Consider the following 72,089-nt stretch of genomic DNA (forward strand, 5'->3'; position numbering starts at 1 on the left):
CCGGAGGACATGGAGCAGCGCGACAACGCAAACACAGCGCTCAGAAGGTGATTGGCTGCCAAGACGCCGCGCTGCGTTCGCGGGCGGCGATTGGCTAGGAGCCCTTTCCCCTTAGTACGAGAAGGTGATTGGCTGAGAGGATCTGGCGCCCTTTTTGCTCTGGTGGCGGCGAGGTGTTGGTGACGCATTTGTGTGAGTCTATAAGAGGGCACGTAGAGTGCTGCGTCCACCGTCCGTCCCTTCAGAGCCTCCCCGACGCGGGGGACGGGCCAGGTGACGGTCACTGTAGGCATCTGCGGGGAAAGGTCGCTTAAGGAGTGGGCCACGGGGCTAGGAATCGGATTTCTCGCCTCAGTGAATGGGGTGGGGGGCAAAGCCCCTCTCCTCGCTGACTGGGTCTGGAAGTGGTCCTAGGGAATAGACGTAGCCCCGCAGTGACTAGAGGCAGGGGGCCCTTTCAGTAGGTAGGCATGGAGAGCAATGCGGGGGGCGATGCCTTTTACAGCCCATAGGCCTCAGCAGGGATCAAATATCTGTCATGAATCCCTGAGGGCTTGAACTCTCCCCCCCTTCCTCTAGCACATCTCGATCCTCAGGCTCACTATGGTGGTAACACAGAAGGTGCTTCCTGTGCAAAATAAATGTGTTGTGGCTCTCCAATTGCCACCATTTTTGACAATCTCAGCAGGGCGTTGAAGGATTGACTGAGCAGGATCATTTCAATGCAATGGTGTGCCATTGCTTCAAAACCATACAGCAGTGGTTGCAGAACCCATCTGCAGAAGGCGTTTGACACCTTGGAGAGGGCATGTTTGAGGCATATTAGCAGGGCAGTACAGAGAGCATTGTGTTCGTGCTGTCTGCTGTTTTGGTGAACAAAAAGAGAGGAAGGGCTTAAATTGCCAAAATATTCCTTGGAGTCTAGCACATTGTTGTGGCATTCTCTGCTTGGTGTCTCCTCTGGATCACTTGTTTTGATCCTCTCACCTACAAACCTGCCCCTTTTTTTAATGTTTTGTCTCTTCATTGCTGCTGATATCTGGACTAGTGACCCCTCTGCCACCTAAGGGGGTGGATCTTTGGTTTTTTGTTGGGCTTCACCGACCCATCCCCATTGTCAAATAGATTGGCTCTTTTTCACAAGCACAGAATTATCGCATGCTAATAAAGACCTCTTATTGAGTGTAAGCTTTCTAAAAGTAAAGTGGAACTGTTGAAACTAATTGAAAATTCATTAAGATAAAGCAAAGAATTGCTTGAATACTAAAAATAATCTAGGGTGCATGGTTGGTCTCTGAACAAAACATAATACTTCTTGTAGTGCCCCACTCAAATTTTTAGAAATTCTAATGTACTTTCTTACTGACTAAAAATTAAACCATGCTTGTCAAATCAATTGTAAACTCTACTGGAAAATCCATTTTAGTCATTTGTATTTTTTCTGACATTTTGTTCCTTTGTTGTACAGCTGATTATGTGAAGTTGCCAAAATGCCAGCTAAACGTGAGGTGCAGGTATGTATTTGTAAGATAGGAAAACTGTGTTTACTGTGTATTAGTTAGTTGTTGGTTTAAATTAATTAATTTACTACCTTTTCTAGTCCCTAGTTATAAGTAAAGATTTAAGTATATTATTTAACAATTGAGCACCATTGTGTGCTTATTGGTGTAGAAAAATATAGGAATACTAGGTCAAGAACTCTAGTTCCTTTCCCTAAGGATTTTACAATGTGACAAATTAGAAAAAACAGTTTGGAAAATTGAAGAATGTAAGAAAATCAGGTATTCATAGACATCTGAGATGTTGAAGAAAGCGTGCATCACTATATATCGTTCTTGTTCCTTTTCAAATGATAGTTTTTCATCTTCCTAATAAAAAAGCTATGAAATGCTAGACAGACAACGCAATCTCTGAGTGACCTAGGAACGGGACAAAGAATACCAACCTGTATTATTAGTATAGCCCTGCATGGATACAAAATTTGTATGCACATCTGGTCCACGAAAAATGATCGACCAATATAAAGCAGATATCTGCAGATTTGCAGGGCTTTAGATATAAAATTTGGATCTGCATCCATCCACAATCTGCAAAAATGGTCTGCGGATGCGGATATCTGCGGCTGTAAAGCAAATATCCAGGGATTTGCAGGGCTCTAATTATTAGGTAAATTAGAAAATTAAGAAAATACCACAGAAATAAGATATATTTATTCCAAACCTTTTTTTTTAAGGGACAGGTATACACTTTGAAATGAATAAAGGTGAGTAAATGTCAGTGTTAAAAAAAAAAAAAGATGAGGTGGGTGAGAGACAAGGTTTCCTGAGGAAGAGCTTTGTGTAGCTCAAAAGCACCCACCTTGTCTCTCTCACTAATAGAAGTTGGTTCAATAAAAGATATTACCTCACCCTCCTTGTCTCTCTAATGTCCTGGGATCAACACAGTTACAATAACATTGTATACAATGTTTTTAAAAGTTGTATTAATTTTGCAAACTTTTGGGGAATTTTATTTTCAGCTTGAAACAATTCTTCTGTGAAATCACTATTTTAAATTCAGAACCATCATGTGTTTTGGCGTGTCATATATAGCTGTAGAGTAAATAGAATTTTGATGGTACGAAGTAAATAATATTAATGATAGAATGTCTTATTTATACAGTCAACTGATTCTACAGGCCTGATCCTGCAGACACTTAAGTACATGAATAACTTTTCATGAGTAGTGAAGTGAATTCTATGTAGTTTTGGAATACTAGGAAAAATGCTTTTTTCTTTACATGTTCAGCTTTTCTTTTAAACAATGGTATGGTAGAACTCAATGAGATTACTCACAAGTGTAAAATTGCTCATGTGTTCTGGTGTTAGCAGGATTGGGCCCTATATTTGATATTAAAGATACTGCATCATTAGTTCTATGGCATAATGCTGAGAGGTAGCTTTTTAGCACTGTCCAAGAAGCTGAAGTGCTAACTTTGTACTGCATGACTGTTACTAACAGTTAAGGCTAATTGTGTTTAACACTTATAATTTTAGATTATATTTTCAAAGAATAACTGTAAGGAAGTAGGACAGTGTGGGTCCCAGTCTGCTGCAATTGAAATCAGTGGAAGTTTGCTATTGACTTCAATTGGACAAGGAGCAGGCCATTGCTTATTTAAAAAATAATAATAATAATAGTTTTTGCTTGATTTTAGTTGATGTCAGGCTAATAAGAAGTAACAATGACCAGTGTCTATCAACTGTTGTCTTTTTCTCGTCAGACATCTGATCTTGCAAAGTGATAGTGTTCTATAATGCACTTTTCCACATACTTTCAATATTATCATATTAATATGGAAAGGCACCACACTATTAGCTAAGATCCTGAAGAGGAGTGTGTTAAAAATTTTTTTGTATCAAACCTTGTTAAAGTAATATAAAATCTCAACATATAGTAATGTAGTTATTTTTTTGTTTTCTTTAGCAGTTGGAAAAATGCATAGATGATGCCACAAGAAAAAATAACTTCCAGTTATTAGAACAATTTCTGCAAACAGAAGGATGTGATAACATTTCTCATAAGTGCAGCAAACAGTTTTTCAACAAATTTGACAAACTTATATGCCGGGTAATTTGCTTTTTATTTCAAAAAGTTTCAGGCTATTATTGCTTGTGGAATATTGCAAAAAACATTATGTGAGATGGTCTGGATTACATCAGCAATTCACTGGAGAGCTGAAAAATAATAAAGACATCAAAACTCAGGGTTTGATAGTGTTCTTAAATTAGTATTTCCTTCAGAGAATGAAATATTCGTTATTAAATATCTACTGTTCAAATTTCTGTTATTTCAATACACTGACCTTAGGTGCTTTGTCATTTTTCACATTTGGCTGGTAAGTGTCACTTTTCTATCTGTACTAATTTTCTTAATACTCTTCCACCATCTCAACTTATCTAAGGGCACCTTCCTGTGCTCCTTGCGCACCCAAAGTTCCCACAGAGATCATTCTGTTCCCTTTTCACTTCCTTTCAACAAAGAACCATGGGTCAGATTTTCAAAAGTCCTCTGCTTTCATAGATAGGACCATCTTTCAGAAGAGCTCAACACCCAGAAGCTCCCACTGAGAATATACTTATTCAATTTATTCAATGGGAGCTGCTTGGTGCGAAGTATTTTTGAATAATCTGTCCAGTTATTTAGGTGCCTAAATGGGAGTTGTTGTTTGGTGAGTTCTTTTCTTTTAAACATTTGACCGCTTATACTTAAGTGATCTCTGCCCACTTAAGGCTGAGTCCTGCATTTCTTTTGCATCCAAAACTCAGTGTGCGTGTGCAAAGAGAGGTTGTTGAGAGTTTCTCCTCCATCATAATCCCTATATAGAGGCCAGGCACAATGAGAACTCTTGCACTCTTACTGGGCTAGTGCTTCTGTTGGCTCCAGCCTCTAGTCTACAGAGATATATGAGAGGAGGTTGGGGCAGAGTGTGGTGCAGAAAGGAACACGTGGTTCACCTTCTTTAAGGATGATGCAGTGTCTGCCCTCCTCTGAGCTCCAGGAGTTATTGCATTTCCCTGACCTCCCTCAAGGGCAGTATGATTCCACATTGTCCCCAACATGTGCTTGCTTAATGCCACAATTTAACTCTGATTAATTACAACAGTAGAGGTCTGCTGGTTCTAAGGCTACTAATTAACCTTTCAGGTAACTTATACAAACGTTTTATGTTTGTCTGAGCCATTGAGAAGAAATTTCACAATTATATTGTCTATACGATCTGTATTGCTACAAGAATATAGCAGAGTTTTTAGCTGCAATGCTATGCTTGTATATAGCCAGCAAGCTAGCAAAAAATGTCTGGTGCATGCTACTAGCGTTTTTTCTCTAAAAAGATCTTCCTTTATGACCACAGTATACTTTTGGATATTTGAATCGATCACACTACATTATATTACTTTTCTTCTGTAATGGTGACCTACTTCTTACTTGACCATTCTAAAGCACCAAATAAATTCCATAGCAGTCATATCTTTTAGTGTTACATTCAAGACTAGAAATCAGGTTACATTCAGAGGAGTTTACAATGGCATTGCAGTGCTTACTTGTAAGTATCACTTTAATATCAATACTCCCCATGTACAGTTATTCAGTAGTCCTGTGTTAGAAATACTAATTTTGAAAAAACACATTTCATTTTAATATATGTTAATTATACAAATGTAAACATAATGAAATGTGATTATAATCTTACTTTTTCTAATTGAGTTACAGGGTATTTAGAAGACTGTCTTGAGGTGTTTTAACAATTATTGTGACCGTTTTTTTTTCTTTTTTAAACAAATGCATTTTTATTTTTGAAAGGTTTACTTGCTTACTTGTTCATCTTGAGATTGTTCATTTGTTCCTGAGGTAAGGTGATTCTCTCCCCAGGAAGAAAAACTTTTTCATATATGCATAAATTAAGATTAGTTACCTCTAATTTTCAAGAATAAACCTCAACATACTGCTTGAAAATATGTAGTTTTGAATGAAAGCCTTAGATTTTATTTGGTTTTACTTTCTCTGACACTAAAATTAGATATCTCTAGTGACCTCCAGTGGTAAAGAGTAGTAATGAAAGGGTATAGATTACAACTGAATCATTGGGGCACTGGTCCAACATTTAGCAGCAATTTTTTTTTCTTTCTCTCCAGCTGCTTGAAAGAGAAATATTATCCAAGCATATGTAATAATTTATGAGAACACAAAAACATTTATTTTGCTAAATGAAGTACAGATTGCTTTATACTATACACTGAAGCTTCTACTGGTATTTCAATTTTAGGAACTTGACAAACAAGAAGTCAAGAATGTTTCAACTTTGCTAAATTCTCTTCAGAAATATGGTAAAAATATCATCATACCGGGTGGAGATGGTTTTCAAGCAATGATCAAATATGGTCTTGTTGAAAAGATAAGTATAACTAAAATCATATGTATTGCACTATAAAGCATATATAATGCTATGGGTAGTTTAATAAGCAAACATTTTTTTTCAAGATTGTTAGAAATTTTGTTAATTCAGAAATAATTGAAGACAAAATAACTGATTAATCAGTTCTAAATATTATACAATAAATTATATCTTGTAAAGAGATGTTGATACAGCACAGTGAAGTCTTCATAAATAATGTAAGGTGTAATGAATTTAGATATTCTAGTAACTATTGTAATAACAATGATGATAGATATTTCATGTAAGCTTTGTTCCTGGCTAAATTAGGAGCCCTTTGTAGTTTTGAAAAAGGAGAGAGAAGAGAAAAGAAGTTCTGTTTTAGGTTTTCATAAAATACTGCGTTAGTGCCAAAAGCTGGAATTTCCTGGTGCAATGTGTTAATAAATTTTGCATTAGAGCTAGCAATAGGAGCCTTAGATCTAGCACCTTCAAGGGGTTAACATACAATTTCAATTAATTACTACCAAATCAACCTGTACAATGTGTGCACCAATCCATGACTCAAACCTGTATATTCATACTGATCTTAGTTAGACCACTTCCAACTTACATTCAGTATCTGTTTCACTGAATAGAATTAATGGTGGTAGACTTAGAAAATGTTTGCTGCTGGCTTGTTTCTCAGTTGCTTTCAGAAAAAAGAGAAAAATGACAAGATGGGTGATAATGGCATGACTCTATTCACATTTATAGGCAGATTTTCAGCCAGCCTTGTACCCTCTCCCACTTTTTTGTGTAAACAATAACAGTAACAAAACTGGGCACATAGTTATTGTGAGTACAAATCATGCAGTAGGATATGTAGTTACAGAAGTGATCACTTTGATCGGTAGAAATCAGCTGCATTTTCTTAAGTATATGTGCAAAATTGGAGGCTGCAGTTGTAATCTACTCAAAGAAATCTGGACACTTTTAAAAATAATAGAAAAGAATAATCTGGAAATGTATAATACAAAATGTTGCTTTTTTGCTTCATGTTTAATAATAAAAGTAATGTTTTTACCCTTTACATGGTTAGTTGGTTTGAAAAGGCAAAAGAAATTCTGATATTTAGAAGAAATGAAAAAAATGAAGCACTTACAAGTCTAGTTGAAGATTTCTTCGATGTTTTGATGGTAAAAATATTTCATAAACCATTTTATAAAATATTAAGCATGTATTTGTAAAAACAGTGATTTAACAGCAAAAGATATTTTCAAACATTCTTTTCCTACTTAATTTTCTTTTTCAGCTAATGTTGCACTGATGTGGTTTTTGACAAAAATAGATTACCAGCTCATTTTGTTAAAAAATACTATACTTGCATTCAGACTTAAATACTCCATATGTATAGGAAATACTGCCTACTAATAAAAGACCTGACCATGCAAGTGCTTAGTGCACAACATTTCTCAATTTATCCTATTATTTTATCCAAAAGGTAGTAGCAGTGCATGTCTATTAAGCCTCCGAAGCCCTGATCATGCAAATCAGTTTACATACATGCTTAAATTTATGCAGAGAGACAAGGTAGGTGAGGTAATATCTTTTATTGGACCAACTTCTGTTGGTGAGAGAGACAAGCTTTTGAGCTATACAGAGCTCTTCCTTGGGTCAGGGAAAGGTACTCGGAATGTCACAGCTAAATACAAGATCAAACCGATCATTTAGCATAAGTAATTAGTGCACATTCAACCTGTGACACTGAGTACCTTTTCCCAGACCTAAAGAAAAGCTCTTTGTAGTTTAAAAGCTTGTCTCTTGGCAACAGAAGTTGGTTCAGTAAAAGATATTACCTTACGCATCTTGTCTCTAAGGACTGACACAGCTACAACATCACTCCATATAACTTTATGCCGTCATTGGCACTACTCCTGTTCATAAAATTAAGTGTGTGCATAAATGTTTGCACCATTAGGGGTTTAATTATTGACACGTATATTCTATATTGGAATTGGAAAAGGTTCAGAAATCATGCGGTAGGGTACGCAGTTACAGAAGTGATCACTTTGATGAGGAGGTAGAAATCAGCAGTAGGAAAGGTTCAGAAAAGGGCAACAAAAATGATTAGGGGTATGGGACAGTTTCCATATGAGAGATTAATAAGACTGGGACTTTTCAGCTTGGAAAAGAGACAACTAAGGGGGGATATGATAGAGGTCTATAAAATCATGACTGGTGTGGAGAAAATAAATAAGGAAGTGTTATTTACTCCTCATAACACAAGAACTAGGGGTCACCAAATGAAATTAATGGGCAGCAGATATAAAACAAACAAAAGAAAGTATTTCTTCACACAATACACAGTCAACCTGTGGAACTCTGCCAGAGGATATTGTGGAGGCCAAGACTATAACAGGGTTCAAAAAAGAACTACCGGTAGATAAATTTATGGAGGATAGGTCCACCTCTGGCTATTAGCCAGGATTGGCAGGAATGTGTGCCAGAAGCTGGGAATGGGCGACAGAGGATGGATCACTTCATGATTACCTGTTCTGTTCATTCCCTATGAAGCACCTGGCATTGGCCACTGTCAGAAGACAGGATACTGGCTAGACGGATCTTTGACCCAGTATGGTCATTCTTATGACAGATATATTGAAATAGTATACATGTTTTAGTTGTGGGAGAGAACTGTAAAATCTGAACATTGACCAAATATTTTTAGGTACATGGACACAAAGTAAATTATTCTGCATGTTAATATGTAAAGTGTTTAAAATGTATTCATATTCTCATTTTATTATAGCTTGTACATGATACCAACAGTGAAGGTATGTACAAAAATCAGTATTTAAGTTACTGTTATTTTGCTAATCATATCCACTTTTTGATTGATCACTACTGAAATAGCTTCTTTATATTACTGGCAAAGGATCTGATCTAGTCAAAATCTATGACCTTTGGAACCATGTGTATTCTGGAAGGTCTTGGATATTTGATCTAGTATGGAAACCCCCAAACAAACAAGCATTTGTGGAGCCACCTAGAAACACAAGAGCTCAAACAAATGAGCTTTTAAGCCCTTGAGAAATTAAAGCTCCTCACTTGCAGATACCAATGTGAAGGTAGCAGAAAGTGTTCCCACAGTATGTTGAAGCAGTTCTCCTATGTGGTCATGACTGAACCATGTGCATACAGAATTGTGTTTTGCCAAACAAGTGTGACATTTGTTAAATTGCTGTAGCAACTAATAAGCACATTCTTTTTCAAGTATGTGTCCATGAGGATCTCACACAATGTGGGCGAAGTCAGCATCTTTCAAATAAGTGTCCATTGGGCCACACCAGTGCCATGCATGTCCTCGTGCCTCCCCACCCAAAATCATGAAGAGCAGAGTGACTGCAACTGTTTTTGTTTCCTCTTACCGTCCATGGCAGCGAGAGGGAACTAGTGGCGTGTGCCTGCTACCCTTTAGAAGATTTCTCTTCTACCAGTAGTTATCTACTTACAGTTAAATTTCCCTAAATACTTCTCCTTTATTGCTTTGTTTTTCTGATTCAGATAAAAAATCAGAACAACCCCAACCCTCCACCCCCAGATTTTCTAAGTTTCTCCTGTCTGATCAAAGGCAGATCCCATTAGGAGGTGCTGCAGCCTTGAACGATGTCCTTCAGTCATTCACTCAGCTGGGCCTCATAGCTAACTATAAGAAATCATCTCTCATTCCCTCACAGACAATAGAATTCATAGGAGCTGTATGCAACTCCAAAAATGGCAAAGTCATATGTTTCTGAAGACAGATTTGTCTCTTTAGTCGATAATCACCTCAGTATCAAATTGAATCCAGCAATGATAGTACGGAACTATCTCAGACTTTAGGTCACCTGTCAGCCTGTACTTGATGCTGCTTGCCAGGCTTTACCATCATCTATTACAAGCCTGGCTAAGGTTGGAGTATTGCCCTATGAGACATCAAATGTGCATGCAGATTGTTGTTTCATCACGCAGTCTGTCATCTCTAAACTGAAGACCCCTCTCTGACCCCCAGAAATTTTAGAGAGGGGTCTTTCTCCTACAAAGATACTGATCATGGATGCATTGGAGACAGGTTGGGACATGCATCTTGCCACCTCTAAATACAAGGAACTTGTTCTCAAAAGGATATGACTCTTCACATACATGTTCTGAAGCGAAGAGTGATCAGAGTAGCTTGCATGGCATTCTATCCTGTCCTGTGGAATTCCACAATGCAGATTCTCACAGACAACACATCTGTAGAGTACTCTGTAAGCAAGCAAGGAGGTGCTGCTCATCACCTCTGTATCAACAGGTTATCAGATTATGGCTATGATGTCAACAACATGGGATTAACCCAGGAACTCTTCATCTCCCAGGAGTCAACAACAATCTAGGAGATTTTCTAAATAGACAATCCATGACCAACTGCAAAGGATATCTGAAGAGCTCCATCATCAAGCTAATATTTCACCAGTGAGGCAATTCAATAATCCGGTTTGATAGCAATGACAATGTGGAATGTCCAGCCTTTTGTTCTAGGGCAAGCATGAGCCCTTGAACAAAAGAACCTTCCTCATACCATGAGATCAAGGTCTTATGTATACCTTTCCAATCCCCTTGATTCCCCGAGTGACGTATACAATCAGGCAGGATGTAATGATACTAATCCTGATGTCTCCATGTTGGCTGAGACAATGCTAGTTATATTCTCCACGTCTATTTCGTCTCCTATGCCACTTCCAGTACAAAAGATCCTACTGCAAAGTAGGATGCTTTCCACAAGGAAAACGTATTCCTGTAAATGGAAAAGATATTTAATCTGGACATCTAAACACAATCTTGACATGGTGAAGGCCCTTATTCCAAAGACCCTGGACTGTATTCAGCATTTAAAATATTCTGGCTTGTGGTCACACTGCCATTTATGCCCACGGGTTGAGGAAATGCACAGTGCAGGCCTGGCCCACTACTATTTAAAAGGTTCTGAGCTCATGTTTGTGGGGCACATGCATATCTAGAGCTGAATCCACACAGATGACATCAAAGAACCTCATGTATAAGGTAAGCAGCCGTTCGTTTTGCATTTTAACTGCAATATATGGAATTTATAATGTCCGTACACTAAATATCAGCAATCTTGTGTGACTTTGGAAAGGAATTATTAATATGGATTGTTTCATTTGTAAATAAAAAATTTTTTATTGGATATATAATAATGCTAGACTTGTGAATACTGTTGAAAAATTGTGTGCAAAACCTCTCAGTTCATGGATAAACTGCTTTTTAACTCTTTTTTTTTCTTAATTGATTAGGTAAAATACAAACATTAGAAAGCTTTATACTGAGAATATGTACCCTTGTTGCTGATGTAAGAATCAATATTTATATTCAGCAAGAGGTAAAAAAAATTTAACCAACATTTTTATTAGTAGGCATTTAACAGAAGGTTGTGAATTTCCTTAGCAATTTAGCTAGACAGATATGAAAAGGGGAAGAACAAAATAGTTGTAGAAACTTTAATGATCCTGCCATCTCTCTAAGAATGTACAAAAGTTTACTTGCCTAGACTAGAAATTCCATTTTAGGCAATAAAGTACAAAGTATATGCTATTTGTCATACAAATACTATAGTGATAAGCATCATATACAAGCATATAACATAGGCTATATTGCAATTGCCAGAAATATCTCTTTTTAAAGTCTGTTAATGTAAAATGGTTAATAAATTGTATCTGTAGTATACAGTATTTTACATAGTATGCTTTCATGTCAATAAAATATCTTGGGTGAAATCGTGCCCCCGTTGAAATCAATGGGAGTTTTCCCATTGACTTCAGTAGGGCCAGGATTTCATTCCTTGGGTATGAAACTATTATAAAATCATTATCTTTTATAGAAAGACACTCTCCATTAAGGGCTAAATTTTCAAAAGCCCAGCCTTTTTTATGGATACAAATTGCCCACATTTGTTGCATCCATAAAAATTGCAGGTAATTTTTGCTCCAGCAATGAATTGCAGGCACCCTGATTTACATCAACAAGTAAGGATGTTGGCCTTTTAAGTGCTTATATTAGTGTCCATGTTAATGTAATTAATTGAAGTCCAGTTGTGTTACTTTGGATTTACACTAGTGTAACTAAGATTGGCACCTGTCACTCTTTTATTTTGCTTTGTGTCACAATCTTCGTTATTTAAACATGTTCTTTTCTACTTAATATGTTGTGAACCTACATCACTGTAGGCCCACAATGTAATGAGAGAATAATTTTAAAACTTTTTAAAAAAGTTTAATAGTGTGTTTCTTTGTAAACATATTCGTTTTCCCCCTCTTTAGGCTGTAAGAAAACTTAATTCAATGCTTGATACCATGCCTCGAGAAGCCAGAAAAAAAATTATTTCCACGAAGGAAATGTTCCTTGTCATGTAATTAATTAATCTTTAATATACTTTTTACATGAATATATTGTTTACATAGCTGTGAAGAAAACTTTTTACACCTGACTATTTTATTGGATCCATTTATAACTGTACAAATGTAGGCTCTATTCAGTCCATGATTGCGTTCGTCACTACATAGCACATGGAGACTGCACTTTAGTCCATTCAGGTAATTCTTCCTTGGATGCTCAGATCTGCCTTTCTCTCAGTCATAGCTGAGTCCACCTCACCTGATTGTCCTAAAATAATTGGTTCTTGGGAATCACTTCTGAGGAGTCTTTACGAATGCACTGGTTGGAGGTAGATTGTTCATCCAGGGAAATGTCTTGAAAGGTCTGCATAGCCAGAAGAGAAATCTCCAGGCTTACAGGTCAGAAACATGGAACTGTCATCCATGAAGAAAGATCCATGGAGTCTGTGAAAAAAATATTGTGATTTCAGAGGAGTGGAATGTGGAAGATAGAAGGAAGCTACCAGCACCTTTTTCATATGTGTAGACCCTCTCCATGGGGAGGGATGATACTGCTATATAGGATCAGCTGGCACCCCCCAACACACTTGCCCTAGGTGGATTTGAAATGAGTGGCCCTTCATTTCTTCCCTCAACAACAGGTTTTCTTCTGGTTTCTGTTTTTTAAAAACATCTCAAGCATGTGGGACTTTTCCCGGTTTCCTCTGGTGGACATGGTGTTGAGGATTTACTGTGGCTCTAAAGTTTTTTTGCAGAGCCACAGTGGAGTGGCAGAGGAAGAAGTTTGGATTGCAAATCTAAATCTTCTACGCAATCCAGGTTCTTAAACAGAACAGGGAGTAACACCATATGTGGAGCGGGAAGCAGGAGGCATGGAGAATTCATTTCTACGATTCTTCACTACCACCCCCAAAGACTCCGAACAAAACAAATGCATCTAAAGGTCTTTCACATGCAATTAAGGATGCTTACTAAACATTTGGCCTGTAAATTCCTACATTTTAAAATTACTAATTTGTCTGGAGCCAAAAACACTGCTGTTTTATGGATGATATATTGGCCCCATTGAAGTCAATAGCAAAACTATCAATGAGTTCAGTGGGACCAGGATTTCACTCCATATTTTGAAAATTATTCTCTCTGATGCCAATATAAGCTTTTCTTATGTACTTTTACATTGCCATTTTATTTGGGTCAAATTGAATCATCTACATTATTTATTTCACAGGAATGATATGGGAAAGAGAATTTTAGATGCTGGAGGTAAGCACAGAACTTCACTTAAGAGGTTCATTATTAAACTGTTTAATTATTTTGATGTTATATACCCATTAAAAAGACTGGCAATAAAAAAAGACAAGACTAGTAGTATTCAGTCATCTGAAAAATGTATTTTTCAGAACGGCAGTTAAAAATGGCACATGCAGTATTAATATACATTTAGAAATTTTAAAGCATTTGGAGTATTTTAGGCATTATTTATAATATAAATAATGCATAGCCAGGTCTATCAGTCCCTCCTGGCCTTCTCCACCATAGAAGTTCCAAAATGAATTGAAATAGTGCGGACCTTTGAGGACCATTATCTGCCAACACAGGTTAGAGCAGACTTCTGGCAGACAGTAAGCTGGTATACAGCCACCTATCCCCCTTTCACCTTCCATGTGTGTTGAGTGCTGTTCTGGTGCACCTGGGGATCTAGCCTGTAATACTTATTTTTAAATAGTAGTTTCTTTAGCAGCTTTATAGCTGTTTTTGTAGGACATCGCTGCATTATATGGTGGCATTTTATTTAATATCAATGTAAGAACATCTAAAATGTACTTTTAGTTTTTAAGTTGAAATAGCTTTGTTTTTTTTATATAAGACCTTATATTCAACAATATTAGTATCTGTTTCCTACATATAAACTTTTAAGCTTGGCATTCTATTTAATTGTACTGTTGCTGTAAAATGTATGTTATAGACTATGACTTGCAAGTAGCCATTACTGAAGCTTTATGCAGAATGACATCAGAAAAACAAAGAGGAGAACTGGCACGTCAATGGTTTTCTATGGAGTTTGTGACCAATGCATTTAAAGGAATTAAGGACTCTGAGTTTGAAACAGTAAGTCATATAAAAACACTAATTATTTTCAGAGAGAGAAAATGTTACATTACTTAAAGGTGCTCTGCTTCTTAATAGGACTGCAGAAAATTTCTTAACCAGGTGAACGGAATGCTTGGAGACAAAAGAAGGTAAATGAGTATTGCTAAAGGAAAGATGTTTTCGGGTTGGAATTGAATGGCTATTCAGAAAGAAAATGTCACAAAAAAATCCCCTTTTTTTAATGACTTCTGAGCTACAATAATATTAGCAGAAGAACATGATGCTGCTCTGTTGCAAAAACAGCCAAGGTGCCATGCACAACTATAACATTTTAGAATCAATAAATAGCAAATATAATGAGAAATGCTGAAGGGTTTGGTGTATGTTCATTGCTGTTATCTTTTATAACTAGATGCTGGGTTTATAAAATTCCCAAATGTGTGTTTATAAAAAGATAACTTCAAGTTAAGGTTGTGGGAATAACTATTTCGAGAAATACATACAAAGAGTATTACAGTTTTTAAAAATAACTAAGAAATAAGAAACAGAAGTGTTCAGTTCTCTATCTTTGGTGCAAGATGAATGGAAACAAGGTCATATATGCATTGTCTGCAATCACATTCTTCATGTCTCTACTGCAAGATCCTTAGACTCTAGTCCTGGAAGAAGGTGGCTCTCTTAGGTACTATGGGTCAGATTATCACTGATTCCAATAGACCTACACCAATTTACATCAGCTGAGAATCTGGCTATGGGTATTTATCCTGTGATTCCTTTTTTAGGGTATCTTTAGACTGAGATAATGCACTAGTCCAGCATGATACCTACTGGAGAGGTCAGACCTAGCAGAAGTGAAGAAATATATAATATAATGTTGAGGGTACTCCACATGTCATTTTAGTCTTATGAGTTGGCAGGGTAGTTAAGTGATTGTGTGATAAGCACTCATGTCAAGGGTTTATTCAGTTCTTATTTTAAAATTATTGCAGCCAAATTCTGTTTTTGCTTAAATTGTGAGGATGCATTGCGGAAAACTGGAAAATAGTTATATTTTTATAACTACCATATGCCGCTCAGTGTATCTTTGTCATATTATCCTGCATGAATGCATAGTTAGATGAAAGGAGTTGTTAAGGAAACCAGGCATGAAAGATAAAACAATGGCCTCAGTGAGGAGCTGCTCCTCAAATGCAATAGCCAGATTTATAGCTGTGAATCTTCAGATCCGACTCTGGCAACTGGGCTGTTTTGTCAAGGCCAAGATCCTGGAAGATCAAGAGACCTGACCAGTTGAAAAGGTGCCACTGCAAGGGTCGGGGGCGTGGTCAGCATGCCATGAAGTTGAAACAGAAAGTTTGTGCTGCAGGCTGGAGGAGGCTGATTGTGAGCCAGGGTCATAGAATCTTAAAAATGTAGAGCTGGAAGGGACCTCAAGAGGTCATCTAGTCCACCTCCCTCCCTCCCCAAATAGAAAGCAGGCTACAATTTGATCTTCATGAGAATAGGAGACACCAAAGCTAAGCCCATTGGGCCAGCTAAGTAACATGGTTAGCAAACAGAGACAGGATGTAACCCAAAGACTGTCAGAGAGTGGTTGGGCCATGGTGCCCCATCCCAAAGAGAAGTGGAGGCACTAGCCTATCACTTAAAAGAGATGCACTTGGGGGACAGGGAAAGAGAGGTTCTCAGCAGCAGCAGCCTATCCAGGGACTGTGACATGTATAAATGTAATTTTTAATTTTTTTAGAGTGCAAGTTTTGAATAGTCAACCTTCCTGGACTGTCCCACTGATTGTTTTCAACTCTTTTTTTCTGAAGTAGAATTTTTTGGCAGAGGGGAGGGGAACTAATCCATTATTTTTATGTTGTTCTAGTCTAGGTATAAAGTAATTTAAATAATTTTGCAAAAAGATTTACTAGATATTTTTCTTATAGAGTTTTTACATATCCTTGTTTGTCAGCAATCCTTGATAAATATGAGGTAAGTTACAACTTCATTGTGAATTGTATAGATTTTCCCTTAATACAACTGATGTATAGTTCTGTAAGTAGAGAACAATTGGGAATACATAGAGAGTAAAACAAAGATTATTTTAAAGTGCTATACAGACATCTTGTATGTATTTAAGGTTTGTTTAAATTACCTACTTTTGTGTTATAATACATTATTCTGAGAACCTCCTGTTCCTCCTAAGTTAATTTTTAAAATATATTTTAGCTACAGATACCTTTGGATGAAAATCTTGAAGAATTTTGGATTGATTTTAATGTTGGTAGCCGAAGTATATCCTTCTATGTTGCAGCAGATGATGAAGTAAGCGAACTTTCCCTGACCATATGGAAAATATATTTTTTTTCCAAACAAAACAATCAGCCTGAAAAGAGATGTTCTCAGCACTATTGTGAAATTGGAGAGTGAATTGCAAACCAGTACAGTTCATTTTAAAATAAGTGCTAAGTGGAAATACATAGATGGTATCTCGCTTATTCTTAAAACATAAATATTAACAGAAAATGAATGGCAAGTACCAATTTACGGCATTATTCAACAAGGTTTTTACATACTTGGAAATTGTGGCCCACATTTTGTAATATGTTTATACACACAATGTCCTGTGCAGTTCTATGCCTAAGTTGTTTGAAAATCTGTTCTTGTGGGTCCTCATTCAGATAGGCAGTGGCATTACTGATCGTTCAGCCATAACACATCAGTTCAACTTCAGTTGGGATTCTTTCACTTGCAAAATCCCTTAGATTTTTGTACACATCAGATGTGTACAACTTCAGAATAGTAAAAATTAAAGGCTGTTAAAACTAAGAATTTCCCTTCTGAATCTAATTTGCAGCTGTTCATTGCTGAATGAGTCTGCATCAAATGTTCTGGTTTCATCTTTGGAAATGTCACTCACACTGTTGCCAGATATAAGTTCTTGTACTGGTGAGTCTGAGCATTCAGATGTGAGAAATATCTTTCTTTTTATAGAATTTTAGTTTCTGCATTTCAGCTCCTTCGTTCAGAATACATTCTTTCCATCCATTCCAGTTTGTTCTGAATTGATGGATTTGAAATCTCAATAAAAAAACTGTCACAAATGTCTTGATGTTCCAGGATGTTAGTTAAAGAATAATTGTAATAATGCACATTTACATTTAATTTATCATTTAATATGAGTTTTATTTTCAAAACATCTTGTTTTTTGTTTGAGGATCATCAATGGGAAACAGTCAGCATACCTGAAGAAGAGGTAGAAATGTATAGTCTTGAAGGTATTGACACACATGAATGTATTCTTTTACTCCTGAATTATTCTGTCTGCCTAACTGTAAATTAATTTTGTATTCTGAATTACTCTGGATCAAATCCTAAAGTCCTTACTCAGTTCTTAAATGAGCAAAATTCTCATTGCTTTCAAGAACTTCAAACCCATGCATCTATATGGGTACTGATTTGTCGTTAGTTGCGCAGTTGCTCTGCAAAATTCATGCTTAATTTGCTTGTGCAGTTACCACAGCTGCATACATATTTTGGGTGACTGTCCACAAGTGGCTAATTATGATTTCTTTGCATAATTAATTATAATTATAAATGTTATAAAATTACTTATAAACATATATTAAGGAAAAGCCCACAGCATGAAAGAGTGATGCATTATAAATTATAAAACTCTTTGAATCCTGATTTATGAAATTATTGCAAAATTTTGGAAAATATAATGGTATTGCAAGGATTTTATTGGGAGAATAAAATTAACTTGTTCTGCTATTATAATTATTGTGAAAGTGAATACAAATATTAATTGGGCTTGATTTCTTGAGTGCCTTGTAGTCACTTAAACCTTTACAAAACGGGTGCAAAATGTTATCTGTTAGTCTTTAAGGTGCCACCAGACTCCTTGTTGTTTTTGTAGATACAGACTAACATGGCTACCCCCTGATACTTGTTATCAGATTGGAATTCTCTACTCATGTATAACATTGTCAGTATTTTACACCCATTTGTCATTTTACACAGGTGTTACCAACTACACGAACTTCAAGGCAGTGAATAATCTGGCCCTTTTTCCAGAACATTATAAAAAATGTAAAGAATTAAACTGTATTTTCTACAGTACTTATTAATTAGTCTGAAAACAGAGTAAATACATTTTTGAAGGTTAAAGTACTTTATTTGTTAGAAAAATAACTATTTTTCATACAGTTGAACGTTGAATTGTTTCATTTAAATATCATCCGGTTTAGCTTTGATTAGAGAGCAGCAGGTAGGCAAATTGAGAACTCTACATTACAACTGAGTTTCATGTTCTTTCAATGCTAAACAAGAAGTGTTTGAAGCTTAATGAATGCTTCATCTTCATCTTTATGCAGAAAAAGAGTCAAAGAAGTTACTAACAATAATTCTAAAAAATCCAGTAACTGTGGGTAATCAAGAAGGGGAGGAAATGTTCCTATATTTTGATCCTGTCTTGGAAATCATGGAAGTGGCCAGAAAGGTTTATGGTGCAAATAAATGTAAGGTAAGACTGAAATTTTCTTCCTCTTTCAGCATTTTCTGTCCAGCTGGAAAAAAAAGATTCCACTGTGGATCTGTTATTTTAAAATGGCTTCTTTATTGATACTTATTATGTATTGAGATGCTTGCTAACATTTTCACAATAGATGCTCCAGCATTTCCATTGTAAGCTTTTCTGTTAAGGGTTAACATCTTTTAAAATATACTGCAATTGAATTTAATGGGCTATCATGGGAGTTTAATTGGAGATGCTAGAGGTTGAGACGAAGATTTATAGTATTGTGTGTCTGAAAAAATGTATGTGCAATTATTGGATGCATGCAAAGGCAGCGAATGCATTCACATGGACACTTAACTGTGTATTTACCACTGTTATGAGCACAACCCTAGTAATTGTGCATGCAAACTAGCAACTAGGTAGTGTCTTTTTGAACAGGGACCTTTTTCCATTCTATTAATCTGGGCCTGAATTAATGTTAAACCAAATAATTAGTTTAATTCAGAATGTAACAGGGCCTCCTTCTGACTCTTGTCTATAAATCACATAGAGACCCTTGTGCTGGTTCAACACCCTGTGCAGTTTATTTATAATTGAATCCCACCATACCTAGTGCCTTTACAAGCAGGGGGAGAGCAATCTCTCTCTTCCCTTCACTACTTGCTTTCTCCCCTTTTCACTTCCTTTCTGTGTCTATTTGTGGGCTCTGGCTAATGGCTTAATTAGGCTTTCTGCCCTGCCCCATCCACAAATTAGGCACAGGTCTGCCTTGTCAGCTCCAATCTGCTTTGCCTGATTGGAGCTGCTGTGAACGGAGTGCTGACTCTGGGTTTCATACCTAGCACTCTGTCACACAGAAGCAATACAAACCTCTGTATACAGTATGCCTCAGCTCAGTCTGATCTGGAGGTGCAAGTCTAGCTCACTCTCCATGCCATTCAGTCTATGCCATCTTTACTAAATCATGATGATTATCTTTTTATTATGTGGACACCTGTCTACTAGGAATTACACTACGATCTTCAATTTATTTCACGTAGGCTATAAAACAACAAAGAGATGCTAGCTACTTTTAATCACTACTGCCCTAGATCTGATATCCTATGTTATGATATTTTCTCTTAGCCAGCCAGTCCTTTCCCCACTTCTAGGCATTTACAGCTTGGCCATAAGAGTTTGCTGTAGACTAAAACCAAATTCACAAGCACTCCATCTGGAAGCAAATTTTTAAAGTAGGTCTCTTCTAAAAGTCTCCCCAACTGCCAAAACTTCTGGCTAAAAAAAATGAATGAGGAACTGAGCTTCTTATTAATGAACAAAATGCTCATTATCTCCATTGATCAGGATTAAAAAAACACAATCGACCACTTTTTGCACCAGTGAGAGCTGGAGCTTTATTTTTCAGTATTGATTTTTTAAACTCATGCACACAGGGCAACAGTGGAAAGGAATATTTCCAGAAATACCTCATTTATGAGGCAGTAGCAAAGCTGTTAATGTTTACAGCATCCCAATCACAGGCGCCGACTTTTCAAACTGCCAGGGGGTGCTCGACCCCTGGCTCTGCCCCAGGCCCCGTCCCCACTCCACCCCTTCCTCCAAGGCCCTGCCCCACCTCTTCCTGCCCTCGCTCCACCCCCACCACGCCTCTTCCCACCCAGTTACGCCCCCTCCCCTGAGCACGCCCCATCCCCGCTCCTCCCCCCTCCCTCCCAGCCTCCCTGCACACCGCGAAACAGCTGATTGCAACAGGCGGGAGGCACTGGAAGGAAGGGGAGGTGCTGATCCACGAGGCCCGCCGGCGGCTGGGAGGCGCTGGGGGGAGTTGATCGGGGGGCTGCCACCTACCATTTTTTCCCTGTTGGCACCTATGATCCCAGTTACATGTTAACCTTGCCTAATCGGCTTCATAGGCTATACAGATTATTTAAATACAAACAACAATTTGGAATCCCTGTGGTGAATTTTTTTTGTCCATTTTTGTTTTATTCTTTCTTAGATAAGAAAAGGCCTTTCTAAAGATTCCAGAGATTCCTTCTGAACTTCATTCTCATTCTTTTCATTGTCATGTATTTCAGTGTACCACATTTCTTACAAGTGAATGTGGACCAACATGCTTGCGATACAAATCCTGGACCATATTGTCCCATCCTTCTCTGCAGATGGAGGGAATGAAAGCAGTCAAATTCTGGTGGGGGGAGACTCAGTAGGAAACAGTGCTGCTTTGGTGGCTTTCTCTCAACCTTGCAAAAGTCCCTCTGTAGGATTTGGGATCCTTGAGTTGGGGAAGAGAAAGAATGGTACAACAGATGTTGTCTACATCACCTCTCCCATAAAGTAGCGGGCTTTCTGTGAACATAATAGTGCATTCTTTAGCAGGACATTAATTAACCTCACCCGCCTCCATGATGCGGAACCTCCCATAAGGGGAATTCTAGTACCAGTGGCTTCCAGAGGAATCACTGACAGCACAACCACACCAGGAGAATTTGCTGCCAAGAAGCCAGAAGTTTCTGTGACTCAAAGCCATTGTGGGACTCCACATAGATGGTCATGTGCCTCTGGATATCCTAAGATTTGCTGGCTTGAAGAACTTAACTCCCTATTACTTGTGTGGATTAGCAAACTGCTCTTCCCTAAGCTCCATCTGATGGAAGAATTCATAATAAACTCATCTGGTGCAAAGTTGAAGTCTTTTCCCGTATGTGGGAGTAACCTCAGTTGAGGATTATATAACCCTATGAACTTAATGTTTTATTTGTGATTCATGTAAAAAGATGAGAAAGATTAGAAGGTAGAGCAAGTGTATATTTTACATTAATTATTTGTGTTTTGTAGGGATTTACCAAGAAGCAAGCCACATCAGTTGCCAAAACATCAGTTCATATAATTTTTGATGAAAGTGGATCACAGGTATGTTACACAGGTCTGGTTGGGAAATTATTTTAATCATGAGGATTTTCAGACCCAAATCATGTGTCTTTTCAGGGGCCTTACACAGTTGAGAGAAGCTGCCATAAATGGTGCATTTTGTTAGATGGATTTCTCTGTTGGTTATAGCGATCACGATTCAACCTAAAGACATTTAACATGGTATTTCTCTTATGTTGATGTTCTCCAATAGCCAGCAATTCTCTTGATTATTAGCCAGTTTGGTTGTTATAAATCACCGTAAGAACAGAGGGGCTTTTAAGGCAGATAGTAAATGGTTGGAAAATAGATAAACAACTAACATAACAAACTTTTTTTATTTTGTTTTCTTAAAAAGTAATCTTGTATTTATTTTTTCAAAATGCTGCAGCAACATGCAAATCATAAAGCTGTTTAGACAAAATCTATGCAAAGAAAACACACTGAGTGGCTATGATAACAATGAGTACGATTCAGTAAGCTATCCATATTCAGGATAGCACTTAGATGTTTTCCTGAATAGGAATGGACATAAGCACACGTTTAAGTGTTTTCCAGAATTGGAGCCACTAGTCTTCCACACTCCTTAAATTTCCCACCAGTGGCAGCAATGGTGTGAGTTATGCTATAGACAGGGCTCCAAGAAGCTGCTGGCATTTTAACAACTAGGTTGTCTAACACTTTTATAGCTGGCCTATGCAAATATGGTGAGTACCACTGACATACACTAGTGCATTGTTTGCAACGTTAGCAACACTGGAAAATTGTAGGAGGAAAATGTAGTATAGACAAGACCAAAATATACAGATGTAGTAAGGATGGGGGGAACTGTAGAGGAAGTCATTAAAACATTCTGAGTCAGGAACTTTGAAAGCAAACCAATCGGAGTAGAGTTTTTAGTGTCTCAATTCATTCTGTATTTTTCCCTTTACTTTTTTGTGCCACATTCCACATAAACCCCTACTCACCTTGCATGTAGGAATACAGTCATGAGAGAAGCTGCAGTGGTGGACCAGAGTCACATACAAAAGATTGTAAAGAGTGATTAACCCCACGGTATTAATTAGGGCCTGTTCTTGCAAACTCTTCCACTTGTCTAGTCATACTGCATGTGAAAAGTTTAACTGATGTTAACAGGGCTACTCTTTAAGTAAGGTTTTGTGGAATTGTGTGCTTTTTTATTTATTTTAAAATAATATTAAACATTACATGTGATGTCATTTTTCCCAAAATACTGAGTAGGTTCTTGTACCAGAAAGTCAATTGTCACCTTGCTTGAAAGAAAAATCAGGAATGGAAGGGAAATCCAGTAAGTCTGTAAAACAACAACTTCCTGTACAACAAAGGAATCAGAATAAAAAAACTAACCAAGAGAACTGCAAAAATATTCAATCTAAGGTAAGTATGTTTATCAAAACAGAAAGAGTTTAGCATAAATAAAAATTAAATTAAATTCTTAGTTATAGAGCCATGACTAATATATTGTAGTTACACTGCAGTTCATAGACTTCAAGGTTAGAAGCAACTGTAATGATAATCTAGTCTGATCTCCTGCACCTTGAAAGTCACAGAATCTCACCCATCCACTCCTGTAATAGACTCATAACCCCTGGGTGAGTTACTGAAAACCTCAAATCATGATTTAAAGGATTCAAGTTAAAGAGAATCCACCATTTACTCTATTTTAAACCAGCAAGTGACTCATGCCCATGCTATAGAGGAAGGCAAAATAAAACCCCAAGGTTTTTGTCAATCTGACCTGGAGGAAAATTCCTTCCCAACCCTAAATATGGTGATCAGTTAGACCCTGAGCATATTGGCAAGACCCACCAGCTGGACACCTGGGAAGGAATTCAGTGTAGTAACTCAGAGCCCTCCCCATCTAGTGTCCAATCTCCAGCCATTAGGGATATTTGCTACTAGCAGTTGCAAAATGGCTATGTGCCACTGTAGGCAACCTTATCATTCCATCCCCTCCATAAATTTATCAAGCTGAGTCTCGAAACCAGTTAGGTTTTTTGCCCTCACTGCTCCCCTTGGAAGGCTGTTCCAGAACTTCACTCCTCTGATAGTTAGAAACCTTCATCTAATTTCAAGCCTCAACTTGTTGATGCCAGTTTATGTTCATATGTTCTCATGCCAACATTGGTACTTAACTTAATACTAATTATCACTAAGCTATATAATTGAAGGTGAACCATCTTTCTGAATTTTTAGCTTTTTGATTTAAAAATTAATACAATAGAAAATGTTATTTTTAAATAGGTCCCTTGCAACTCTGAGAAGAATCTTTAGAATTTTTTCTTAATTTTTTTAACATATTTGCGTATCCCGTGGTAGATGGAAGTTTAAGTATATTTTAACCCCTTGCTGGCCTGTTAATAACCTTCAATATTAACATTTCTCACTAGAGTCAGGTTTCTCTCTCTCACACATACACTTGTGCATGCATACACCCACACACAGAGTGCAGCTCTAGGTGAGCATGTGAGAAGCCTGTAAAGAGGATCTGCATCCCTTGTGTATGCAAAGCACAACTCTGTGTGGATCTTCCTGTGCATAGGGGATACTGTAAGCTAGGCCATGGGAGGAACAGAATCAGTGAATCTGTGAGTACATCGGTCCACTAGTCATTATTCCACACAGTGGTTCTGCAGCCTTAAAGTTACAGATATAGCAACTGAGTGGCTCTACTGCTGCATCATAGCCTACTTGATGGATTCTGACACCAGTGGAACTCCTTGTAATCATCCAGTTACTTGTGCTATGTGTTGAGAAAAGGATTTGTCCCTTGCTGAATTACTTCATAAAATCCCAACTCCTGATCTCAGTTACAAATTACATGCTAATTAAAACTCATTATTTTATGTCACATTATTCTCTAGTATTTGAGAAGTAAAACTTTAAACATTGCCATCAGCACAGGGTGCAAAAATTGAGGTACCGATAGTTAAAATATTGACTGACTTCAAGAAATATAAAAAACCCCACGGTGTTCTAAGCTGTGGTATTAAAATGAATTGGGGTTTTTTTTATGCATTTCAAGATGACTACACCTACTAAAAGGAAAGTGTCTGAAGCATCAGTGATTGTCCCAGGTACTGGTAGACTGCCTCTGAGGAGCCCATTGGTATTTGTCAATTCGTGTAAGTTGATATTTATTTTTAATGTTAAAAATATGTTTAAAATAATTTTTGTACTTTACTTGTAATTTAAAGTAATTTATTTACCCGAGGCATTATGTAGTGGTAGTTAACACTTCTTATAGAAAAACTTGCATTATGTTACCACAATCAGGCATGAACTATGATATGTTCGTGGAGATGGAAACAAGGCTAAAATGTTATTCATGGGATCTCCCCAGCAAATGCTTAATCCTTAAGTTTCTATGCCATACTACTCAAAGACCTGAAGAGATTCTGAAGTGAAAATTGTAAGGAACTCTTCCACCTTCATTGGCATATTAAGTATCATTTTCAGGAAACTCAAATATAAATAAGTGGTATTTCATAAAGATATTGGGCAGCATTCTCAGGAATCACAATGTGTACAATATCTACAGCAATCACAGTGAATCACATTTGTACACCCATCAACCAAACTTTACTCTTGTCTTCTTGACAAGGCACATCACCAGCTTTGTGAGAGTCATTCAGCAGCACCTTTTCCCTAGCATTTTGTGTGTCTCTTCAAGAACAATCTGACTATCTTGCTGACTGATGAGGTGCGGGAGCACTGCAGTTCTGGGCAGAAGAAACCAGGTCTAAAACTGCTTATATTCTCTTCAGAAGAGAATCACTGATTGAGGAGGAAGTGGGGGAGAACCTTTCCCTTGTCACTCCTGGCTCACCTCCAGGATCTACCATCTTCCCACTGGCAAACCCACTAGCAGTCTCCCATCCCTTGCTCCTTTCCCTTTACACAGAAGCTGCGTAGGAGAAAGGTCAGTAAGAGCTCAAATGCGACAGGAGAGGAACTGGTGATTGAGGAACATTCATTGACTTAGCTTTCTCACAGAATCCCCTCAAATGCACAGTATCCTCATACTATGTATAACATACAAAGCTAAGTTAAAAGAATAATGAAGTTGCAAAGCCAAGCTTTCAAAAGTTAGGAAATGCCAGAATTAAATGCCTATGGTTGACTCATCTGTGCATAAGCATTATGATACAGACTTTAATTACATGATCACATACTCTTTTTCACAGGACTCATGCCTCTTTCAATACACAAAATCCCTATCTTCTTATCCAGTAGTGTAGCTTCCTTAATTTCACTGGCAGTATTTTTGATTTTCACTTGTGTGATATCAGAATTAGGCTAAAATTGTTTAAAACTTTATTAAATGAATATAGTGATGAGAAACAGCCTTTAAATGTTGCGATGCCACTGGGATTGCAATAATTTTAATGGACAAAAGTAAAATTAACAAGTCTCTGGTTTGTTTTCAGCAACTCCCCGAAAGGCCCGCTTTAAACTGCCTTTGCAAATGATGAGCTCTTCTGAAAAAAATAACATTACCAGAATAACTGAGAGTGGAATAAATAATTTAGATCTAGAGCATACTGGACCACATATATCTTCTATAGCTGACTCTCTTAAAAGGCGTAATGTTGCTGCAGAAAAAGTAAGGTTTTTTTAGAAAAGAATAATCCATTTTCATCTTTTCTTTTCTTCATAATACTTATTAGTCTCATCAGGTTTTTTGCTGATACAAAAGTGGTCTTGTAGATCTCCATTATTTTTTTCCGCTAAATCCTTTTTTCCTCTAAATCCTGCCTTGTTTCAGATTCAAGCTTTCAGCTGGCTAAAACTGAGCAGTACTCCTACTGGCAAACAAGGATACCTATACAATTATGTTTGCAGTTTTATCTGTATTGGTCCCAGGATATTAGAGAAACAAGATGCGTGAGGTAATACCTCACCCACCTTGCATCTGTAAAATTATTCTAAGATCTGCATTTTATCCCTTAAGGCTGACCATACCTACTCTCACCCTCTGGCAAACTTGCTTTTTCCTGTCCCATCCTCATACACGATCTGTCAATTTTTTTATCCATTGGAGTCTCCAGTTCACTCAGCGTAATAGTCCCCATATGCTATAGTGTTCAAGGGTTAATGAGCTTTTTGGACTAATAGGATAGTTTTACATTACTGACATTTAATATAGAAAACATTTACATGCATTAATTTTTAAATTGCAAAACAGACTTTCTTTGAAGTGATCACATTTTTACTGCAAAGTTTCAAGGACAATGCGAATCTAAAGAAATGGAGAAGATAAAGATGTGGCCTATTTATATCCAGCCTCTACCTCTGCAATGCTATCAAAACACAACAACCAAAGATTTTTAGTGCCAAATTTTTAGACAGTTTAATTGTCCGATTGTGTTTCTACTTTGTGAACACAATTACTACAGATGTTTGGGCAATTCAGGTAGTTGCACGATCAAATGGATTAGTCTTGTTTCTATACACAATCCCTGAGTTTGCATGAGCATATTTTGTGCATTAATTTAGTTGTGCACCTAATTCTCTGGAAAACCATCCCTTGAACTGTTCAACTTTATTAAAACTCCACTGTCATTATGAAATATTTTAAGGAACAAACAATAGCATCATCTACATCTGTGAAATGCCATTGTCTTCATATGGTATCACTGACATTTCTGCAAACTGATGGCCTGACCCAAAGCCCATTGAAGTCAATGGAGGCACTCCTGTTTACTTCATTGTGCTTTGGATCAGACCCTCAAACTAAAGGTTAATGGGGTTGCACAGATGTAACTGAGTATTTAACCTGAAGACACTGGTTTTGCACTGGTGTAGCTGCGGGTATAATTTGCCCTAAAGAATCTCTCTTACTGGTGTGAGATGAAAATATCTCAGTTTGACTGTCAGAACCATGTTGAGTTTGTGGGGCTTGGAGGTGAAAAAATATCTTTTTACTTCAATTTGAGCAACTGTCATATAGAAATTCCTGAGACACAATGAATATGTAAAAACGATATTTTGGGATTCCAAAACAATTTTTCAGGGTAGAACCACACTGTCTGAAAAACATTTTGTAAGAGTCAGAAAAATAGTTTTCCAAAACTTATTCTTTAATAGTAAAATTACTTCCTTACTTAACATTACTGACTTCTGCTTTTTAGGGTAGCGATGGCTCTGTACTAGACAATGTATTTTGTGAGACTCAGCAGAATACCAGCAAAACAAGAATCAGAAATGAGGCAAAACTATCTGAAAAGGTTTTGGGAGTCATTATTTTCTAACATTAAAAAAAACTTCTATTCTAAATAAAATGTATTTTTGTATGTAACAATGTATATCTCCACGCCAATATATTCTTTGTAATTTTTCAACAGCATATGTCAGCTGAAAAAGTTTTGGAAATGATACAAAATGAGGCAGACAGTGAGACCAGCCAAAAACAAACACTACGTAAGTATTTCTGCAAATTTTGACAATACTATTTTTAAATCACTCTGTTTTCATATTTTTACAAAAGAAACTGAGAAAATTAATTTTTAATATCAAATTTAATATGTTTCATTTAGATGAACTATTAGATATTGTTCCTGATTCTCAGCCAGTAGGCAGAAATGACAAACCTTTGTAAGTATTAAAAAAAAATCCTAAATAACTATTTGTTTTATTTAAAAAAAAAAAAAACTTTTGAAAGCTATATGTGCAAGTATTGCCAGAGTGTTTCTGAGATTTTGATAATGATCTCCAGAGATCTCTTCCAGCTCTACATTTTTATGATATTAACATTAATTAATCAGCAGTGTTTTTATTTGTAAACCTGTTACATTTAGCAATAATGACCAAATTTCTGCAATTTAGTGTAAATAAAATAGGATTATTTTTGTAGATTGCCTGGTCTTTTGGAAAGTTCTGCTGATGAAAATAAAATCTGGAAAAAACAGGCATGCTCTGTACCTGAGAAGCTTATAACAAAGTGTGACAAGCAGAAGAGAAGTACATCATCAGGACATACATTCCAACAAGGTTAAGCTTATGCCCTGTTAGTAATAAGTATTTATGAATGGCAAATTAAGTTTTTTATATTCAAACTTTTTTTACAAGTTTTTATCTTAAAAAGATTTTATTTTTTGTTTGCATTAGTTCCTGGTCTCAGTGAAAGAGCTGCCAAACAAAAAGCTTTCTATTCAATCTTTGAAAGTACTTCTCCAAAACAACAAGCTCAGAGTAGAAAAATATCAAAGAAGCAACAAAATGAAACCGAAAAACCAGAAGAAAACTGCATAAGACACAGAGGACAAACGTTAAACAGTTCTAACCATTTAGAACAGAAAATACTAAGTACAGAGGCAAAAGAAGTTCCCACCACACCCGAAACATCTTTTAATTCAGTTTATCCAACTAAAATGACTGAAAAATCTCGGGGATATTCAACGAAATTAGTGTTGGCCAGAAATTCTAAGGAAGAAGTTGATGTTTCTTTTAGAAAAGGGACTACAAATCATAAAACATCTGAGACGGTGATAGACTCTCATCTTGGTTCCTCCGACTTGGCAATAAAGGGAATGGTATAGTTTCAGTGTTCTCTCTACCATATTTTCAATATTTTAATATAGCCTCAATAGCATATTTTTAATTCTACTTGTTTCTAAATTTGTTCATCATTTGGTTTACACTAATGCAGATGAATAAGGGTTCTACCATATTTTCAAATGTAACTCATTTGTATATGTTTTGTGCTGAAAATTTAAAATATTAATTTATTTTTATTTCAGCGGGTTCCTTTTGTTTAAAAATATGAACCAGTCCTTTGTTCTGGTGGCACTTGTGACTGTTACAATTTAAATCAAGATCCCTGATGAAACATCCCAGTGCAAGCCCAACCCTATTTAAATATTGGGTCAGGGACAGGATTTTAAACTTTGTCCATTAAATGTAGCTGGATTACATTTAGTTTACATGTCCAGATTGTTGCCACTTGCATCGAAAGCTGTGGTCATTTTGTGGGGAAATTTGTGTGAAGGCTTCCTTACATTGTTCAAGTAGAGGGGTGTGATTTTCTTCCTGTGGAAAAGCTGCCCTCAAGCCTGATGAATCCTGAGGGATCCATGGGTGTCGAGTGCCAACTACATGGAGTCTTTGTACCCAAACTTCAGCTCTGCCCTTTTATTGTAAAAAGTTTACTGTCAAAATTAACAGGTTATTTACAAAGTCTGTTGTTACAGAAAGCAAAATCTAAAGAAATGGCTGAACCAATAGAATCAATAATAAGTAAAATCAGTGACAGATATAAACAAAAGGATGATATTGAACATGCAAGAAAAGCAAGAGAATTTTTAGCTAATAACAGGTATGGTATAAATTGTTTTCTTATAATACTTTGAACAGCTTGATTGTGACTTACTTCCTTGTGCACTTGCAAAGAAGAAAGAGCACATAAAGCCCCTATGCAGCCTAGTTGGGTTTATCCAGATCATAAATCTGTGTGAGAAGGTGGAGGACAAGCTCAGCTAGGCTGCTACTCCCAGTTTGAGTAAGGATTTTGAAGTGAGTCTCCCAGCACAGGTTGATAGACTTGGGCTCGCTTTAGGGCTCTAAAAATAGCTGTATAGACCGAGTCTGAGCTCCAGCCTAAGCTACAACTTTAAAGTGCTGCCTGTACTTCTATTTTTAGAGCACTAGCAGAGGAACTCTGATGCTCAGAGTTCCTTTAAAGACTACAATAATTTGGTTGTAGGTAAACTTAATCACATAAAGGTGTGATCTTTAGAGATGCTTAATCCCTGCATCTTCGATTGACTTAGTCGCAGCAATTGTTGCTCAGCACCTTTGAGAATCAGGTCATAAATCACAATTTAAATAATTTTTATATTTATCTAATTGTGAACAAATGCATCAATATATGTTGTAAAATTGGTTATGAAAATTATTTCGAAAAATGAAAACAGTAAAACAAAATAACTTGAGGTTATGCTCATATCATAACTCATGATATTTGGCAGTTATGGGTTTGTAACATAGTTCATTCTAAGTACTATTTGTTTGCAGGCAGTTCCTGCCCTGCTCTCCCTGGAATTGGTTCTCTTCTGCTATGCAGAAATGGAGAATGCTAGCGGCTCCAACAAAAGTGGAAGGAATTTTGGGGGTTGGAATGTATAGTCACTGGTTCTGTGACTACGCAGATTTTCAGCACTAGCTATCCCAGTATGTTAGGGGTGCAGATGTTGCTGCCTGGGGATGAAGAATTCTGGGACACATTTTTCACCAGTGTAAATGGGTGGAGCTCCCCACTACAGTATCAGTTTACACTTGCAGAGAACTGGGCCCTTTGTTTCTAGTTCAGCAAACCTACACAAAGAGCAGTGACTTGGGGTAAAATTTTTAAGAGCCTAATACACTGAAATCAATGGGAGTCTGGCACCTAGCTGTGTCTGAAAATCCCTCTAGGCCCCTATGTATATCTAGGTACTGAAATACCTTTAAAAATCTCACACTTAGGCTCCATGAAAATTTCACTCTTAGGCTCCTAAACCACTTAGTTTAAAAATTTCATCCAAAGCATTGAAAGTCAATGGGACTTTAACCCTTATGGTCTAATTCACCTTTGAAAATGAGACTTAGGCTTAAGTCACTTAGGCTCTTTTCATAATTTTACCTTTTGAGCTTTGTGCAGTAATGAGAATTTGGGCCTATTGGGAAAAAAATTGAAGTTGCCTGGATTTGGCTTATAATTGTGCAGTTTATTTGTAGACTACGTTCTAAGTTACTAGAATTTTAAGACATATTTTTACTATGTAAAGTCACATGTTATCTTAGAATCTGTTATTGAAGAACTCTGATACACTATACAAGCAAATATTTTCTTATCTCGTTATGGTTTTCATTTATATTAGTGAAGTACGTTTTTGGTATGCATTTGATGGTATTTGATAAATTTTTTTTAGGTCATGTTTAAATAAGTCTGGTTTCAAAGTCAATAAGGTATGTTTACTGTTTTTTTTTTTTTACATAGAAATTTCATCTGAAAGTTGATATAATCTACTAGACTCTATGACAAAATCTTGTTCATCATAGCACTTTTCATACTTGAAATATCCCAATGTACTTTAGAAAGCAATGAGGTATAAAATGATATAAAAATATGGCAGTTGGTAGATGCTCCGCAATAGTTCACTAGCATTCCTGAATATGAAATCTCTCTTCTTTAAAAAGGACTGTTTGCCAAGTCACAGGGTTTATTCCCAGTCATTTTTAAAAATGATAATGGACTATTTAATTTGCATCTCCATCTGTATATCCAAGAGTGACGGGCATATGGGACCATAATTTTAACATCGCATCCAAAACTGGTACATTGCAGCACCTACCCACCTTATTTCTTCACAGAAGTGTCAGTTCATGTGTTGGTGTGTTTTTATAGCTATTCAATAACGCTTAATATGATTCCTTAATAGTACCACCTATAACAGAGGTGGGCAAACTACGGCCCACGGGCCACATCCGGCCTGCGGGGCCATCCTGGCCAGCCCCTGAGCTCCTGGCTGGCCCCGGCCCCTTCCCTGCTGTCTCCCCTTCCCCTCAGCCTCAGCTCGCTGTGCTGGCAGCGTGGCTGGCTCCGGCCGGGCGGCGCGGCTCAGGGGCAGATTTGCCAATGAACACAGGGTGCCCTAGCACGGGCCCCCCATCAACAGGGGGACCCAGGGCCGGGCACTCAGGCAGCTCAGCACCGGCGCACCCCCTGCAGGGGGGAGGGGCTGCACTGCGGGGACAGGGGACCAGGCGGGTGATGCGGGTGGTGGGAACGCGGGCAGAGGACTCAGGAGGAGCACCGGGTGGCTGCGCAGCCGGCCGGAGAGAAGCAGGGCTTTGAAGGGGAAACAGCTGCTTCTCTCCAGCTGCGTGGCTGCCCCTGCTCCTCCTGAGTCCTCCGCTCATGTTCGCAGGGCCACAGGGGCTGGGAGGGGGAGGTGAATGAGGAGGGTCCCAGGGGGGCAGTTGGGGCAGGGGGTCCCAGGAGGGGGTGGTCAGGAGACAGGGAGCAGAGGGGGTTGGATAGCGAGTAGGGTTCCGGGGGGCAGTTAGGGGCGGGGATCCCTGGAGGGGGTGGTCAGGTGACAAGGAGCTGGGGGGGGTTGATGGGTCAGGGGTTCTGAGAGGGGCAATCAGGGTGGGGGGCAGGCTGTTTGTGGGGGCACAGCCTTCCCTACTCTGCCCTCCCATACCGTTTCACAATCCCGATGTGGCCCTCGGGGCAAAAAGTTTGCCCACACCTGACCTATAATAATAGTGACTGATGCTTATATAACACCTATCAGCTAGAATTCTCAAAATTCATGACAAATTTTACAAACTAATTTCGTGGCAAACTGAGGTGTGAATCTATCCCACGGTAGTCAGCTGCACACTAATTGTCTGTGTCCCTGCAGATGTGCACTAAAAGTTCTTCAAGTGCCTGTTCATGTCGATTCCAGTCAGGTGTGTGCGCGCATACACGCGCACGGTAGCCAGAAGATTTTTCCCATAGCCCCATCCTTCAGGTCGGTCCGGGCACCCCCTGGAGTTGCACCTTCAATTTAGAGCCCTGCTGACCCTCCACCCCCTCAGTGCCTTCTTACCGCCAGTGATGGTAGACTGGAACTTCCAGTAGCCCTTGCTTTAGCAAGCGCGTTCAACTCCAGTTGTTTGTATATAGTTAGTTTATCTTAGTAGTTATTGATTAGAGTTGTTGGGGGTCTCTACCCCCCTTCCGACTCCCCAGAACCGTGATATGCCACGGTTCCCGGGGTTTAAAAAACTGGTCAGCACGAAGCACATGCTAAAGAGCGATCCACACTCCTCGTGTTTATGGTGCCTAGGAGAGGGATCACCAAAAGGATCGCTGTAAGATCTGCCGTGAGTTCCGTCCTAGAATTCTTAAAGAAAGGGAACAGCGACTTAAAGTGATCCTCATGGAGGCAGCTCTAAGCCCCCATTCGGATCCGGGCTCAGGGGGCTCGGCTCCTAACTCTTCCTTGTCAACGACGAGTGCCCCAGCGCCGTCATCAAGTTTGGTGCAGAAAAAGGACTCGTCCCGGGATGCTCGGCACCAACACGGCACCTCCCGAGGTCCAGTGGAGAGCAGGCACTGGTCTCACTCGCTGACACCTCAGAAGAAGAAAAAGTTGGTCACCTCCAGCTAAATCTAAGGAAGGGAAATCCCAGGCGGGCCACAGCTCAAGATCCCTGTCGAGGCAGTTGAGTCCGGGGCCCCCACGTTCACCGGTCCCTATGGGCCAGCAGATGCCACTTCCTTCAATGCCGGAAGTTTTCGAAGCTGCTCAGGATCTGCTGCACCTTACGGCGCCGTTCTTGCCCCCTAGGAGGGAGGAACGTCCGGCGCTGGCAATCCTACCCTGCCCCCAAGTGCAGTCAAGAAGGAAGCCGGCAATGATGTCCAGTTATTCCCCCTCTCCACGACCTTCGGCACCAGTCCATTCGGACAGAGAGCCTAGTCGCTCCCCAAGCTCTTGATGCTCAAGGCACCAAAACTCGGCTCCTCCATGGTCTTCAATCTCGGAGACCTCAGAGTCAGAGTCTGACTCCTACCGCTTTCGGAGGAGTAGGAGCTGACGATCGAGGTCAAGGCGAGATAGACCAGAGCCCCAGGTGTGGCCACTGCAGTGGCAGAAGCCACCACAGTGGCCATTCTGGACCCCATGGGCCTTTCACCAAAGCCAGGGAGGGATCCAAGGGCACTGCTCCGCAGCGTCTTCGGTGGCCTCAGCCACATTCATCCTGATGCCAACTGCACAGCTCGCCTCGGCGCCTATCCAGACGCTAATGCCATTGGCTGCAGCACCATCGCCGGCACTGGTGACTCTTTCGACCTCGGCGCCGACAGCATTTTCGGCACTGATGATGACCTCGGCACCGACAGCGGCACAGACAACGGCCCGGCCACCTTTGTCGGCTCAGGCAGCTGGTTCAGCACTGGCTCCACCGGCGGTACCATCAGTGTCTCCAGTGCCCGTTCCAACACCGAGTTCGGCATTGACAGCCCTGACACCAACGGGTGCTCCATCAGCACCAACGTTCTCCCGAGACCCCCCAAGAGTCGCGGGACCCTTTGGGAGCTGATGGCAGGGAGCATCCGCTGCTTATAGGGGCTTCCTCCTCCTCGTCTGCAGACGAGGCATTGGCAGGCATAGCCATAGCCCCAGCACTTGAGGACAAAAGGGTGCTACATCAGTTGCTGCGAAGGGCTGCTTAAAATTTGGGCATTAAGGCTGAGGAGGTGGTCGAGGAGGCTGATCCCATGGTGGATATCCTTGCCCCCTCAGGTCCTTCTCGTATTGCCCTACCACTTATTAAGACTATTGTGGATATCACCAAGACCTTGTGGCAGACCCCAGCTTCCTTGCCACCCACTGCCAAGCGCAACGAGAGACGTTTTTTCGTGCCCTCCAAGGGGTACAAACCTTTTTCCTCCTCCCACCTCCCGACTCTCTTGTTGTGGACGCTGCTAATCAGCGTGAGTGGCAGGGTTTCTAGGAGCCCTCCCTTAAAAACAGGGAGGCTAAGCAACTCGACCTTGTCAGGAGAAAGGTCTACTCTACAGGGGGTCTTCAGGTCTATATTTTGAACCAGCAGGCCATCATCAGCAGGTATTCTTATAACACCTGCTAACCTTATGGTCAGCTGGTTCTTAAAAGGGCTCGACAGGCTATACCCTAACGTCCGTCAGCGTGTCCCTGCCTGGGACCTCAACCTGGTCCTTTCTAGGCTCATGGGACCTCCCTTTCAACCATCAACAACATGCTTCCTGCTCTACCTCTCTTACAAGGTAGCGTTCCTGGTAACAATAACTTTGGCCAAGAGAGTGTCTGAGCTCAGGGCCCTAACATCAGAGCCTCCCTACACCGTGTTCTATAAGGACAAGCTTCAGCTCAGGCCCCACCCGGCTTTCCTCCCGAAGGTTATGTCGCATTTCACATAAACCAGGACATCTTTCTCCCAACATTCTACCCTAAGCCTCATTCCAGTGGCAGGGAGCAGAGGCTCTACTCTCTGGAGGTCCACAGGGCACTAGCTTTTTACATTGAGAGAACGAAACCATTGAGAAAATCGGTCCAGTTATTCGTGTCAGTGGCGGACAGAATGAAAGGTCAGCCTGTGTCGTCACAACGCATCTCGTCATGGATTGCATCCTGTATTCATGAGTGCTACAAGCTGGCAGGTGTTCCTGCCCCTCCAATCACTATGCACTCCACCAGGGCGCAGGCTTCATCAACAGCGTTCCTCACTCAGGTTCCCACTCAGGAAATCTGCAGGGCGGCGACGTGGTCCTCCATACATACTTTCGCCACACACTACGCGATTACCCAGCAGGCCAGAGATGATGCGGCCTTCGGACAAGCAGTGCTTCAATCAGTGGAAGACTCCGACCTCACCACCTAAACTTGGGGTTGTGATTCACCTGATTGGAATTGACTTGAACAAGCACTTGAAGAAGAAAAACGGTTACTCACCTTCTCATAACTGTTGTTCTTCCAATACCCATCCTCCTTCCCCTCTGTTGGAGTAGCCGACAAGAAGGAACTGAGGGGGTGGCGGGTCGACAGGGCTCTATATTGAGCGCCATGAAGGCGCGACTCCAGACCAGACCAACCCAACGGATGTGGCTATGGGAAAATCTTCCGGCTCCCTGGCACATGCGTGGGCACACACCTGATTGGAATGGACATGAACAACACATCTCAAAGAACAACAGTTATGAGAAGGTGAGTAACCATTTTTTTTCCTTAGTGTGCTTTGATCTACCTTGTTTTGAAAAGGGGGTGATCAAAGCTCACTAAGGAATGATTAGCGTGCATCAGTAGGGTCTTCATGGACAGTTAGTATGCAGCAGGCTAGTGCGGGGTAGATTCACACCCTTCTCGATGTGAACTAAATGTTCATGTAGACAAGCCCTTACCATATAGCATATAAGGGGATCATTTAATTTATGACTGAAGTTCATTCTTCCATGATATGCATAGCAACACTATACAGCAATTTAAAAGATACATTTAAGAATACTTTATCCAGATCAAAATATATGAGAATAATTAGGAAAACACATTACTCAAATGGAATTTGTGCTTGGTACAGAAACCAACACTGTTATTTTTGGAATAAGTACCATGAGATTTTTAAGGGCCACAGATGATGATTTTACATCTCAAAATATTTCACCTCCAGCAGCCTTGACGCCTAATACCATATTTGAATATTGTAAGTTAAGCGAGATTTAGAGTCAAAAGCAACTAATTTATCACCCATGTTTCTATTAAAGAACTTGCTGATGTATTGATGACTATAGATGAACATGTTTTGAATATTAGACCTGTGTAACTCTTCTTGTATGTATAGGAAAAAGTTCAGAATAGAAGCTGTAGAAATGTAAAAACTAGAGCTGTGCTTAATATGACTACAGGACATATGGTGTAAGTATCTAGTAATTTTGTTTGAAAATGTTTTAATATCCAATTATATTAAGAATATTCCTTGATTCACTAACTAAAGCTTTATTTGTATCTGTTTTGACAGGGATGATGTTTACAATTTTAACTTAAGTGGATTTGATGAACCTACGATAAAGCTTGGAGTAAGATGCCAGTAGTCTACATTAATGCAAACTAGGAACCTTTTAGTTCGTGCCCGCAGCATTCACACACGGGAGTTACAGCGCAGCACTGTGGCGTGCACTGCTGTTCACATCCTTGTAGTCCCAATTGTAGGGCAATGTAGACCAGTCCTGAGAAAGACTCACCCCAGAATACCTAATAACACAGTGGTTAGGGCACTCACATAGAAAGTGGAAGACATGGGTTCAAGTCTTTGCTCCACATTAGGCAAATGTAGGAAGTTGAACCTAGGTCTCCCACATCACGGGTGAATGCTTTTTAAACAATGGGCTGAAAGTTATAAGGGGGAGCACCACCTCCTCCTCTGTATATATTTTATGGGTTTAGACATGCTCTAAGCCTTTTGAAAGGGAGAAGAGTGGAAATTCATGGAAACTAGCTCTCGGTGCCATGAAATCTGGCAGATCCATCCTCTAGCTTTTCCACTCTGCTACCAGCTCTGTCTTTACCAGAAACTATGATGTAGTTGCATACTTTTCTAAGTACAAATTGGAGAATATGGGCCAATTTATAACTCTTAAGAAAAAGTTTAAAATATGCATATAAAAATAGTAACATTATTTATGTGAAATCTGGGAAGTTTGCATTAAAATATTCAAAGAGAAGATGTGAAATATTCTTTAATGTGTAAATTGACCATTGTAAATTATTGCAAACAAGAAATTTTGTATTTGGAGTAAAAAAGGCTTAGGTGTTACGCTTTGCATGAATAACTAATGTATTTTATATATATCATGGAAGATACATTTGCAATTATTTCTCATTTATTTGTACTTACATTTTAGGTCCAAGAATTACATGTTACTAACCTGAAAGCTAGTACAGATCTGACAGAAAAAAAGTAAGAATGTTACATTGTATTATAATAATCTAAAAAAAATATTTGTTCCTTAAGGATGGTATTAATGAATAGTTTTGTTTGCATTCTCCAACATCCCCCTATGCCAATCAAGATAGCAGGTGCAAGTCCTTCTAATAGATATAAACCGGAAAAAAACACTCTTGTCTCACTTTCCCTGTAAAGTGGGCTGGCATAACTTCATCATTTATTTTCCTTTCTTCGGCAAGTAAAGGCAGCTACAATGGCTTCCTCAGCTGCATTTTGTTTTTGGTTGTTTTTTTTAACTGTTTTCCTTTGGCAAATTTCTCCCTAATCCTTTCATTTTCATCAGATTAGTTTAATGTGTGGTATTTACTAATGAAGAGAGCTTCCTCATGGAGCACTCTGGGGAGGCAACCTAATGGTTGCAGATGTCTAGTTGTTGTTGTGTGTCCCTGTTTGCCTGAAACTAAGAGGCTGCCATGTTAGATTTGAAAGTGAACTGTGGTCTCCAAACTTGCCAAAAAGAGATCAAGTGCATGTGCCTCATAATTCCCCTCCCACACACATACATACCAATAGCAGAAAGATGACAATAACCCCAGCAGATGTCTTCAGCTATGGATGTATTTATTAATGTAAATATCTTTGTTTAAGGAATCCTGATGAAAGCAAAAGTACCATCCAGAAAAAAGTAGATAATAAAGTAAGTTTCTTAAACTCAGGGAAACTGATATTAAAAAGACCAGATTTTCAGTGTGAAAAATAACAATTCTTTTTCCTTAAAATGATACAAAGAATTATAAAATCTGTAAGCCATCTTTCCACTCACATGGTCCTTTACTTGAATAGAGGTGGAACTGCCCCTTGACATAATTTAAAGCAGCCCGAAGTTATTGAATTTAATACTGTGAAAACTCTTGTAAAGATAGGCCTTTAGATTTGACTTTTGTAGCTCAAATGCTTCTTATCTCTAGAAATACCACATACTTTTAGGTAAAAATTGTATTATAAATCTAAACAGAAATAAATGACCTTTAACCATTTTTGTTTGTTTTATAGAATAGAACTAATAAAAATAAGAAGCATCTCTTTAGTGACACTGACACAGAATACAGAGGTGATGACAGCAAGACAGATATCAGTTGGCTGCGAGAGTCTAACAGAAAACCTAAACCCCAACTAATAGACTACAGCAGAACTAAAAATCTGAAGAAATCTAAAAGTATAGAAGCAAGTAAGAAACTAATTGTTGAACGTTTAGGGACTGCGTTTCACTTACCTGTAAATAGTTTTTAAATTATTTAATTATATTTGCTATGCATAATATATGTTGTGTGCAGTGTGTCTCAGTTTATGGTAACTGCACCTGTGGTCCCGTGAGGGCAACCAGTCTAGGTTCCCAGCTCCTCAGCCGCCACCTCTCTTGGGCAGAGACCGACAGTTTCTCCTTCCTGACCAAGGGATCTTTAAAGACTGCACAGTTCCCAGCCTACACTGTGATATTCCAGCAGTCCAGCCTACCTGAAAGGCCAGCGTCTGCACTATGCTTTCTCTCTATAGTCTCTGCCCAGTGTTTTGCCTGTAGTTATAAGTTACCACACAGCTCTTTATAAGCAAGCACATTCATTCTTCAGGTGAAAGCATTACAGAGAAAACATATTTAAAAACAATAAAAGAAATACATGCATGCTAAAAAACTTACTAGAGATTACCCAACTCCAACCTTGGACTCTGGTAGGTGCCAGTCCTTAAAATCCACAATTGTGTTTTCCTGTGATTATAAGTACATAATTTGTCTCTGATTCAGAACCAGAACAATCATGAATAGTTCCGTCATTCCTTTCTACAGCTTTGGCTTTTGACCTTGGCCTCAAGTAACGTGATCAGCAGATGATGGCTCACTCCTCAGGGTGTAGCTTCAAAAGGCTTTTTTTTTTTTTTTTGCATAACTGGAGGTGGATAGTTTGCATTCACCTCCCCTTAAATTCCTCCAGAAAAACCACTTAACATTTTTTGTTCCAGAAGTCCATTCTTGTCTGGCACCTTGTTTAAGATAATCCTTTGAACCTCCGAGTCTCACATCTGTTATCTCTTCCAACTTGAGAGGTTACATATAGTCCTAGCCCACAATAATGCATGAAATACAATAGACTTCACACATATTTAAACTTAATTAAATATCTCCTGAAGATATGGCAGGAAATTGCCATATCTATCACACAGTTTACAGTATGTTTTTGTTCTGCTACCTTCCATAAGCTATGGACTTTGAAATGTACTTATCCTCAGTATTTGTGAAGGTGAATTTTGTAAAAAAGTGTTTATTTAGGACAAAAAGAATTCTTTTTAGCAAAACTGTACTACTTTCCAAATAGTAATCTGAAGGCAGTTTAATGCATTGATAAAGATCTGTGGGTATATACATGATACCTTGTTCTGACAATTAAAATTGTAGATGGTCAACATTTTTTGGATATTAGGCTAGTTTTCTAAATGCTATTGATTTTAACAGCAGATACGTTCTGTGACCCTGCATGTCTGATGGATATATCTGAAGGGAAAAAAACAAAAAATAAAAAGGTAAAGTAAAATTGCAACTTAATTTTAATAGATATTTTTAATCTATTTTAATTGACCATAGGATTTTTTAAAAATATTTGTATTAATGCACTCTTAACTTTCAACAAAATCCTTTCAAATTCACAGCCAATTAAAATGGTTCTGACTGCTTTAATAATACAGCAGAGCCAGTTACAATTCCTATTCCCTAATACTACTAGCTGAGAGTTGGAATGATTATAGCATTTTGATGCTTGCATTTTGTTTTCTAAGATGTTGTATAATTTTTTGGTAATAACTAGTTACTGATTATGTATTTAATTATTCACTTTTTCAGTGATTGGATTAGTTAAAATAGCTTTTTGCCTCTGAATTATTCACTGCATTATAATACCTCTGAATTGTTTGTAAGATTATTTAGAAAAATGATAAACCTAACTAAGTATAAAAGCTATAAAATGAAAAAGTCATACTTGAAGTTACATTTATAAATAGTTTATAAATCATTAATAAATTATTACAAGATGTTATAAATATGTTACAGACATGAGTATAGATGGTTATAACCATATTAGTGGACAACATTATAGATGTTTGTAAGCCATAGTTCAAAGCAATCTATTGACCTGATAGACTTTATAACAATTGATTAAACCGGTTATTAAAACCTCTATTAATTATTAATGCTTTATGAACTATTTATAAGCGCACACTTTATATTAAGTGTGACAAATAGAAAATAATGTGATAGCTCAGTGTGTGCATTTTAATACAAAATTAAATGGAGATTTTGTATTTTATGGCTATTTTATCTCAGTCATAAGCTTCAGTCCTTTTGATATAGATCAGGACAGGAGTATCAGGCCTATAGAAACTATATTCTATGTCATAACTAAGAAGGAGGATGGAGAAACATTCACTCTACCCCCATCCTGAAGTCTTCTGTTTCTCTTGGGTCTTCTTTTTACTTGCGTATAACACTTAGCAGTAGATCATTACCCTTCAATTATCACAACTTACATTTTCATCTGTTCCATTTAGAAGTCCATGGAACTTCTAGGTTGTCCAGTTCAATAAGTATATTCTGATCCTTCTCTATTCAGGAGAATGGGGAAGAGGGAACCTTTTCAATGAGTAATTATTCTTTAGCTTGTTAACCTTTCAGGTTTTGTCTTGGCCAGTGCTAAACTACCATTAAAGATTACTTGCTAAATTCATCCCTCCTGAAGTCAGTGGAGCTACATCAGAGGTATTATTGCCCCTATGTTCTGTACAATAAACGTAAAATTCTAAGGCTAATATGTGCTTCCTTTTTTCAAAATACTGTAGCTAGTTCCTGGTACATGCAACATGGTGCTGTGCAATTCGTTCTTTTCCATAGTTCTTGTCATTAGATTCTTCAGCTTACATCAACATTATTTCTTCCAAAGGTACCCGTTAGTAAAAAACAAAATACAAAAGCTGATGAGAGAATAAAACAGACAACCAGACCAAAATGGCCTCGAAGAGCAGCATTAGCCAAAAAAAGTTATAAGGATTACTCAAATTCAGAGTCAGAGAGTGAACAGGAATCTTCACAGTGCTTACGTAGGAAAGAAAAAATCAGAGTACAGGTAAACAGTATTATTGATCTTCTGTAGCATCTTTATGAAACTAGGGCCCTAATTTTCAAAAGTGGCCACTGATTTTAGGTGCCTCAAATTTTGAGTGCCCAAGTTGGAGAACCTTGAGCTCATGGGCAGCAGGTATAATAGGCACTGCTGCCGACCTGCCGCCGGACACCTGGGCCGCAGTGGCCTCAGCCCTTCCCTAAGACCCCCACTGCCTCCACCACTCCACACACCACCACCCCCCCAGGTCCTTGCTGCTCACTGCGTCCCTCCCCCTCTGGACGGGGCAGTGAGGAGGGACGTGGAGAGCCAGCAGACTAAGGAGGCTCGGCTGGGTGCTGGGGCCAGCAGCTTGGCAGGGGGCTAAGGAGCTGGCGCAAGGGGGACGGCGGCTCGGCCTGGCCCGACCGGCGGGGTGGACAGCGGCTTAGCCTGGCAGGCACTTGGAGGCCGGGGGGACGGCAGCTTAGCCCAGCACGGCCTGACTTTGACGGGGGGGACGGGGACATCAGGGCTGGGGGGGCCGACAGCTTGGGCTGGCCTGGAGCTGGGGGAGGCCAGTGGCTTAGCCCAGCGCTCAGGGAGGCCAGCAGCCCGGCGCTGCAGGAGGCCGGCGGCTTGGCCCAGCACTGGGGCTGGCCTGACTCTGGCCAGGGGGCCATCAGGCGTGGGGGGGCCGGTGACTCAGCCTTGCACTCGAGCGGGGTGGGGAGGGCCGCAGCTGCGGCTCAGCCCAATGTGGTTGGGACGGGGCTCCTCCGGTCACAGGGGCGCCTCACAGTCAGGACTTCTCCTTTTATGGGGTGGGCTTTGGCATGCGGGGGGGGGGGGGGTAGCCTCTCCAAAGCAGGGGTTCACCCACCGCCCATGCTTGAGCTTGATTTTCTGAAGCCCCTATACTTTCCATTGACTTCAACTGAAATTGTTGGTGCTCAGACCCTCTGGAAATTACTCCCTATTTCTTTTTTCCCTACCCTAAAGTAGTACATAGATTTATACATACAGAACCTTCTGTACTCCAAAAACATACGTTTTAGTGGGTTTTTTTATTTTCTTTTAAAAGCACCTAAGCTGCATAGGAGCCTAAAAGTCCCTAAGTAGGCTCTTTTAGATGACTTATACACTTTTTTGAAATTTGAAGTAGGGCTGTCGATTAATCGCAGTTAACTCAGGCGATTAACTAAAAAAAAATTAGTCGCGATTAATCGCAGTTTTAATTGCACTGTTAAACAATAGAATACCAATTGAAATTTATTAAATATTTTTGATGTTTTTCTACATTTGCATATATATTCTGTATTGTAATTGAAATCAAAGTGTATATTATTTTTTATTACAAATACTTGCTCTGTAAAAATGATAAACAAAAGAAATAGTATTTTTCAATTCCCCTCATACAAGAACTGTAGTGCAATCTTTGTCTGAAAGTGCAAATTACAAATGTAGATTTTTGTTGTTGTTACATTGTTTTGTTTTTGAGTGCAGTTATGTAAAACTTCAGCACCTACAAGTCCGTCCACTCAGTCCTACTTCTTGTTCAGTCAATCTCTGAGACAAACAAGTTTGTTTACATTTACAGGAGATAATGCTGCCCGCTTCTTATTTACAATGTCACCAGAAAGTGAGAACAGGCATTTGCATGGCACTTTTGTTGCCGGCATTACAAGGTATTTACATGCCAGATATGCTAAACATTGGTATGCTCTTTCATGCTACAGCCACCATTCCAGAGGACATGCTTCCATGCTGATGACGCTCGTTAAAAAAATAATGCGTTAATTAAATTTGTGACTGAACTCCTTGAGCGAGAATTGTATGTCCCCTGCTCTGTTTTACCCGCATTCTGCCATATATTTCATGTTATAGCAGTCTCGGATGGTGACCCAGCACACGTTGTTCATTTTAAGAACACTTTCACTGCAGATTTGACAAAATTCAAAGAAGGTACCAATGTGAGATTTCTAAAGATAGCTACAGCACTCCACCCAAGGTTTAAGAATCTGAAGTGCCTTCCGAAATCTGACAGGGGCGAGGTGTGGAGCATGCTTTCAGAAGTCTTAAAAGAACAACATTCCGATGCGGAAACTACAGAATCACCAAAAAAGAAAATCAATCTTCTGCTGTTGGCATCTGCTGCTTTGGATTGTTATCAAGCAGAACCCGTCATCGGCATTGACGCATGGCCTCTGGAATGGTGGTTGAAGCATGAAGGGACATATGAGTCTTTAGCGCATCTGGCATGTAAATATCTTGTGACACCGGCTACAACAGTGCCATGCGAATGCCTGTTCTCACTTTCAGGCAACATTGTAAACAAGCGAGCAGCATTATCTCCTGCAAATGTAAACAAGCTTGTTTGTCTGAGCGATTGGCTAAACAAGAAGTAGGACTGAGTGGACTTGCAGGCTCTAACCTTTTACATTGTTTTATTTTAGAATGCAGGTTTTTTGTACACAATTCTACATTTGTAAGTTCAACTTTCATGATAAAGGGATTGCACTACAGTACTTGTATTAGATGAATTGAAAAATACTATTTTGTTTTTTTACAGAGCAAATATTTGTAATAAAAAATAAATATAATGTGATCACTGTACACTTTGTATTCTGTGTTATAATTGAAATCAATATATTTGAAAATGTAGAAGACATTCAAAAATATTTAAATAAATCGTATTCTATGATTGTTTAACAGTGCGATTTAATCACAGTTAATTTTTTTAATCTCTTGACAGCCCTAAAAAGAAGCATACATTAATACATTTGTTGAATGCCTAAATCAGTTTGGGATCAATTAAGCAATGGTGTGTTTTAATAAAGTACTGACAAACTGAAAAAGAGATGTTTCACTCTTTTTTTTTTTAAATATAATTTTAATATTATATCAAGTAAAATTTAGATACTGGATTAAACAATTCTGCAACATGACAAATATGCTCAAATCCCAGTGAAGTCCATGGGAGTTGAAGACACCTAGGCACCTAGTGGGATTTTCAAACGCGCTTATCTGCATCTTTAGGCACCTAAATACCTTAGAACTAAAGGAGGAACTCGGCACCTCTCCAGATTAGACCATATGTCTGACTGGACAAGTAGATATATTGTACTGTATACTTATCTATATATACACATGTGTAATCTCTAGTGTGTTTAAATGTAATGCTTATGTAGATTTGTGTACCTCTAGCAAGAGCACAAAAATGGCCAAAACAAAGCTGTGAGTCAACACAAGGAACTACAGAACAATGTTTCTACAGAGCCAAAAAAGGGAATATCAAGAAATCAACAGCAAATATTTACTAAATCAAAAGATCCTATAAAACAAAGAAAATTAGAAATGTCACCAGTAGCCTCACCTGACAGCCCAGCATCTGTTGAGACGATGAGATGTGTGTATTATTTTGTATTTTAATTTTTAAAGTTGTCAGCTCCAGTTCTGGATATGAATTAATTAATGTCTCTCTGTAATATCAATTCATTTCAAATAATTGCTTTAAAAATATATGTACTATATTCTCTTTACGTCCATTTAATGTACAACATTATATGTTAAAATGTAGAAAATACATAGGTGTACTGTCATCATTGTTATAGATATTATGGTTGATATTTCATACCAGAGTGTAATAGAAATACAATGTATCAGTGAAAAGAACAGTTGGTAATTTACTTTCTATTTAAATATAGTATAATGATGAGCAATGCTAAGTAAAAGCAATTTATTTCTTGCTGTGTAGACTTTAAGGACAAAGCACTTGCATGAAAGTAACTCAATTGTGATATGAATATATATTTCTAAATATCCATCTGTGCCATATGAAAGGTATAGCATTTTATTACAAAATCCAAATATTATATGGTCATGGGCAAATACATGTTTTTTCGTTATATGGTCAACACTCGAAGTTCCAGTATGTATTTTACTTGACTGCTTATTCAGTTTCAAAGGCAGTTTTTAATATGAAGGTAGCCTTATTAAAGGATAGGATTTTCATGGGGAAATCCCAGTCCATTCAGTTTGCAATTCTTTTTTTCTAACACTATGGACTGTATTTTCTAAAAAGTATTATAGTTCTTAGGTCAAATCTGGACCGTTGAGCACCCACAACTCCTGTTCAAGGTAACTGGAGTTGCAGGTTCTCAAAGACATTCAAGACAACCCCTTGAAAGCCAGCAACATGACTTTCTGGCCATCCTTCCATGGAACTCTCAATGACATCAGTGGGAATTCTGTACACAGAGAAGACTTGTGATATGAGGTATAAAAGAAAAAGGTGTTAAAGCGTAATATCCTCAATTAAGTGTTTATACTTAAAAGGTGCTGAAAAAGTACCAGAGGAAGCATTTACCCAGGAACATGTTTCCTTGAAAAGATCATCATCATCATCATCATCATCATATCTTCAGGACTCAACACCAGAAAAGAGGGAGTCCTTAAGCATTGTGAAAGGAATTTCAGCTAACAAGCTTTATACAACAAAAAAGAATAAGCAAAGTATACATCTTAAACAATCCCCTGAAAATGTCAAAAAGTTGGTATTTGGAAATGAAAGTTTATCACCAGTTTTAAGTCCACTTTCTTTGGTAAGAATTTAAAGTTACTCTTCACAATTATTTCAATGTCTGCATTATCTTAAGTAAAGTATACAGTATTCATTAATTAATCAGAACAGTTTCTTCATTTGGATGTTTTCAGGGGAACTGATTTAGTCTATTTATAGTGAATGAGAATTACTTCTGTTTAATAGGAATAGAATTAGTATGCCATTCTAACAAGAAAGCAGGCCTGTAGAAGGTGGTTACATTGTAGTCAACCAGGTGCTTTTGTAAGTGCAAAATTCCATGCTCTTTTTCAAAACAGAAGTATCCAAAAAGAGATTTAAAAGATGGAACATTAAAGCACAGATATGATAAATATAATTCATATTATTTTATATTTATGCAGTTCAAGTATTTAACTTTAAGATTTGTTGTATTGTCTCTTTTCTACTTGGTGTCATGATTAGGACAGATGCATAATCAAGAAAATCAAGTAGTGAAATAGGCTGTTCTAATCAGGAATACTAGTGTAATAATCATGGGAGGAAATTTACAATAATATAAATAGTATTGCTGAGAGGTCCCAACCAAGATTGGGGCTGGCCCCCTTCTTTTAGCTGCTTTATGTATACATAGTAAGAAGTAGTCCCTGCTTCAAAGAACTTGCCATCTAAATAGACAAGACAAAGGATGGGAGAAAATAAATTATTCCCATTTTACAGATGAGGAACTGAGGCAGTGAGAAATTAAGTGAGTTGCTCAAGGTCGTACAGGAAGTCTGTGGCAGAGTTGGGACCTGCACTCAGAACTCCTGAGACCCAGGCCAGTGCCTTACCCACCAGACCATCCTTTCTTCTCCCTCGCATCCCTGTTTATTCATTGGTCAGTAGAAACAAACACTGATTTCCCCAAGAGAAATAAAACTGAATATCTTCCACAATGTATTTATATACATTTGTATTAATCAGAGTTATCATTCAGTTGTACATGTCCATTTCAGTAAAGAGGTGCCAATGAAAATATCCTCCTGTATGTATACTTTTCTTTATCTCCAGCTGGGGACATGAATTTGAGATTTTCCCTAACCCACAGACACATTCCAAATCGCTCAGTCTAGATTCTCATGAGTGTGTGTTACACTCATGTAGGAGCATGACAACTCTATGTTTTCACTCATGGAGCTTTTGGAAGTCCTGTTTACTTGGCAGTAGGTTGGGCCCACTTAATCCATGAATACATTACATTCCATGTGGATGTTTGATCAGTGGAGGCCAGGACAATCTTAAAATGCCTTCAAACTGCCTCCCACTCCTTGGCTGTCCTCCCATCCTCATGGCAGCAAAGCTGAGAGTTCCATGTTCCCATGGGTACCCCACTCTAGCCACTTTCTCCAAGTCCTGCTTTAGGGATTTCAGATCATGAAGGGAGAACACATTTAAATTAATAGACTATGGCATTAACTCAATCCGAGGATTCCTGCATGATTGAAGGGGTGAACTCTGTGGAAAGTGTGCTCTCTTGTGAAAGATTTCAGTTCCTGGAGTACACTCTCAGAGGGGTGTTAAGGTGGGGAGATGGGAATATCACAGAGTAGGCACTTTCTTCTTCTATGTCCCCATCTCAAGTCTGAGTCTCTGACTTCTTGGATCTCTGTCCTCTTCATTTGTAGACACTTAGGTTATGATCTGTCCCTTAATTAGAAAAGTAAAGACAACTAGCTCATCTTTATCTTACACTTTCATAGGATTATGAACATGTTTACAGTCATTTTTATTTTAATTATGCATCCTGGTATGTGCTGAGATATTTTTTAAACTTCTGTTTAGATTTCCTATAAACTGATAAAATCATCTTCTCCATATGGCTGATGTAAATGTAGAGCAACAACTATAATTTTACATTTAGATGGTTAAGCCAGATAATTGCATCTGGAGTAGCAGAGTGTATTGCTGTGATGCCTGTTCTGGGTGACCAGTCACACACTGGAGAGTCTTTAATTTTCCATTTGTGCAACAAGTATCCGCATCTGCCATGGTTTGTGGATATGGTTTAGGGTTGTCCATGAGCTTCATGGGAGATCGAAGCCAGGGATCTTCTGCATCGAGTCTTTCATGTGGTGTTTGTGACTTCTTGTGAACTCCATTCGGCTTTCCATGCTTCATCAGGGTTGAAGTTGCATTGTTGAAGGTTAAATGTGTGGGTCCAAAAGGGCTTACATGACTTCAAGCAGCGGTGAGGGACATTGTTAAGGTCCTGGTGGAAGGAAGATGTTCATTTTCCATGATCCTCTGGAATTCCCAAAGGGTTGTGGCGTCACAGCAAATGTGTGGGGGAGCAATGTGCAACAGCACTGGCAGCCAAGGTGTTGGGGTCGACTTGAGGGTTCCAGTGATGCACCACACTGCAGGGTTTAGTTGGACATCAGCAAGTCAAGTATGGCTACTTCTGGTCCATACCGATGCACAGTACTCAGCTACGGAGTACACAAGGGCTATAAAATTATACATTTGAATATCCATTTTCAATAACGTTTTATTATTTTCTTTTGTGTAGCCTAGTCTGACTCCAGTAACTATGGACAAAGCTGTCACAAGTGGAAAAGACATAGAGGTTACTGAACCTGAGGTGGAAATATGTGATATTAGTGAGGCAGCGAATGTTACAAATTACCTTTCAGACAAACTCTCCATTAACGCAGAACTGAAAGATCTTACTAAAAATATGCAAAATAAAGGAGAGGTATGATAGAGACAGTCTATCCCATTTGAAAAGCTGCAGCTTTGTATGTTTGTTTATTTTACAATTGGTGGTATTAGGGAAAAATGTATGTATATTGCTTTACATTTTTAACATTGTTTTCAAACGTTTTCTTGTAATCTTGCCTGCATATTTCAGTTTAGTATAAAAACAGTGTTGTCTGGGATGTCATTGTTAGAAACTATCTTAATTCAGACTTTGCCTGTGTTATGACGGTAAGGAAATAATCTCTCATCCCAGCAATAGCACTGATCATTTGTATTTTAACAAAGAACACAAAACATATCTTTGCTTTTGCCTTGAATTTTTTTTAAATGGAAAAAAATTTCAAGAAGAAAATGACTTGTCACTTCTGCATGCACAAACTTAAAAAATAAAATTAGGTAGTTTCTTGTACTTTTAGCCTTAGGCTATTAATATAAGTCCTGGAGAATTAATAATTATTAAAATTTTTGCCACCGAACCAAAGTACTTTGACAAAACTGGCATGTGCAGACTGATTTGTTTGTTGTAACTGTACCTTAGTATTTTGATATTTATATTTCTAGTTTTTAATAAACTCGTAAATGTTCATTTATGATGAAGACTATCTAAATGGGTTCACTGTCCTGGAGGTTGTTAATATATCATTTTATTTTTTTTAGGAATCTGTACCTCCATCTCAATTATGCACTTCCAGTGGAAGCAGAGAACAGTCATGGTGTGAAGATCCCTGTGGCACCATACATGAATCCGGTATGTAAGTGTCTCTTATGAAAAAGCACTTTCTTTGGATATCTGTAAATAGTTAATGAAAAACTTGTCTTAGATACAAAAATATGGCCTGATTCTTCAAGCCCTACATGTGGAAATGGAACTCCTATAAACTTTATTTAGTATTTTTTACCAGTGTATTTGTCTTTTCATATATACTCAGTTTATTCTGTTCCTAAAGTTAGTGTTAATCTTTGTTGTTATTGATAGGAAGCTACTGTTAAATGTGAATGTTTTTCACTTAAGCTTTAGAAGCATCAATTGGGAGTCTGTTTAGGCACCCCCCGCCTATATAAACTGAGAATTTAACTCAAAAAAGCCTCTAGAGGTCTGCCTTCATGAAAATAATGGTAAGTGGAACTTTTTAGCACTCCCAGGATTGCTGGACTGGGTATGTGAGAAGACAAATTTACAGGTAAGATACTAAATTGGCCCATTTGGAGAATGTGGTTGGGTAGAGGTGTGTGGTTATATCTATGGATCCACAATTCTGCCATGGAGGCTATTGTATCCCTTGGAACCCCATTGCCACACTTAATTTAGGAGCCGGATTTAATGCTTTTTGTGAGAATAGTCCCTTCATCTTGACTGAATTAAGTACTCAACCTTTCTCCAGAGGATTTTTCTGCCCATCAGTCTGTCAGGAGTAAGGAATCTGCAGAAGCAATTCCCAGTGGAGAAAGGAAGCATACTTATTTTAACAGATGTTCTCCAAGTATATTATGTCAGCAGACCCACACTAACTGTATCATCCATCCTTTTCTGCTTCATTGGAGTCCTTGCATGGTATATGGCCTAAAGACACTGAAGGTGATTGTGGCAACAGCCTCTTATATTGACATGCACCAAACGTCCAGGGCTGTGCACAAGTCCTCTTGCAAATGCAACATTCATTGATTTCTCTATAGCTCTGAAATTAAATGTTTGTCATACTTTAAAGGGCCTACAGTTCAAGTGAATCTCAAACGAATGTACCACAGTGATGCAGAAAGTGATTCTGATGAAGTGGAAATGAGGAAGGAAGAAGAAGAGAGAAAAACAAAGTTTCTCCCTAGAAAATTATTTAAAGCAGATGATGATACTGTGTATAAAGGTTAGCCGGAGCTATAGTCATACAATAAATGTAAACCAGAAAACTGCTTAAAGTATTAACCATGAACAATAATATTACAATTCTAATTAAAACTCTTAGGATAGGGTGACCAGATGTCCCAATTTTATACGGACAGTCCTGATATTTGGGGCTTTTTCTTAAATAGGCGCCTATTACCCCCCCACCCCCAGTCCTGATTTTTCACACTTGCTATCTGGTCACCCTACTTTAGGACATCTTAATAAGCTCCATTTTTATTGCAGACATTTAAGAAAAGAGCATTACCTGCTTTTCTCTGAGACATTGATACAGAATGCTGTGGAAAATTTTCTTTCCTTAACTAATAACATAAATGTTCAAGAAACACAGCAGTCGACTTCTTATCATTCAGATGAATAAACAAACAGAAGTTTGATCACTTATGGTCAATAAAGAGCTAATTGCATGTTTCACAAGAGATGCATCCCAGTATTCTCTCCAAATTGGAATCTGAATGTTTATATTTTGCCTACCTAAATTTGTAATACACCTCTACCCCGATATAACGCTGTCCTCGGGAGCCAAAAAATCTTACCGCGTTATAGGTGAAACTGCGTTATATCGAACTTGCTTTGATCCGCCAGAGTGCGCAGCGCCCCCCCCCCCCCCCCCCGGAGCACTGCTTTACCGTGTTAAATCTGAATTTGTGTTATATCGGGTCGCGTTATATCGGGGTAGAGGTGTAGTTTACCAGTTGGATACGGTGTTGTCTGAAATCACTTCTTCCTCTTACTGAAACAGGAACACATTCTCCATAGACTGTGTTATGTCTCTACCTATTAGGAAGTAAAGAGGCAAATAATTCGGAGTCACTGCAGGTATATCAGATAAACGAGTGCCCCCTACTCTATGTACTTCCCTCAACCAGTTCCTTGGCATGAGACTTGCTGGGGATAGGGAGAGGAGCACTAACTGGAAGGAAAAACAAGTAGTAGAAGATAAAAGGCTCCATCATGCTCAGTAGTACAACAGTGAAACTGGTGGCCTGGGACAGCAGGGCTGACCATGAGCTTCCCCTAGGGCTCCTAGAAGAGGAGGAGTTAACATTGAGAATACCTAGGGGTCAAGCCCATGGACATAAGATACTCTGGTAGAAGACCACATTCCTAAGGGGTCTCACTCCCATCCCAAAGGACTGTAGAGACACACAACTGAAGGTCCTGAATTCTGGGAACTAGAGCTGGATGACACTCTAGCTCCTTTGTCCCTCTTTTTCTGCTTGTTCTCCTTTCTTGCTTTTTCTTGTCTCTTCTTCTTTCTTCCTCCTTACCATCTTTCATCAGACCTGAAGAAGAAGATGCAAAATTAGGGGAATTAGCTGAAGCATGGATTCAATGCTTGCAATGAGAGTGGAGGCAAAGAAGACTTAGACTTGGGGAGGGCACTTTTAAACCTCCGCTGGCTCATAGAATTTGTTGTGTCCTTGCTTTCTGCTAGAGAAATCCATAATGCAGTGTGCAAGGACTCATTCCTTTTCCAGAAATGGGAAGAAGTGGGCTGCAACAAACGAAATAACTGGTAAGAAATCTTCTGTCATCACTTCCTTTACTAAATTGCTATATGTTAAATTGTTGTGTGGGATATAATAGTAGCTGCATTTCATTCAAGAAGTCGTTGCAATCTCTTTGATGGAAATAACAATGTCTGTTTTATGTTTGTAGTGGTATATGTTTAAATTTTTAAAGCATTTTGAAATCCTTTAGTAGTAAGGGTGGTATGCAAATTCAAGGTATGGTTGGGTCATATCCTGAAGTCCTTATGCAGGCTATCTCCTTTCGACATAACATTTTACCTTCTGAGAGATCTACCCATTTGGGTCCTAATTTTCAAACATTAAGTATGCAATGACATGCCAAATTTGTGTGTGCAGTGTTTTTGGGCAGATTTTCAAAAGGTCTAATATTGGCCTGCTTTTTTCATGCTCAACTTTTTAAAGTTTTGATATAATGTTATTTATGTATTTAGAGTGGTGTTGCCCCTGTAAACTGAAGAGGTGGGGGAGAGAGAGTATGTATGTGATACATGTGTACTTGATAAATCTTGAGATGTTTTAGTGACTGGGTGGATAATGGGCTTTTCACCAAATTTCTAAATAGTATATTTAATAATTATAGATTTCAGATCTCTGGTAAATGTCTCATGCAAAACATGTAACATGTTTAAAAAAATTAGAAAGAAAAAGATCAAACATATACAAATGAAATTTGTTAAAGACAGAAAGTGGTTAATAAAATATATAGAAGGTGAGGAGTTTAGTTTCTGAAATTAAACTGGATGCAATTGAAGTTGATATGAGCCCTAGTCTTAGGATTTATAAACACAGCCATCAGAACTGCAATAACTTATACTGTACAGATGATACATTAATATGTTCCTACTTTGCTAACTTTACATATGATCTTTTACAAATTTTCAGTGTCCGAGAGCATATCTACTATGTCTGTAAATGAGTTGTCTGTTTTGGATGGAGAGGTCTGGGACCCTGGTTGTTCAAGTATAGGGATAGGTCAGAAGCTCCATAAGGAATTTACTAGGAAAATTCAGGTAAGGCATATATGTGTGTGTATAGAAAAAATATACTTTCTTTCATTCATTCATTCATTTTCATATATGATACTCTTAACTGGAAACATCATTAACAGAGCTACCTTATATATTATTGCATACAAGAATAAATATGAAAAGAATGTTAAGGTTGTTATGTCAAAGACTGAGAAGTTAGTAAATTCCAGAATAAAGGTTGTCTGCGCAACCTTTATATGGCACCCTTTTTGCATATGCATTATGATACATTCTTTTAATTACATGATCATTCTTCACGACCTCTTCCTCATTCAGTGCACAGGATGGACACTGCTCAAGGATTGAGGCAACTCTTCAATATTTCTTTTTATCCTTCGGTGGTGGCCCCATTCAAACCCTGCCCAGCATACAGAATTATTAATTTCTTCTGGATCTGGTTTTTTTTGGCACTCATCACTGTTGCATCTGAGTGCTTCAGAAACATTCATGCATTTATCTTCACAATACACCTGGCTGAGGTAATGTTGTTATCCCCAATATGCTGAAGTGAGATTAATGGACAGTTGTCCATATAGACAACAACCTCATATATTTCAACAACCTTGTTTCACTGCCTGAGTTCTGTTCATCCTGTGCATTGAATGAAGCATGGGTCCTGTGGAAAAAATTGTATGTGATCATGTAATAAAGACTATATCATAATATATATGCATAGGACAGACAAATTAAGGTTCGTCAGGAAATCTCAATTCTGGCATGACTTGACTTTGATAAAACAATGTTCAAGTTACATAGGTTTTTTTTTCCAATGTAATTTCCTAGCTTTTTAAAAACACAAAATGAAAAACAAATTCCATTATGCGGAACTGTATTTACCCTAGATATGGGTCCATCAACAGAGTTGGAACCTTTAAATCCACAGCAAAGACCTCTGTGAGTTATGGAGTAGTTGATACTTACTAGAGGGAAATGAGAGACACTTTGCCAGTGAATTTCACAATGTTTGCTGACAACAGAGGAATGTTCAGACTGAATCCTGACTTCCATTCCGGGTTCTAGAGGGGGGTATGTTCCAGTGGTTAGACCCTTTTGTCCCTGTGTCCCCTAGTATGTCTTCCTCCAGCTTGTGTCTCAGGTGTCTGTCCCTCTCTGCTCTTGTCCCTTCCCAGCCTGTCCTTGTTCCTCCTTCTCCAATTCCAACCTTCTCCTGCCCTGTAGCGCCTTCTCTTCATTCAAGTCCTGCTACTTCCTCCTTTTCTACTCACTTGGGCACTGCAGGGGAGCATTGAGAGCATAGGAGAGAGAGAGTGTCTCCCTACTCTCAAGTCTGGTATGCAGCAGCCCCTGACATGAACAAACAGAAGAAAAGACCTGCTCAGTCTAGGCTACAGCATGTTCAGTGAGCTCTCTGGATGTGGAGCATGCTCAGTAAAGACAGAACGCTTGTAGAATTTTGCTATCAGCCTCTAACTAACCTCTAATAAGTATATGCAAACAGTGATTTTTTCAGAGACTTTTATAATTCAACTAAATTTTGGTGCATTTTCAAGGGAAAGCAAAAGGAATGTCCCTGATATGAAGGTTAATGTTGACTTTTGTCCACTGTAACCTATGATCTTATATAAGTAATTACTATGGTTACGTTTTATAATACAGTATTTTATCATTCTCTTCTCAGTTAGTCAATTAAACTGAAAGTAATCTTAATGCATATATTTCTAGAGCCGCTCAAGAAGAATGGACCACTTTACCAAGCAATCCTTGAAAACAGCTCAGCAGCATTTGACAACAATGAGTTGTCAGTTGCATGAATGCAGGTCTGTAGCACAATACTCATTCCAAAACTTATTTGAATGACATAAATGCTTTTTTATTTTTAGTTTATTTCTGTTTTGGTAGGATCAAGCAGCTGGACAAATTTCATTTCACCATCGTAGAGGAGCTTGAGAGTTTTGAAAAAGATTCCCAATCTTTGAAAAATATGGAGAAAGAATTATTGGTTTGTATTTAAATTATTTAATGGAAAAAATCTGTTTTCTAAAAATATTGGATTTTTCTCTTTTTTTAATTTGGCATTTATCTGTGGACCATTACTACTGGCTCTGAGAAGATGTGTTTTATAACTTGCTATTAAAAAAAAGCTACACATTTTGTGTAAAGTAAAAAATGTACCATCTTCCTGGCATTTGGCTTTATTTTTATTTTCAGAGAAATTAACAGTCAAATTACAAATAGTTTATTCAGTCCTTTTTAAGCTTGGCTACTGCTATGCACTTAGTTGCTCAGTCCCCATTCCAGATTGACTCTCTATAGAGAACCACTCCCACCTCCATAAAGAAGCCACCTGCCTCACTGTGTAAGGCTAACCCCTTCCCAGCATGATCAACAGTACTAAGTGGTTAGGATGTTTCAGGCAAACAAATCCAGCCTTTGAAATTGAATGACTGTGTATTCTAAATAAGTCACCTAGCCTCCATAGGCCTTAGTTAACTCAGATGTAAACTTATTTAGTATCAAAATGGCTCACCTTGGACTTGGTGAGTCTGCTGCTAGCTCTAATGTAAAATTAGCATTAAGAATATTAATATTAAGATGAAGACAGAGTGAAGTAGTACAATAGGTTTTTACTCCGGAAAGAGCTTAAAATCAAACTTAAATCACACATTAGAACAAATTTAGTCTCATTTTAACCACATTGAACCCTCTTTGGAATGTCTGATCAAAGTGTCTCAGGCCTTCTATTTGTCAGTAGGGGACACAGCCATTCACAACAGATTTTGGGAAATATGGGCTGAAATTGCTGGTTGAGTTAAAAGTGAGTGCTTTACGGTTTGATCCTGCCTCACTGAGCCTTTAATTTTTTAAAACACCTGAGGATATGGGCTGTTGTAGAATGCCTAATCATTCTGTTCTCAGTCTCATTATAGGTTATTTGGGAACAGGAAGAAATCTATTTTTTTTTTTTTAAAAAGTCCTACATTCTGTGGATTAATTTCTTACTGGTTCAGTTAATTATTATATTTCTTTTTAGAACTTTTGGAAAAAACATGCACTTACATTTAGTGCATGCAAGAAAAATGAACAGCGGAGGTTAGTGGGGTTTGTTAATGTTATTATGAGACCTGGATTCTATTCATGGCTCTGCAGTTTACTCAATATATGACTTTGAACCAAGTAACTTAACGCTCTACACCTTCGTTTCCTCATCTGTAAAATGAGGATAATAATCCTTGCTCATTTATATGTAAAACATATTGAAATCTATGGATGAAAAGCACTGTATATGAAAACATTAATAAATAATATTGTTATCCACATAATTTTCTGCCAGAGTCTAGTGCAGTATTACCCTAATAGGGATAATAATGGTCATCAATGTTTTTAAATAGTATGTTAGACTAAAAGTTGAATTGCCCTATTCAAGATCTTTGTGGGATTTTCATATATGTCAAGGATCTTTAATTTGCATTTTTGTTGTTGTTAGGATTCAGATTCTTAAAACTTCATTTGAAAAGCACATCTCCCACAGTGTTAACTATGAGGAAAATATTTTTACTTCTGAGGTATGACATTTGTTCTCTTTAGTTTTCTTTTTATTTCTTACATTATGTCACCTGATGACTTCTTTATAGGCCAAGTCTTTACCTCCAGCATTATACTAATGTCCTCTAGATACTTTTTAATAACTTTTTTCATTAATTTGACCATAACTTGTGCAACATTAAGCGCCTAACTTTACCCTTTTAGAAGAGATGAACATCTAACTTGATAATCATGGCACAAATTTCATGGCCAGGCAGTATAGTTTATATTATATTCTGCCACTTTACTTACCAGTGTTTCAGTTATGCAGGAAAGAACCAATTGGAAACAGGCAGTTTGGTAACTGTCCTCTCAGTTTTTCTCTCTTCCTCAAGTTTTTTCCTGCCTCACAAATAAAAAACATCAAGCACCTCTAGCTTAAATGCTACCTTTAAGGCACCCAAACTTGTAGTTCTTTGGGGAATATAATTAATATCTTGAATTTCACCAGGGAGAGAGTGAGCAGTAAGTAATTGCAGTCTTTTGGAGTACTGTTGTAATACGTTCCTTGTAACCAACACTGCTCAGTGAACAGGACACTGTATTGTACACTAGGTGTATCTCCTGAGTGGGGCTAATCTTGAAATCTATATAGAGACCATTACAATAATCTGAAAATTATAAATGACAATGTCCATATCGGAGAGAAATGGGTACTCACAAACAGATGAAAATATGTCACTTGTGGCTACAAAGGTCACACAAGGTCTCCGAAATAATGAAAGATCTGGAAGATCCAGAATTACCTTTAAGTTGTTAACTCCTTTGACAAAGAGCTGCTATGCTTCCTCAATCAAGGGGGGATCTCTAGATGTTTCCCTTTATTCAACATCTTTGCTATATGTAGATAGAATTGTTTGAGATTCAATCATATCTAGGGCCCTGATCTTGAAAACACTTAAGCATGTGCTTATCTTTACTCATGTATGTAATCCCATTGAAGGAAGTGGAACTACATTTGTATTTAAAATTAAGTAGTTGCTTAAGTGCTTTGTTACATAAATGCGTGCTCCTTGCAGGATCAATCCCTAAACCCCTGTCTCAGTCAATCTGAGGGGAAAAGTTGTCTGAGTGCAATAGAGAAGATGTAAAATTTCATGTTGTTTGCATACTTGTGGCACCCAAGCTGATGCTAATGTCAGAATTTGGAGTAGATGCCATAGTACTTAGTTGCTTCTGCCCTAAAAAGATTAATATTTCCCACCAGTTTTCTGGACAGCCTTATTTTGACCAATGGGAAGACTGAGCATTAGTACAATCTGATTTTACATTTAATTTGAGGGCATAATTGTCTTCATTAAAATGTATTGTCAATTGTGAAAAGAAAACGTGTGTGTATATGACATATGTTGTCAATTTTTATAGATGCATCTAATGAAAGAAGACATGAAAGGGCTTCAAGAGAAGCTTCTTAAAGAAATGGTAAATAATGTTATTTTGTCTCAATTTGTTTTTGTATGCCTTCCTAAAAGAACATAATTATCTGCACATTCACTTTTTAAAAAGTTCCTTTCAAGATGCAATTTCTAGTACACTGTAATTTGAAGCAAAAATTGAAATACTAATAAATAGTATCATTAAAACAATGCTTAATTTTTAATACATTAAAAGTGATATATGTATATACTCTTTATACTCTGCATCATGCGGGGGGTCAGACTGGATGACCATGTTGGTCCCTTCTGACCTTAAAGTCTATGAGTCTATGAGTCTCTTTTTTAGTTATGTAGTGCCTCATTTGGGTTTTAATAGAGTTAATATTAGCACAAGAAGGAAAAAAGAACATTCTAATGTTGCAATATCTGTCTGAATTCTGTGATACTTTTAAAAAGTTTGTTTTAAAGTGTATAATAAATGTGATACTGTTCTACCATAGCATGAAGAGGAGCTGTTTAATGTTCGCAGAGGATTGCAGACACTGTTTCTGTCAGAAGGGAGAAAATTCTAATATCGTAAATTCATATATTTTGAAAATGTTTGTTTATATTAAGATTACTTTTTACTAATGGGAAGTTTTGACAATTGCATATTTACTGAAAGCTTTTTAAAGAAGTGCTATTTTAAAAGGATCTTCACATAATAAATTAGGAATATTTATTAACAAGGGGTCATTTTAAAAGGTTTATTTATTGACATAGGAAAAAAGGAGTAATTTGCAATTAAAACTGAAGTAAGTGTCATGTTTTTGATTTGCATGTGTACATAGGACTTCCATAGCAATTAATAGGAGCTGTGTTGTACATACCTAGACACAGAATTTGACCATACATTCTTTAGCACATGAAAAGGAGATCAAATGGCATTTTTGAAAGTTGTATCCTATTTACTTATGATATTAGCTTTCAGTTGGAATTTGTCATTGACTAAAAAAGTTTTGTAAAAATATATATATGTTTTAACCATATTGAAAATGTGTATTAAACATTTCAGAAAAAATATACTTTTGTGTCTTTTTTTCACATTTACAAATTTGTGGCATTATCACAAGGCCTAAGCAAACTGGTGCATATTTTAGGCCATTTTGAACTCAAAGTCTCTGTAAATCTATGGTTGGTAAAGCTTTCTAAAACAGATTGTCCAGGATAGCCTGCCCTTTGTATAGAAATACATCACATTAACCAGACTATACATCTTCCTTTTTTTCCCCCTAAACCACACCTGACTAAAGATGAGAGAGTATTGCACACACTCAGTGTCAAGAGGACATTAGCTTTTTACCTGGACAGGACTAAGCCATTTAGAAAATCTCCCATGTTGTTTGTGTCTATTGCTGACAGGTCCAAGGAATCTCCAGTTTCCAATCAAAAACTCTCTGGATGGATATCTTTTGCTATCATTCTAATGATCTCCAACCTCTTCCTAAAGTACTAGGTCTCTTTCTGCTTCAGCAGCCTTTCTTAAGAATGTCCTCATAACTGAGCTCGGTAGAGCTGCAACTTGTATCTCCATATGCACTTTTTCTAAACATTGTACAGTAATTCAGACTTGGCTTTAGATGCCGTGATTGGCTCTACTATACTATCTTCCCTTTTGGACGCTATTCAGAAGTCTAGTCCCATTCCACTAGAGCAGTGGTCCCCAACCTTTTTCATCTGGTGGATGCCAGACGACGAGCCACGGAGGACCGTGTTGGCGGACGAGCATCTGCCGAAATGCCGCCGACAAGCGGCAATGTCAATAGGCGTCGCCGCCGAAATGCCGCCGACAAGCAGTGTCATCCAGAGGCGTCACCGCCAAAATGCTGCTGAAAATCGGCGGCATTTTGGCAGCGACGCCTCTGGATGACGCTGCTTGTTGGCGGCATTTCGGCGGATGCTTGTCCACCAGCCAGTACGCGGGCGCACTTAGACGCCCCGGTGGGCGCCATGGCACCCACGGGCACCGCGTTGGGGACCCCTGCACTAGAGGGTATTGCTCAGTAGTCACCTGAAGTGGAGTACCCGGGGGACAATACTCAAAGAAGGAGAGGTTACTCACCCTGTCCAGTAACTGTAGTTCTTCAAGATGTGTGTCCCTAGCGATGCTCCACTACCCGCCCTCCTTCCCCTCTGCTTTGGAGTTTCTGCTATGGAACTTTGCAGTAGAGAAGCAACTGAGGGTGGTTTGCCCATGCAGCTCTATATAGCCTTGGTGTGGCACATGGAGTTGTGTAGGGTTCATGTGTGTACTGAACAAGCACTACTACTTAAAATCTTACCAAAAGCGCATGTGCACCTGCAGTGGAGCACCTATAAGACGACACATTTTGAAGAACTACTGTTACCGCACACTGTGAGTAACCTTTTCTTCTGCTAGCATAACTCCATTGGCTAAATTTTAGTTACCCTAGCAAAGAATTTGGTCTGTTTATTCCAATTCACAATTATTGAGATCATCCTAATCAGACAATTCCCTAATAACTATTACCTTTCCTGTAATCTGCACCTCTGTATTATTGTTCTACTCTGGTTTTGTTGAACTTTCACTGCATGTACTGTGTTTATTGATTTATGGTGCTTGGTTACACTTATGTGAAGCTGTTTTCTGTTCCAAAATTGGTACTGATTCCATTCTTTATATTTGTTAACTCACTCAGTTTCAGTTAATTTTGCATTGGTGGTCACATCAATAAATACCAGTTTCATTAAGGTTCTGTGCCTTCCACTTGCTGCAACTAATTTTGTATTATTTACTTGGTGTTATGTTTGCTTCTCTATTTTGAGTAGATATATGAATAAATTGATTATAGGTCTGATCCTTTAAGGCAGTGGTTCTCAAACTTGGGCCGCCGCCGCTTGTTCAGGGAAAGCCCCTGGCGGGCCAGGCCGGTTTGTTTACCTGCTGCGTCCGCAGGTTCGGCCGATTGCGGCTCCCACTGACCGCGGTTCGCCGCTCCAGGCAGTGGCGTGGGCCAAGGGACGTGCTGGCTGCCCTTCCTGCAGCCCCCATTGGCCTGGAGCGGCGAAGCGCAGCCAGTGGGAGCCGCAGTCAGCCGGACCTGCGGACGTGGCAGGTAAACAAACCTGCCCGGCCCGCCAGGGGCTTTCCCTGAACAAGTGGCGGCCCAAGTTTGAGAACCACTGCTTTAAGGTGCTGAGCTGTTGTCTCCCACAGAAGTTCATGAGAGTTGAGTGCTCAGCACTTCACAAGATATGGCTATTCACTTGTAATATTTAATCTTTGAGCTTTGAATATACTTGGTGGTGGTGTTACACTCTGCTAACAGTGGATAGTGGCGGTTTGACTCAGGGCATTCTCTCACCAGGATTCAAATGCTGGGCCAAATGCAAGGCATGTGATTAGAGTAGGGATTTTACAGACCAACAGAAACAATTAGGACTGTTCATTGGTTTTTATTAGATTACATGCAACATTGTGCAATTATTCATCAAATAATTTAACTTTTAAAATATAGTTTTATTGTTCATCATCAAAATTTGTGTAAAGTGTTCCATCTATCTGTGTAGATGTTCTCAAATCCTGCAGTCTTTATTCATGCAAATCTCTGACTTCAACATGGAATGAAGGATTTGACTCATCTATTTTTTACTTTGTTGAGTGAAGTCTTACTTATACAATTTCACTGTGTGTGTATTTCTGACTCCTTGTCTCTCTCTCAAAATTGTTAAATCAAATGATTGTTGTGAAGAGCACAGTAAACTACACTGTGTTAAAATACATCTTGGTTTTCTTGATATTCAGAGTGTGGTTTGGCCCCCCAATCAGCCATGCCTAGAAATACCTATTCAAGAGTTTGGGGTTGTTGTTTTTAATGTTTTATTTGTCCACAGAACATGTATATCATGGACACTGGCAATGTAAGTTTTCCCATACACTCTGTTCCTCTCCCCAACAAACACAATATATTTCAATTCTTACCTGCAGGGCCAAGGCACCTTGGTTCTCATGCCTATTCAGTACTGGGCTATTTTGTTGAGTCTGTCAGAAAGGGTTCTAGACTGTGGTAGAGGCGTTAACATGGATACCTCTCTAAAAGGAACTGGACTGAAGCCACCCAGTCTCTTCATCACATGGGCCACCAAACAATGATCAGACGATAACTGTTAGTCATGGAAGACCCAGGCCTCGATTTTCACCAGTGACCTCGAAGTGAAAAATTCTGTTGTCCCCTTACTTGTCCCTAATCATTCTGCCTCTCCCACCACATGCACAGGTTTAATGCTTTTAGGAAGATTGTTTTGTCTGATATATCCTTGTGGGGGACCAAAGTAGTCCTTAAAAGGTGACCAATCGAGTATTTATTAAAAAATGGGCTTGTGCTGGTATTTACATCTTTAGTATGTATATAAAAAGACAAAAAGTTGAGGGAGGGAATTGCTTTTGTTTTGACATAAATATATCAGGAATGACAAGTATGGTCCTCCCTTTTAGCTAGAGGAATTCGGGGATGTCTCAGGGAAGTTTACTGTGAGCTAAAGAATTAAGTCAAGGGGTGAGCATATCAAGTATTTCACAAAGAATTATTTTATCCAAAATATTAGTTAGTTATTAAAGTTAACTAGGAATTAATAAAAAAGAGCTTTAAACAGTCCAATTAAAAATTCCTTTCCCTTTTAGATACTCAGCTTTCACTTAGCTCTTGTGATGTCATCCTTCCAGTAGTTCTTTAAGTAGAATAAAGAAGAAAAAAATGCAGAAGCCAGTTTTTTTTGAAAATTCTTTGCAGGTTATCTGATTGATCTTGAAACTTAGTTCATGGGTGTCAGTGTAGTTTAACAAATTTTGATTGATATCTCCATTGGTTATAGAAGTTATGATTAAGTCATAAATCAACTGGTAAATTCTCTCAGATCTAATGTGTGATTGCTTGTCATTTCCACTAGGTGGACCTCCTGATCTGAGTCAAAGATTTCTTACCAGCATAATTGACTTATTCAAGAATATGTGAAACTAATGAATATTTTCTTTGATGAATTTGCAAGGTTTTGAAGATTGTATAAAATACAAATGCTTTTTTTTACTTTGCATCTGTATGTTGTAAAAATAATACACATGTAGTTGCATTTTTTTAAAAAAGCTGCCCTGACTAATATATCGTTAATATTCTTTTGTGCTTATAATACTATATTTTTCAGAACCATTTTCTTCTCAAGATAGTATTTATTAATGAGGGCTTAGTGGGAAGGTGAATCACTGCTGAACTAAAATGTTTTGCTCAACTCCAAACCTGGTACCTAGATTGCAAGCGTTTAGGGGTAGGTATTGTCTTTTTGTGCTGTTTGTACAGCACCATGAAGTCATGGTCCCTGACTAGGGCTATGAGGCATTATGATAATACAAATAATAATAATAAAAGTGTACAATCCACGATGCTTGTTTATACTGCAAGGCTCATCTATTTTCCCTCTCAAATTAGAAAAAGTATTTCTTACTGAGAGGTGTTTCCTTAGTTAATGTTTTCACTCTTTCCCTGTATTACTCCTGAATTTTCATTCATTATATTATGACCGTCAAATATCAGAACTTGTGGTTGGATTATTCTAATAAAAATGTTAAAATACCAGTTAGCATGATATAGATTTCCATGATGAGGCTACCAAGTTCTAAAATCGGGTAATTAAAGAGACAAATCATTGGATTAAATCATGATGTTTACTCAGGGACTTAGACTTAGATCTATGTGACCAATATTTATGAGGTTATACAAAATTAAATCTAGCTAGACATTAAGCTGAACTGTTCAGCAGGTGTTTAGTCCTGCCTTAGACACATGCCCTGCAAAGATCCACAAATGGCTTCTAGCAATGGCTGCAACTAAGTATATTATCAGTATGTCCTGTACATTCATAACTCCTATTATTGTGGAGGGAGTACAATAGATCGTTGTATTTAAATGAGACATTTCACTCCAGTGCTGATCGCTGGAGAACCAAAAGCAATTAGTCCATCCATTAGATGCATTAATTCTGCACACCATCCTGCAGTCATTTATCAGGAGTCTATATCCATAATTCCCTTTACCTTTTATCTGTTTGCTTATTTGTTTTCATGTCTTCATTGGGGTCCTTTCTGCTGGCTTGAGGTTGACATGTCTTACCCAAAATTTTTTACTCTTTTTTAAAACTTTTACAAAGGGTAGAACATGAAACATCTATGGACAAAATTTTGCCTTGTATGCATATGTGCCACTTCTATTACAGTCACTAAAGAAACAGAAAAACAAACACGGCTACCCCTCTGATATAAAGAAACAGAATATCTTATGCAAGTATCACTCACATTTTCTTCAATATTACCTACTGTTAACATTATCACTTACATATTTATGAATTTTAGCCAAATCCTGTATTCCTTACTTAGGCAAATCTTCTAATTGTTTCTGGATTTTGTTAAGCGTTGTGGCCTATCTTGCTTATAGTTTTTCATAATCATTTCTGTTAGGTTTGTTTTTAGTAATTATTAGTAGAAGTATCTTTTTTCCTCATCAGGAAGTTATCAAATCTCACGTACATTTTATTAGAAAAAGAATACAACTATCAATAGTTTGATAGTCAATTAAGTGTATTTAACAGTTTATCTATGTCATGTTTAAATTTGCCAAAGCTTAGTAATTTTTTACTGTAGTGACGGACTACATTTCTTACAAAGGGCCAGGTCCTCAGCTGTTGTAGAATTACTCCAGTTGTAAGCATCTGGTCCAATATCTTTTCTCCACAAGGTGGGAAGCCCATTGTCTAAATTCCACTGATCAATGGTCTCCCAGACTGTGTGCTGACTTCTGTGGTGCAGGAAATCTGGCCCATAATAATTACAAATCCTCTCCCCTTCAATCCCACCCAGGGAAAAAAGCAATTTAAAAGAAGTGCGCTCATTTCCTGCAATAAGTAGTCATTTAATTAAAGAACAAAATTAACAGGAATCAAAAATGTTGCAGCTGTGTTTTCGTTAGACATTATATAAAAAAGAAAGAAATTATAATACATTAAATCATTTTGTATAACATGAACGTAAGTGTTTTACAAACTAATTGTGATTAGTTCAAAATGTCTTGTCAACATAATACTGAATGACAGTGCGTCATGTCCATTATGTCAGAGGCCCTGGAATGGTAAAGCCTGTACATGCACAACATCTCCTTTTCCAAGATATGCTGCAAAACAGTTTAAAACAAGTGTTAAAGGAGAGCAGTAAGTTCCTTCCAGTAGCTTTACTTCATTCGTTTTCAGCTGATCCTCCCACCCCACAGGCCATCGCTCTTCAGGCATCAAAGAGCGAAGTACGTCCTCTGGTAGGTAGCTCCTGTGTGTACGAGCTGCAGAGATTTCACCTGCACAGTCCTTCTCTCACACACACGTCAGGTTATCGTGAACTGAACTTCAGGGAAAGACCTTTATACGTTCCCTGATGTGTGTTCAGCAGCAGTATCGAAAGTAAAGACAAATTCTTCTCAGAAGAAAATCTCTATGGCCTGTGAAATCTAGAGGGTTATAAAAAAGAGACATTTTAAAAATCACTTTATAACAGCATTTTTTAACATTAAATATATTATTGCAATAAGAAATAATACACCTCTACCTCGATATAACGCTGTCCTCGGGAGCCAAAAAACCTTACTGCATTATAGGTGAAACCACGTTATATTGAACTTGCTTTGATCCCCCAGGAGCACTGCTTTACCGTGTTATATCCGAATTTGTGTTATATCGGGTCGCATTATATCGAGGTAGCGGTGTATTTAATAATGTGTCCATTCTGTTTAATACCATTGAATCACATTTCTAGAGCATCTTTTTTCATGAAAGATCCCCAACATGTTCTACATATAAGGCCAATATGACTAAAAATATGCCATGGGTTCATACCATTTTATCCTTTTGGTTTGAGGGTATGTCTACACTACCCGCCGGATCGGCGAGCAGCAATCGATCCAGTGGGGATCGATTTATCACGTCTAGTCTAGACACGATAAATCAACCCCCCGAGTGCTCTCCCATCGACTTCTGTACTCCACCGCCGCGAGAGGCGCAGGCAGAGTCGACGGGGGAGCGGCAACAGTCGACTCACCGCGGTGAAGACACCACAGTAAGTCAATGTAAGCACGTCGACTTCAGCTACGTTATTCACGTAGCTGAAGTTGCGTAACTTAGATCGATGCCCTTCCCCCCCCAGTGTAGACCAGGGCTGAGTGCCTCTGGCGAAAGTCCTCTCTGCATACGGGCTTCCTCAACTACAAATTCTCTCTTCCTTGAGTTCTGTTATGCTCTTTTCATTCCTCATTGACTCCCACTTCCAAATCTCCCCATCATGTATTTGCAATAAGGAGGATGGAAGTGAGGCTGGGAATTGGTGTGGGGGAAAGACTAGGGGGCTGAGTTGTGAAGAAAGGGATACTTCAGGGGTTTAACTTTGAAAAGAAAACAAAAAAAAAATTGAACTAATAGGATGTGCCTATCTTCACCCTTACCACTGTGCTTGTATGTTAATTGCTTCTCTTTACTTCATTCTTTGTCTGCCTTTTTTAGAATGCACCCTCCGAAACAATGACTGTGGTGCAGATCTTCAAAGATATTTAGGCATCTCACTGATTGATTTAAATAGGAGTTAGCCACCTAAATACCTTTGAGGCTGTGAGCCGTGTCTTTGCAAAGTACCTGCCAGAGTCTGGCTTCTACCATTATCTAAATACTAATAATAGATGGGCAGAATGCAATTTTGACATGACCATAGTAGCAAAACACCTGACTCATTCCAGCATGTTTGTAGTACATTATTGTGGTTGTAGAACTGAAGTGGCATCTTTAAAAGGATTTTAATGATCTAACAAGCAGTTTACAGTATCAGACTTGATGTTTTCAGCATGATTATGAATTAATTAGAATATCATTTTGGGCCTACCCATTACATATGAAAATTATGCTGGTAGACACATAATCTTCCAGGTTTAACAATTACTGTTCAAATCATAATTGGTAAATGCCATATACCTGAATATACATAGCAAGGGGATGTGATGGTGACAGTAATTCCACAGCAAGCAATATTGGTAAAATGCATAGAATTATTTTAAAATCTATCATGAGGAGGTTATTCAAAACCTTTTTATTAATGCCTTTTTAGGAGGTGTGGTAGTGAAATTATATATCTTCATATGTTCTGATACCCTTTGACTTGTGTACCTCAAAAGTATCTAATGGATGTTATACGTGATTGTTTTACCACACCTGTTTGCTGTTTTAACTCCTACACTAATGGCATACGCTTCCTCAAAATGTGAACAAGCTAGAATAATGCTCAGGCTGATCCCTCTGTCGATAGCCTACATTTTCAGAAAAGTGTGTGTGTGTGTGTGTGTGTTTGAAAATATGTGCACATTGTGTGTGCATCTGCCATGATTGCATGGCCAGACACAGTAACTGCATGCACATGTCATCAGTTAGCTGTCTGAAAAATCATTTGCATGTATAATTATTTGAGCACGCAAACACAATTGTGCATGAATTTTTTTAAAGATATGGGCCATAATTTTGTTTGTTGCTAATAATATACCATGATATGCTGTGATCCTGTCGGCTTTCACAAAATAAGCAACACTGAGTTGGTATTTTGATGTGCACCTTTTAAAAAAATACCCAAACAACCAGGTACTGGCAGTAGAGGTATTGTTGATATACGAGGTGGCACTCTTTCTTCTGAATCCGTACAGAAGAAATACCCTGAGGCATTGGACAGTTCTTCTCTTGGATGAGATGTAAAAATAAAGTCCTAAACACGGTACGATGGCACTAGCTGAAAGTGGTTAGGAGTATTTAACCCTGGTGTCCTGGCCACATTTCAAAATGTCTCATTTTAATCTGCCTAATTAAACTCCTCAAGAAGCTTCAATTAAATAAACTATCCTTTGCTGCCAGACCTAAGCTACAGCCTTCCCATTACTGTAGCTATTATTTTGCCAGAAGCCAGTGACATAAACCACATGGCTGAAGCTCAGGTTCTGTAATGTCACAAGAACTGTGACAAATTCCCAGCTCTGTATATGCAGTCTGGAATTATCTAATGGTTAATATAAAACTTTGGGTCAGTTTCATCCCTCAGATGTGTCCCATTTGAGAGCCCATGAGATGCTAATAGAAATCAAAGGGCAGAATTTGGCCATTACTGTTGCTATTCATTAAAGTGACTTTCCTCCAATATCATCTTTGCAGTAACAAAGGTAACGTTCTGCCTCTTCCTTCTCACCTACTGGTCCACTACCTCTCTTGCCACTTTCCTTACCTGTAACTCCCCTCTGTTTTTAACCAGATGATGTGGAGTAGATTTCAGTACCACCTATCAGCAAGTGCCTTGTCTTTTAATTTTTACTTTCTAATTGATAGAGATCTGCACATGCATTTAAATTTCCATGTGATAATTGTGAATGGTGCTAGATTAACAGTGCTGGCGAGGGAGGAGTGTCAGCAGAGTATATGTGCTTACAGGCATTGGCTCACTGCCTCACCATTCAGCTTCTACCCTCTCTAGAAGTGACACAGGAATTTGGGGTCTATACCCATATTATCTGATCCTTGGCTTCTCTGCTGAGTTGACACAGGGTTGCCAATTCAGGGTTATTGTGATGGTGTGTTTTATGCTGCTGACCAGGGCCGGCTCCAGGCACCAGCCCACCAAGCTTGTGCTTGGGGCGGCACCTGGAGGGGGGCGGCGCAGCGCTCCGGCCGCCGGGGAGAGCGGGGCCACGGCCGGGCTCGCCGCCCTCCCCCCAGCGCTCTGGCCGCCCTCCCCCCCCGGCTGCCGCCCTGCCCTTTCGCCGCCCTGCGCTCTGGCCGCCGAGGGGAGAGCCGGGGCTCGCCGCCCTCCCCCCTGTATAATCAGTACAGGCCTTCTATTATGTACTATAGTACAAACACTTTGTCTTATTGTTCAGCATTGGTGTTACAGCTGAATGATGAGACTGCAAACGTAAATACTTTGCCTATTCAGCTGTGTTAAATCACATGTCATGTTCTCTGTACAGTACATCCTGTGTTCCTTCTCCAGTGATGGCCTTTTAAATCACAGGTACAAACAATGTATTTTGAGGGTTGGGGGTTTGGGGAGGGAGTTGCTTGTCAACAGATGATACTCTAACAGCAAATATACTCTGAGATGAAGCAGAAGCGCTTTTATTTTTTTTTCCCCGGTAAAGCTTTTTCTGCAGATTTTAGAGACATGCAGGAACAATATATTCTGCAGATTCAGGACTCAAAAGAATTGATACTGCAGGTAAAGGAAAATGAACAAATATCTGGATGACCGACCTTGTCAAATGCTTGCTTGATGCATGTACCTCCATTTCATTACTTTTGTATTCATTTAGCTCTTTACGAATTGCTGCCTAGGAATTGAAAATGAAGGCAAGGTTAAAAAAATCATTTTGGATTTGTAAACATTTTTTTAATAGCAAATAAGAGCCCTTAAAAATAATCAAAACAGCAAATTCCATGTAAAGAGTGTGGTAGGCTACAACCAAAGGGCATGTGGCCAGCCAATACTGAGGAGAGCCAATATTCAGCTTCTCTCCATGCATACTGGTCACTGTCTTTTAAAGACATTGACATAAATACTATCATCAAAACCATTATTGCAAAGGATTACGCCACATCATCAGTCATCACTGACCAGCTGATCCTAAGACCCGTTTATAGAAGCAGTCCTTAGAGGAACATAAAATCATAATGCTCACTCCCCAACACTTAATGACACTCTGGTTAAATTAGTGAGCAGAAGCAGAGGTTCCTCAGCCAGCAACTGGACAGTTGAAATGTGGAGAGTTTCAGTACTGACCCATTTCAAAATAAAAATCAGACTGCATTGTTACAATATGCAAATAATGGACCAGATGTTATAGTCATTTACATGTGTGGTGTTGCGCAATCATATATGAGGGGGGAAATTTCCGTCTTGGTACATTACACACCATAAAATCCAAAACAGCTGTAAATCGATTTGTTCCCTTTCCCCAAATGACTACTGTTAATGGCCTGGATCAGACTGGAGTGCTTTTGTAAATTCATACATACTACTACTATGTAATTTAGCTACCTAAACTTGTGAAGCTTTAACACACAGGCATGTGTCAGATCAGAGATGTGGTTTATTGGAAGAAATAAAAATGTGGGGGAAAGTAATATAATTTTTGCCAACCAATAAATGGATTTTTTTCAGCCCCTGAGATGTGAATGTAAGTTTGTCAAGTGAATGAGAGAGCTAAAACTTTAATTGCATGCTTACTTTAAAATTAATAGCTCACAGGACAGGACAAAGGGTTCCTTGAAAGGGTCGGACAATGACTCTCATGTTTCACACTAGATTAAGAACTAGGGTGAGCGGGTGCAACATTACTGATTTCTATGGAGATGCACCATTTACACCATGATTCAGTTTGGCCTAACGACTGACACAAAATCCACTCTTGGATTCAATGGGCTGCAGTACACATCTAAGGGTGAAATCTGGCTTAAATTTTTATCTGACTCTCAGTTCCAATTTCAGATAATACCTTGTAGAATAATTGCAGGGGCTGTAACCCAATGAGTGGGAGTTCTGTTAGAAACCAAATATGTCATATATATTTTGATAAGTGTCTTTAGCAAAAACACAACAAAACACAACAGCCTTGGGCACTGCTCCCACTTTAAAAACGCTACACACTGATATGAGATCCCTTCAGCCTCAAATCTATACGACTCAAATACCTAGACCTGAATGTTGATTATCCCAAACTACCAATAAAACTTCTGCTTTACAGCATTGATTATCACATAATACCGTTCAACATAATACTCCCTATAAGCACTTTTAAATGAATTCGGGAAGGCAGCTAAGACAAAGATGGCAAATTAAAAATA

The 72,089-nt window shown here is 38.5% G+C and overlaps 2 protein-coding genes across 2 annotated transcripts in view; one reads left to right on the top strand and one right to left on the bottom strand.

Annotated features, from left to right (window-relative positions):
* Positions 1-1,490: 1,490 nt before the first annotated feature.
* SYCP2 (synaptonemal complex protein 2) lies at positions 1,491-57,752 on the top strand. The gene is made up of 41 exons (XM_024195905.2): positions 1,491-1,514; positions 3,469-3,609; positions 5,807-5,935; positions 6,988-7,092; positions 8,706-8,730; positions 11,230-11,315; positions 12,253-12,341; positions 13,556-13,590; positions 14,294-14,436; positions 14,515-14,567; positions 16,353-16,398; positions 16,636-16,731; positions 17,624-17,684; positions 18,783-18,931; positions 21,764-21,838; positions 23,078-23,233; positions 24,882-24,981; positions 26,287-26,462; positions 27,991-28,086; positions 28,204-28,279; positions 28,396-28,453; positions 28,713-28,849; positions 28,967-29,391; positions 30,049-30,173; positions 31,768-31,804; positions 37,214-37,287; positions 37,391-37,448; positions 38,274-38,329; positions 38,966-39,014; positions 39,371-39,545; positions 40,824-40,891; positions 42,301-42,483; positions 49,572-49,757; positions 50,420-50,510; positions 51,469-51,621; positions 53,098-53,178; positions 54,077-54,204; positions 55,906-56,000; positions 56,083-56,182; positions 57,215-57,273; positions 57,668-57,752. Exons 1-41 carry the CDS (start codon positions 1,491-1,493, stop codon positions 57,750-57,752), a joined length of 4,284 nt encoding a protein of 1,427 aa, XP_024051673.1.
* An 8,454-nt stretch (positions 57,753-66,206) lies between these two features.
* PHACTR3 (phosphatase and actin regulator 3) overlaps positions 66,207-72,089 on the bottom strand; it is a 169,073-nt gene continuing 163,190 nt past the window's right edge. The window contains exons 12-13 of the mRNA XM_024195904.1: positions 70,500-70,576; positions 66,207-66,682 (exon numbers count right to left, since the gene is read on the bottom strand). Coding sequence (XP_024051672.1) covers positions 66,667-66,682; positions 70,500-70,576 — 93 coding nt within the window. The 3' untranslated portion in view covers positions 66,207-66,666. The remainder of the gene's footprint in view (positions 66,683-70,499; positions 70,577-72,089) is intronic.

The sequence above is a fragment of the Terrapene carolina genome, unplaced genomic scaffold (assembly GCF_002925995.2).
Source record: "Terrapene carolina triunguis isolate 2854851 unplaced genomic scaffold, T_m_triunguis-2.0 Scaffold130, whole genome shotgun sequence".
NCBI lineage: Eukaryota > Metazoa > Chordata > Testudines > Emydidae > Terrapene > Terrapene triunguis.

Bases quoted from the DNA above. Each gene is read 5' to 3' on its own strand.
- SYCP2 (XM_024195905.2), top strand. From the start codon at position 1,491: ATGCCAGCTAAACGTGAGGTGCAG. The intron at 23,234-24,881 runs GTAAGTATGTTT...ATGCATTTCAAG, and splicing joins GCAAAAATATTCAATCTAAG to ATGACTACACCTACTAAAAG. The intron at 28,454-28,712 runs GTAAGTATTAAA...TTATTTTTGTAG, and splicing joins GGCAGAAATGACAAACCTTT to ATTGCCTGGTCTTTTGGAAA.